General features: G+C 46.5%; 1 protein-coding gene across 1 annotated transcript; it reads left to right on the forward strand.

Moving 5' to 3' along the window:
• The first annotated feature begins 797 nt into the window (after positions 1-797).
• MICALL2 (MICAL like 2) lies at positions 798-25,613 on the forward strand. Its single transcript, XM_026689400.2, has 17 exons — positions 798-1,664; positions 8,474-8,522; positions 12,597-12,738; positions 13,756-13,946; positions 14,693-14,814; positions 15,163-15,846; positions 16,698-16,948; positions 18,875-18,947; positions 19,406-19,536; positions 19,851-20,003; positions 20,178-20,242; positions 20,697-20,820; positions 21,123-21,213; positions 21,723-21,796; positions 22,381-22,495; positions 23,991-24,037; positions 24,652-25,613. Exons 1-17 carry the CDS (start codon positions 1,522-1,524, stop codon positions 24,729-24,731), a joined length of 2,535 nt encoding a protein of 844 aa, XP_026545185.2. The 5' UTR covers positions 798-1,521; the 3' UTR covers positions 24,732-25,613.
• Positions 25,614-70,917: the final 45,304 nt, after the last annotated feature.

The raw sequence follows: 70,917 nt of genomic DNA on the forward strand, positions 1-70,917 counted from the left end.
ACAGTGTACACAGCAAACGAGATGACTATGCTGGGTTTTGTATCACAAATCACTAGTCGAACCCTTCCCAAGCGTTTAGGACTGTGTGATGTATCTTCCTCCTCCTCCTCCTTTTCTTTCTTTCTTTTCTTTTCTTTTCTTTTCTTTTTCTTTTTCTTCTTCTTCTTCTTCTTCTTCTTCTTCTTCTTCTTCTTCTTCTTCTTCTTCTTCTTCTTCTTCTTCTTCTTCTTCTTCTTCTTCTTCCTCCTCCTCCTCATTATTCCCCCCCTCTTCTTCCTCTCCTCCTCCTCCTCCTCCCCCCTGCCCCCAAAGGGCCTGGGGTCAGAACTGGGCTTTCATGCAGAATCCCAACGGCGACCCCCCTTCCCGGGGCGGGTTCTTACATGCACGTTTTTCAACTAGTCAACTGGGGAGGGAAGAGCAGCACGAGCAGCTACCGGCGAGGCTGGAGTCGCTCCGGGATCCCTTCTGCAAAGCCTTCCGCTCGGGGCGGGCTCGCCAAGCTGGGTGGGGGCTCCCTTTGCGGACGGGGCGGACCCTCCCCCATCTGCCTCTTCTGGCCCCAGGACCTCCCAGAGCCATTTTTTTACAGCTGCGCTCCAGCAAACTGGCCCAAACTGGCCTGCCCCGCCCTTCCCAGCCCCGCATTGACCCTCCCCACCAGCCCCCCGAGCTCCCCCCCTCGCTTCAGAGAGGACGGGGCTCGTCTGGAGCCCTCTAGCAGACCCAAGCCGGGAACGGGTCGTGGGAACGCGGCTCGGCTGCCCTTCCCCGCGTCGGAAGGCGGAGCCGGCGCTTCTCGGCCGGGCCCGGCCGCTCCCGCCCCGCCGCGGCCATTGGCGGCGCGCCCTTCCCGGCTCGCCCGGTCAGCAGATCCGGAGCCTCCGGGGGTCCGCTTGGACAGCGCCGGGCTGGGCGTTGGGAGAGCTCCGCGCGGCTCCGTTTCACGCCGCCGCCAACGCCGCCTTCTGGCTCCTGCTCGGGGCTGCGGGGGATCCTCCGAGGGAGATGCGCGCCGTCCGGCTGGATCGCGGCCGGGGCTGGGCCGGGGGAGCCTCCCAGCTGCAAGGCGGCCCCTCCGGCCGGGAGGCGAGGCGAGGCGGGGGCGGCGACTTGCAGGAGGCGTGAAGGTCCCGGCGGAAAGTAAAGTTCGCGCTGTCCGCGGAGAAAAGTTCTGGTTCTTTCCTTCCTTTCTTTTTTCTTTTCCTTCTTCTTTCTCTTGGAAAGGGGGAAAAGGCCGCCGCCCCCTCCTCTCTTTTCCAACTCAGCCTTTTCCTCTCCCGAAAGAACATTCCGGCGCCTCTTGCTGCCTTGTTCCCACTCCTCCTTTCCTGCTTTTCTCTCTATCCCTCTTTCCTGCTCGATCCTCCCCACTCCTCCTTCCCTCTTTTCTTTCCATCCCTCTTTCCTGCTCGATCCTCCCCACTCCTCCTTCCTGCTTTTCTCCCCATCCCTCTTTCCTGCTCGTTCCCCCCCCTTGCCCCGCTCTCCAACACCGCCCCCCCGCGCGCGCAATTCAGGATGTCGCCCATCCAAGCCCTCCAACTCTGGTGCAAGCAACAGTGCGAAGGCTACAAAGACGTCTCCATCACCAACATGACCACCTCGTTCCGGGACGGGCTGGCCTTTTGCGCCATTCTGCACCGCCACAGGCCGGACCTCATGTGAGTGACGCTGGGGGGGTGTCCCCTTCCTGGGAGGGGAGGGGAAAGCATGGAAGGAGGGGGAAGGAGGACCGCTCGTTTTTCCCCACGCGGAACTTAAGGGGAGCTTCCAGCTCCCGAGGCAGTCTACCCCTTAAAAAACCTCAAAAGCTGGAGATTCTTGGTCGCTCTTGCGCTGTCTTGGCAGGACCGATGCCCAGGCTGTTGGGCATGTCCCAGAAGGTGCAGTCTGAGCCCCATCCTGTGCCTTTCGGAATTAAGGGGGGGGGGAGCTCCCAGTTTGGGATAAACCTTTGCAGAAAGAGGCGTGTCTGTGTGTGTTTGTTTAGGTGTGGTTTGAAGGTGCCACAAAGAACCGTCTTGGGGTGCAGGGTGTATTTAGGAAGGAGTTTGCATTGGATTTGTGCATTTCTTTCATTTTATTTGGGTCTCGCCTTTATTTTTTTATTTTTTTGAAAAGGTTGCATTGAAAAGATTTGCCCAGACATTTTCCTCAAAGGGTTGGCAGGGCACTTTTGGTGTGGCCTTATTTCTATGTGTGGCACCGGATGTCTGCATTGGCTTTAGTTTGTTTTCTGAAAACAGCCAAGGATGAAAGGAGCTGCTCAAACATTACAGGACGTACCAAAAGCCAGGTCCCATAAACAGTTTATTTACAGTATATAAATTCCATTAAATATTCAAATGTGTTTCTATTTTCTGATTTTTTTAAAAAAAGCTTCCTTACGCATTTGAACATTGTTATGTGCAGTGGCAGCATTTTCTCTGGGAAAAACATAATAAATTAATAAAACAGACTGGGCTTGGCCTATTGGAAGTATCTAGGTGACGTTTCGATGAAGTCTCATTCATCATCTTCAGGCTTGTCACACACCCACTAGCAGTTAAAGGGAAGAAGCAGCTGCAAGCTCACATTACTCTGAGAAGCACAAAGCCGAAGACACAAGCCTGAAGATGACGAATGAGACTTCATCGAAACGTCGCCTAGATACTTCCAATTTTATGCGGGAGAAAACCCGAATAACCAAAGATCCACATACAAATACCCGTGAGAACCTCAGAATATATATATATGTATATATATACACATACATACATACACACATACATACATATACATATACATATATACATACATATACATATACATATATACATACACATACACACATACACACACACACACATATATATGAATTTTATACATATAAAAATAAGATTATATTGGATGGATGGATGGATGATAGGTAGGTAGATGGATAGATAGATAGATAGATAGATAGATAGATAGATAGATAGATAGATAGATAGATAGATAGATAGATAGATAGATGATGGATGGATGGATAGGTGGATGATGGATGGATGGAGAGAGAGAGATGGATAGATAGATAGATAGACAGATAGATGAAGAGATGGATGGATAGATAGATGGATAGATAGATAGATAGATAGATAGATAGATAGATGAAGAGATGGATGGATAGATAGATAGGTAGGTAGGTAGGTAGGTAGGTAGGTAGGTAGGTAGGTAGAATCTTAACTCTTCTGACACAAATCTTGTAAAACAGACCAATCAGATTACTGCTTGATCCAAATATCTCCTCTGAATCCAGGGTGAACTTTGAATTTTCCCAGCTAGAACCAAGTCCAATATAATAACACCCATTATCTGGAATAGTATTTTCCCCTAAATAATAATTTTAAAAATCAGTTAAAAAGAGCTAGCAAGTATTTGTCCCTTCTTTACACATTCTACGTGGGTCCCCTTCGCAATGAGAACCAGACAGAAAACTCATTTATTTCCCAATTTTCCCCACCGAATTTCACCATCTGACGTCATTCTCAGTGCAACCACGGAGTCAAGAGTTTGTGAGCAACAGGCAAACTCGCTGTGGCTGGATAGATATGTGTCATTTCCTTCCATGTGACTGACCCCAGTGAAGAAACGACCATCCCCTATGGAAGGCTAAGACCGCTGGGAACAAAGCAATCATTCTCGTCTCTGATTTGTATCTCTTTAAGAAAGCCATAGAGCTTGCCTGCCTGCCTGCCTTTTTCTTTCTCTCTCTCTCTCTCTCTTTCTTTCCATCTCTTTCTTTTTTCTTTCTTTCCTTCTTTCTTTCTCTGCTTTCTTTTTCTCTCTCCCTCTCTCTGCCTTTTTCTTTCTTTCTTTCCTTTTTCTTTCTCTCTTTCCATTTTTCTTTTTTCTTTGTTTCTTTCTTTGCTTTCTTTTTCTCCCTTTCTCTGCCTTTCTTTCTTTTCTTTCTTTCCTTTCCCTTTCTTTCTTTCTTTTTTCTTTCTTTCTTTCTTTCTTTCTTTCTTTCTTTCTTTCTTTCTTTCTTTCTTTCTTTCTTTCTTTCTTTCTTTCTTTCTTTCTTTCTTTCTCATACAAAAAAGGAATAAGAGAAAAGAGAAAAAAACCAGACCCAAAACACAAAAACACACATTAACTACAGGAAAAGAACATAACATTTCACCAATGGGGAAATCATTAAACTCAGACACCATAAAATAACATTTAATCACAGTTGATGTGGTTGAATGGGTCTTATCTAGAACAACCTTTGGAAAAAAAAAAAAAGCTGGCTCTGGCTTGGGCAGGGCCTAAATCGATTCAAATGAAATTAAATCCCCAGCAGAATTCTGTCAGAAAGTTTCCCCTTGATGTGCTAGGTTTCTGCATGTGGGGATGGATTAGATAGAAGATAGGCAGCAAAGAAATTTAATATATAAATAAATAAAATGTATCTCCCATGAAACTTCTGGAAGGTTAGAAAGTTGGCAGAAAACTAAACTGTGATGACTTGCTGATACTTTTCAAAATGCAATTCATAATATTTGGGTTGAGAATATGATTCTGGAGAAAGTCCATTGCCCTGTTGATCAAATGTGGCACCTTCTATGTAATTTTGGGCTCAGCTATGGTGAGTTTTTCTAGCTTGTCTTCAGCCCCATAAAAGCAAAGTAACTTACAGAAATGGGAAGATGGAGAGGGGGAAAGGGGGAAAACGAGAGGAAACCAAAGCGTAAAGGTGGCAACCAGCATTTTTAAAAAAATGTTTAAATTGTTTTATTATTTTAGAATTATCAGCTGCCCAGAGTCTCTTGATTGGGTGGCTTTAGAAGTTGAATAAATGAATAAAAATGAATTTTCTCAGATCTTCTGATGTTATTTTGTGGTTGTCCCTGATTTCGGGAGGGTCTCCCAAGGAGGTCCATAAATTCAACATGGATGCCACAACGGTCCCACCCACTTTTTATGGGCTTTGCAGGCACCATCTTGAAGTTTTTGACCTCTCGGCCCTGCCTTGATAGGCCACCCAGTCCTTAATGCTCCAGACCATCACTGCCTGCACGGATATCTGTCTTGGCTCAATGAAAAATAACTGGGAAGCCCCTTTTTTTCTTGTTTTGTCTTGAAATAATAATAATAATAATAATAATAATAATAAAAAACATATATTTCAGAACAGATGTTTGCAATGACACTTGGAAAGGCGGGTTTAAAACAAACAAGGGTTTGTCAGGGAAACGCTCTGCCTCTCCCAGCTGATGTTTAGATGTCTTCCGCTAACAGGCCTGACAACTGTTGGCTGTTTACATTTAGATGTGACGGGGTTTGTGAGCAAAGCAGGCGAGGGAGAGGGGAGGGCAGGAATGGAGCTGATCAGTGGGGAGGGGGGAGTTCCTCCTCTCCTTAAACTCTCATCGCTGTCATGTCTGGGGTGAGCATGGCTGGAGGGAGCCCACTCCCCTCATGTCTTCCCGAGAGCTGTGCATCAAACCGGAGCGGAATTTTCAGCATCCGGTTCAGGTCTCAGCACAATGGGGCTGCCCCAGGGGTGGGAGTCAAATTTTTTAACAACCAGTTCTGTGGGTGTGGCTTAGTTGACATGGCTTGGTGGTCATGTGACTGGGTGGACATGGCTTGGTGGTCATGTTATTGGCTGGGCATGGCCAACTCAACATCACTCACATCGAGGCACGCATCTCCTCGCCTGGCCTCTCATGACTGTGGGGATGCTGCAACAGTCTTAAGTGTGAAAAATGGTCCTAAGTCACTTTTTTCAGTGCCATTGTAACTTTGAATGGTCCCTCCACATGAGCAAAATACCAGCAAAGGAAGGGAAAAAAACTCCAGAGAAGTTCCTGAGACAGGAAGTCTAGTCCTGCCAAGAATATAATAAGGGTTAACGGAGAGGCAGTTTCTGTAAGCAACACCAGAATGTTTCCTTCCTGCCTCCCTTACAGGATTAGGCCAGTAATTTCTTCTAACAACCGGTTCTCCGAACTGCTTAGAATGTTAACAACCGGTTCTAGTGAATAGGTGCGAACTGGGAGAATCCCACCCCTGGGCTGCCCCATGCAACACTGGATTTGGAGGTCAGACATCTCCTAAACCTATGATGGGGAACCTATGGCACACGTGCCAGAGATGGCACACACAGCATTCTCTGTGGGCACATGAACCGTCGTCCCAGCTCAGCTTCTCCACGCACGTGTGCACCACCTCCCACCAGCCAGCTGGTCTTCAGATTTCTACCCAGGGGGCAGCGCACATTTGGACGGGGCATGCATGCCTGCTCAGGGGCAGAGTGCATGCGTGGGAGTTGTGTATGCATGCCTGGGGGTGCATGCACATGCAAAGGGGGGTGGGGCACATGCACAGAGGGCATGCACATGTTGCATTTTCTGGGTGCATGCGCTTTGGTACTTGGTGCTGAAAAGATTAGTCATCACTGTCCTAGGCTGAAGCTCCGATGAGCAGAAGTCCTGGTTGTGAAGATAATGTTGTGGTGCCAACACTTGTTGGACGTTGGGGTGTCACCATTTCATAATCAGCTCCTGGGTGTTGGGAAGTTACAGGCATGTGCCTAAGTAGCTCAAGAATGTTGGGTTTGCTTTCCTGGGTTTTCCTTACCTGGAGCAACTTGAGGTTAGTAGAAGAAGGAGCTCAAGAACTTCAGGTCTGTTCTCCTGGTTTTCCTTACCTGGAGCAAGCTGAGGTTGTTCTAGAACAGGGCTCTCCCAACTGTGGCAACTGTAAGACTTTTGGACTTCAACTCCCAGAATTCCTCAGCCAGCAAAGGTTCTGGAGACCCCTGTTCTAGGAGACCAAAGGAGCGACAGTGTCAATCTTCCAAATTCTTTTCTGGCGAATTTCTGGCAGATGTGAGATTTAAAACAGGACTTCATGGCCCACTTGGCTCATTGTCAAGTCATAATAATAATAATGATGTGCCAACTCCTTTCCAAAGAGTAGCTGGCTTACTCTTTCTGCATTGGCAGAACGGCCCTGAGTCTGGGACTATGGTTGTAAATCAGAATATTAGTCACATTTGGACTGGGTCTCCCTGTAAAACCCTGAGACCCAAGAATTCCATAAGACGTTCTTTCATGTATATATATATATATAAACGTTTATTCCCCGTCTCTTTAGGTGTCTTGTTTACATTGCCAAAACTGAGACTGGAAATTCCCTCCAAATTCCTTCTCATACGTCTTCCAGGTGTATCTTCCTGGTTGTTACCCAAGAGATGTGACTGTTCAAACCTCCTGCAGGCATTTGATCTAAATTCTGTTGAATTGTTTTTTGCCCTCTTCACAGCCTGTGTTTAATTTTTATTTGCATGAATGCTGTTGCAGCAAAAAAACAAACAAACAAAAAAAAAGCTTGTATTGTCCAAATCTTTGAAGTTGGATCTTTAGTTTTTCTTCTATTAACAACAAGGAGATCTTAATGATACAGGAGGCGGATTTTTTCTGGGTTCCAGGTGGTTTTAATAACTCAGTTCATGCTAGGGAGAAAGCCAGCTAGTTCAGTTTTCTCTCTGCATGACGGGTTTTAGGATACTCTCAAAAGCACCCCTTTGAGGCAGCTGTGAATATGGGTACAATTAGCTTCCAAACCCCTGATTGCTTTGTGGATGGATGAGATTTCCCAGAAGGTAGATCTGGATCTTAGAAACCTTCAGCAGGCATGTGGAAATTGTTAATTAGAAGTTGACACTGGATCTTTTTTTTTTTTTGAAATAGCCGTGTAAGGGCAGGTAGATTCCTGCAAATATTTGAACTGAGTCATGACTGTTGCAGGAGAAATTTTCATGTGGTTGCAAAGACTGCAGAGTTGTGTCTCAACTTCAAAAACATTCAGACTTACAGAATAACAGAGTTGGAAGGGACCTTAGAGATCTTCTAGTCCAACCCAATGCTCAAGCAGGAAACCATAGACCATTCTGAACAAATTTCTGTCCAATCTCTTAAAAGCCTCCAGTGTCAACACACCCACAACTTCTGGAGGCAAATGGATTAATTGTTCTCACAGTCAGGAAATCTCTCCTTAATTCTAGGTTGGATTTTTTCCTTCCATCCGTTGTTCCTTGTCTGGCCTTTGGGTGCCTTGGAAAATAGCTTGGCCCCCTCCTCCTCTCTGTGGCAGCCCCTCAAATATTGGAAGACTGCTATCCTGTCTCCCCTGGTCCTTCTCTTCACTAGACTAGCCAAGCCCACTTCCTGCAACCGTTCATCGTATGTTTCATCCTCCAGCCCCCTAATTGTCTTTATTGACAAAGTTTGTCTTCCATCATCATAAGGAATGTAAGTTCCAGGAAAGGAAGATTCAAGGAGAATGTTAGGGGAAAACACCCTAAAATTAAGAATATGCTGCATGCTTCGATGGTGGAAAAGCTGGCTTGTGAGGTTAGGGAGAAAGTTTGGCCTGGCCGGCACCATGGTCCAGCAAGGAATCCTGGCCTGTTTTTACTTGTTTCCTCTATAACTTTTGCTTTTGCTTTTTTCTATTTCAGAGATTTCACTTCCCTGAGCAAGGAAAACGTCTTTGAGAATAATGCTCTGGTAAGGTGGTTTTTTTCCTTCTCTTTCACTTCCTCTTCATTTCCCTCAAGGCCATTTTCCCTCCCGTCTCTTTTTCCTGCGCACCTTGACCTCAGGTAGATTTGATCAGAACAAACAGATCATAAAACAAATACTCAACACCTTTAACTTTCCTTAATAATAGGATTACTCAATTTTTCCCTGGGCCTTTTTTGTTTGTTTGCAACGTTCATGAGCTGAGTTGGTGGAGCAGGTTAAATATCTGGTTTTGGGCACTTGAGACACCCTGGATATGGATGGGCTCCAGGTTGGAGGTCTGAAGGGAACCCCAAAGTCTACCTGGAAGAGGTCAAATCTTGCAAATAAGGGGGAGATCTGGTGGGTTAATCTTGAAAGTGAACTCACTTTTGCCTTCGGTTCAAGGCAGAGTCTAGAAAAACCGGTTTGGCAAGATTTCCAGGACCTTCAATTTGCACAGAGGGAAAGTTGTGCTATAGGATTGAGGACCTTTTGATCAACGTCTGCACCGCCCAAAGCACCAACAGCAGCTGCCCTCCTGAACCCCATTTTGGCAACAGCATGGCTGCTAGGGTTGGTGATTGATCTGGATCGGACCAAGTTGAGGTGGAACAATGGCTGGTGACTTAACTTATGCTAGCTTAGTCTTGGGTTCTGCGCCTGTGTTTTGTGGTTCTGCAGGGTAGCTTTGCTCCATCCATGTGGCCCACAAACCACTGAGATAGATAGATAGATAGATAGATAGATAGATAGATAGATAGATAGATAGATAGATAGATAGATAGATAAATGTAATTTGGGGTGGAGGGGAAGGTTGTGAAACGTGGTACGAATACAGGTACAGATTTATGGAAGTTTAAATTCTTGAATGCAGATTTTACAAGGGGAGAGAGTCTTGGTGCATATCTCTCCCTCTCCCTCTCCCCTCCCTCCCTCCATCTATCTATTTATCCATCTATTTCTCTATCCATTTCTTTCTCTCTTTATTTCCACCTATCCATTTCCCTCCCTTTCTCGGTCTATGCCTCGGTTTCTCCATCCCCATCTCCATCTCATCATCTTCCATTCTTCTCCCATCTCCTGTTTTTCCCTCTCCCTCCCTCTCTCCATCTCTCCCTCCATCTCCATCTCTCCATCTCCATCCCCTTCCGCTCTTCTCCCCAGAAGCAGGTCAGATTTCCAATGATCCGAGGATCCTCCTTGAAAAGCCAAAGATTGGGTTTCTGTAGATTCCCCGTCCTTTCACCCCTGGCTTCTCCCCAGTCTGTTGGGCTCCCTTGTCCGGATATGGCTGCCTCCTGAAATACATTCCTCCTCCTGTCTAGGAACCAGACCCTCCTCCGTTCCACTTCCTTACTCTGGTTTTGGAAACCTGAGATCCTGGAGTGCGGAGTGCCTGGGAAAGCCGATTGTTGTGGGGAAGCAAAAGGCTCCCAGATGTGCTTGTGAGAAGGAAGGAGGCCTGGACCACCCACAGTCTCTGCACGTGGGTCGAGGGCCGGAGGAATGGAATGTCCTGGAGAAGGAGCTGGGCCTCCACGTTGAGTTTCCGTGGCCTGGCCGGTCTGCAGCTCCTTGGAGCCAGGCTTGGAAAGGAGATTCTTTTCCAACTGCGCCAAAGAGCCCCTTTTAATGAGGACGAGAAGGTGGGTGGAACGGCAGCGGCGTTTAACCCTGCAGTGAAAAGCAGGTGTGAGAAGGTTTATCTTTATTTATTTATTTTATTTATTGGATTTGTCAGTTGCTTACAAGATAATAGGTATAAGTATAAACATAGTTATGAATACATGAAATGTATACATATAAGAAAAATAAAAGAAACCATAGGACAGGAACGGTAGGGACGAAATGGTGCGCTTATGCACGCCCCCTACAGGCCTCTTAGGAAAGGTGTGAGGTCAGTAGTAGACAGTCTAAGGTTAAAGTTTTTGGGGTTTGGGGAAGAAACCACAGAGTCAGGTAGAGAATTCCAGACATTGACCACTCTGTTTCTGAAGTCGTATTTCCTGCAATCAATTTGATGTGGTTTACCTTGAGTTTGTATCTATTGTGTGCTCTTGTATTGTTGTGGTTGAAGCTGAAGTATTCATTGACAGGTAGGACATTGCAATGTATGATTTTATATACCATGCTTAAATCAGACCGAAGACGGCGTAGTTCTAGATTTTCTAGGTCTAGAATTTCAAGTCTGGTGGCATAAGGTATTCTACAATGAGTAGAGGAGTGGAGAACTCCTCTTGTGAAATATTTCTGGACTTTCTCAACTGTGTTAATATCAGATACCTAATGTGGGTTCCAGACTGATGAGCTGTATTCGAGTATAGATCTAGTAAATGTTTTGTATGCTCTAGTTATTAGTGTGATATTACCAGAGAAAAAGCTACGTAGGATTAGGTTAACAACTCTTAATGCCTTTTTGGCTATGGAGTTACAATGGGCTCTAGCACTTAGATCATTAGAGATGAGTATTCCAAGGTCCTTGACAGAGCTTAGATCATCAACCAGGTCTTGACTATTCAGCTTGTATTTTATTTTCTGATTTTTTTTTTTGCCAATATGTAAGACAGAGCATTTATTTATTGAGATTTGAAGTTGGTTGGCATTCTTCCAACGGACTGTACCTGGTTATCTTCCTGAAGTTGGCAATTATCTATCCTGGTCTGTAGTGGAACTTTATTCAGTGCAGTTTGATTTTGTTTTTTGCTTCGTTATGGGCTCTTGGCATTTGAACTGTGTTTCTCTCCTTTGAAATGTTATCTTGAAAATAGTTTACTCCTCCACTGTGAACAATTAAACAGTGAAGCCAAGTTGAAGGCATTAAAGGACTTTTATTTACGTTTTGGTTTTTGTTATATTTCTGATATACTCTGGGTCATCACAGAGGCGTTGGATGCCACAATGGGACAGGTTGTGAGGGAGAGAAATGGCTGATGAACGGATTCGGTGGAAGGAGGTTATTCTTGGGTCTTGGTTGTCCCTCAGAAGACCAGGTGTCAACCATGAAGCTCACCTGATTGGAGCCATCTTGGAGCTCCAGTGCTGCCACACAGGGGGTGAGGAATAGGGAGGTGGCGGGGGGGAATGAGAGATAGCTGGGGTTGCGTAGCCAAAACAAAATACTTTCCCCTGGGAACCAAGGACGTTTTCACACCTGGCTGGAGGAAGGAGGAGTGATGTCACTAGGCAAACAGAGGAATTCAAACTTTTTTTCTACCGGTTCTGTGGGTGTGGCTTGGTGGGAAGGTTACTGCAAAATCCCCATTCGCTCCCCCACCCCACTAACCTGCTTTCTAGCTCCATTCTCCTGTGTGACAGGGTTCCGACAATCCACCCCCATTTCAATCATGAGTCTCCAGCCACACAGGTCCACCCCCCTGGATGTATATTCTCCAATGGGACACATCCATAGCCAAGAGTCATCCATCATGTTCTCCAGTAATAATCTTGCGCGCCAGAAGCTTCGGCCACCTAGCAATTATCTAAAAAAAAATATTTAGGGTGTAGACATTGCTTCCCCCACTCCCTTTCTGCTGACAACTCTAAAAGACCAGAGAAATATTTTTGAGTTGACACTGTAACAGGGCAATCAAAGAAGACCCAGCCGATCAGCTGGGACTCAATGGGAGATGGAGGAGAGGTGGGGTTGGCGGGGCCGGTCAGAGGTGGGAATTTGCTGGTTCTCCAAAGGACTCAAAATTTCTGCTACCGGTTCTCCAGCACCAGTCAGAACCTGCTGAAAACCCCCTCTGTGACCAGACATGATCCTTGATTGGACCATGTGACAGAGTGTTTGGGGTTGAGGGGGAAACGTTTAATGAGGTGAAAAGCGCGGGAAGTCTTCCGAGTCAGTTTTCACCACATCTGTGCCGATATGATATATCCAGTAAAGCTGTTCTTGGAGGAATACTGCCTGCCTCAGAGTTTTGCTTACTATGGGTCTATGACTTGGAACCCTGACACCAGGACTTGAACGTGTGCGTGGATTTCGCTGTCCTGCAAAATAATTTTGGCCACGGATCTCCGCTCGGTTAAAGAGAAGGACGACCTCATCTCAACTTCTCTGTTCGTATCTCACAGGCTTTCCGAGTTGCGGAGAAGGAGCTGGGCATCCCGGCTCTGCTGGACGCTGAAGATATGGTGGCCCTCAGAGTGCCCGACCGGCTGAGCATCCTCACATACGTCTCCCAATATTACAATTACTTTCACGGCAAGTCGCCCAGTGAGTATCTCTCCCTTTCTTGCTCCCTTCCTTCCAGGTTTTGGATTAAACAAGAACAAACAAACAAAAAACCCCAAGATGTGGCCAACTTGACATAAGCCATGGAATGGTCCTCTTCAACCAGGATAGGTAGAGATGGCGTTCCCTTGGGCAGAGGCAGGGTTGCATCCAAGGACTAGAGGGCAGCAAAACTGGAATGGTCATTGCTGAGACCGTTGGAGAGGAAGGGAAGGAAGGAGAAAAAAGAGGGAAGGAAGGGAAGAAGAAGGAGGGAGGGAAGGAAAGAAGAAAGGAAGAGAAGGGAGGAAAAAAGAGGGATGGACGAACAAAGGAAGGAAAAAAGGGAATGATGGACAGAAGGAAAGAGGAAGGAAGGGAGGGAAGGAGGAAAAAGAGGGAAGGAAGGAAAGAAGGAGGAGGAGGAAAGGAAAGAAGTAAAGAAAGGAAGGAAAAAATAGGGAAGGAAGGAAAGAAGGAAAGAGGGAGGGAGGGAGGGAAGGAGGACAAAAGGGAAAGAAGGAAGAGGGAGGAAGGGAGGGAGGGTAGGAGGAAAAAAGAGGGAAGGAAGGAAAGAAGAAGGAGGAAAGGAAAGAAGTAAAGAAAGGAAGGAAAAAAGAGGGAAGGGAGGGAGGAGGGAGGGAGGAAGGGAGGGAGGGAAGAAGGGAGGGTGGGAAGGAGGAAAAGAAAAGAAGGAAAGAAAGGAAGGGAGGAAGAAGGAAAGGGAGGGACGGAAGGAGAAAAAAGAGGGAAGGAAGGAAAAAGGAAAGGAAGGAGGGAAGAGAGGAAGGAAGGAAAGCCTCTTTAAATTGGGAAAAGAAATCTTGATTAAAAAAAACACCCAGATAGTTATCTCAGTAAGCAACCATCAGCCTTCCTAATAAAAGGCAAGTGAATCAGATGGCCTTTGGTGCCAGTTTCCTGGACAAAGCTACCCTATCATGCCCTGGAGGTGCCTCTTCTATGCCTGATGAGAGCCTTGGCATCCTTGGCATCGCAATTCTGTTCCTTTTCCTGCAGTTGGAGGGATGGCTGGAGTCAAGCGCCCGGCTTCCCAGCCCAGTGATCAGCCGACCGAGAAAAAAGTGGTTCCCGAGCCGAAGGCCCTGAGTCCAACGCAACCGTCCAGGCCAGCTTTTCTTCTTGAACCCAAAGCACAGCCAGCTGTGGTGGGGCGTAGGCTGGCGATGGATACCTCTCCGGCAGCCGAAGTACGTTGACATCATCCTTTTGTCCCGGAGGCTGATTCTCTCTGTGTGTCTGTGTTTATGACAGCTGGATATTTCACAATAGAACTTCCATGGATCAACAGAGTGTGTCAGGGTTCCGACGATTGCCCTATTTAATTCATGAGCCTCGATCCAAGCTTCAAAAGAATCCAAAAGATTTATTAGGAGCAACAGGTCCAACATTAACCTGTATGAAGTCAACTCTGAGACACGTAATTTACTATCACCTATGACCCTGTTTATGTGTCATAAATCAGGTTCCCCAACGGGCTAGGTGTCATCAATCACACTCTCCAATGAAGGATTTTCATGGGCAGAAGATCCGGTAGCCTAGGCTACAGTCTCCACAAGATAAGCGTGGAATGTGCTTCTGCCTTTCATCTGCCACACTGCTCCCTCGGGCCTTTCCCCACCGCCCTCCTTCTTATGGCAACTCAGAAACAGGCATAGGAATGATTTACGAGTTGACAGAGTGTATCTTAGGATTTTTTTTTTTAAAACTGGAAATTGGCAAAAAAAAAAAAAGTTGCAAATTGTGATGATACGGTTGCCGGATGATGCCGCCGGTCATCAAATGCGAGGCTAAACTAATCAGAACAGAGAACAGAGAGGGGGGCTCTACTTGGAGGATGGCTTAGAAATAGTAAAACATGGGAGGGTCTTTGGCTTGGTGGAGGAGAGGGGGCTCCTTTTGAATTCCTGTTTTCTCTCTCCCTCCCCCACCCCAGAGACGGGTCTTAGCTGAGAAGAACAATGCCCAACTGAGCAACTGCGCCATCTGTGGAACTCATGTCCACTTGGTGCAACGCCTCCTGATGGACGGGAAGCTGTATCACAGGAATTGCTTCAGGTATGGGGACTCCGGAGGACTTGGTCAGGGACTGGCCTTGACCCACCCAGCCCATGTCGTGCTTCAGGGGTCTGGCTTGGGGAGGGGCAAGGATGCTGTAATGGATTGGGTGGTCTCTAAAGTCTGCGTTTCTCCACCTCGGCCGCTTTAAGATGGGTGGACTTCAACCAGGGGTGGGATTCAAACATCCCAGCCACCAGTTTGCTGCCCGGTTGCTGGGGTGGGGGGCACGGCCATGATGGGCGTGGCTTCCTGGAACTTCCGGGAGTGCCGTTTTTTGCCTTCCCCAGAATCCGGAGGCTGATTCCCTCTTAGACGGTCACGATTTGTCCCGGATTTTGCTTCCAGGTGCAAAAAATGCTCCAGCACTTTACAGAGTGGAAACTACAAAGCTGGACTTAGCCCAGGCACCTTCCTTTGCAACCGCCACGCAGGGGATGGCCTGGCTCAGGTTCCTCCTGCCCTGGAGAACCGGACAGAGAAGAAGGCTGCCCCTTTGAAGACCCCTGCAGGGAATGGTGCGAAGGGGCTCAAACCAACGCAGGCAGCCTCGCCCGTGCCCAAACCACGTCGGGTCTTCCAGAACAACGTGACTCCCCAACCCCCACCCGCTCAGGGGCCGTCCAATTCCCAGAGTCCTAAAACCGTCAGGGGGTCCACAAGTCCGAGTTTCCCTCGCTTGCACCCTCCTGCCCCAACACCAGAACACCCCACGGCTCCCTCTTCGACGGAGGTGCGCTCGAGAATCCAACAGGCGCGGGAGAAGTTTTTCCAGGCTGATCCAGGCTCTTCCGCCTTCCCTGTGAGAAAACCTGAACCGGCGAAAAACCACAACTCTCCTATCCTGCCTGCCCAAGTCCCTGAGAAAAGTGCCAGCTCTCGAACTCAGGTCCCCATCAGCAGCAGCAGCAGCGAGAGCAAGAAAGACCAAGCCCGCAGCATCCTTCAGCGTGTCTTACTTGTACCGCAGCCCTCGACCAACCAGCCAAAGGGAGTTGGCGCTGTGGAGCCCCGATCGTTGGCATACAACAGGTGAGCCTTGGGTATTCCAGTGGCATTTACTTGCTTACATTATTTTTTAACCAATAACTCATGGCGGCGAACGCACCTTCCTCTTCCTATTTTTCCCACAACAACCACCCTGTGAGGTAGGTTGGGCTGAGAGAGAGAGAATGATGGAATGATATCACCCAGGCGGCTTTCATGGCTAAGGTGGGACTAGAACTCACCGTCTCCTGGTGATTGACTTAGAGTCACCCAACCGGTTTTCACAGTTAAGGCAGAACTAGAATTCACCGACTCCTGGTGATTGGCCCAAAGTCACCCAGCTGGTTTTTAGGGCTAAGGCGGGACTAGAATTCACGTTCTCCTAGTGACTAGCTTAAAGTCACCCAGGCAGCTTTCCTGGCTAATGCTAGAACTAGGCTAGACTAGAACTCACCTCCTCCTGATGATTGACTCAGTCACCCAGCCGGCTTTCACAGTTAAGGTGGGACTAGAACTCACCTCCTCCTGGTGATTGACCCAAAATCACCCAGCTGGCTTTCATGGCTAAGGCTGGACTAGAACTCACCGTCTCCTGCTTTCTAGCCTGGTGCCTTCACCACTAGACCAAACTAAGTTTTCTTAAATTGCAGATTTAAGTTTGCAAAGAGGGGTGTTTGCGGTGTGGCAACACACCCTGGAATGAGCCAAAATGCAATGTTTTATGGATTGATTTGATAGGGAGTCCGTTGATTATAATTTTATAATCATGATTTATTAAATTTATATGCCGGAAAAGGGCAGTTTTGGAGCTTGTTTCCCATGCTTTGCAAGGGGCACAGATTCGGCCTCTTCTTACCTCAGCCAAGAAGCTGGTAACCATCTTTTGCTTCCCACAGCCCATCCTCTCCTGCCCTTTCTGGTTCACGGGGTCTGCACCCCCAGTATCCCCCAGCTAGCAAACCTTTTAACAAGCCAGCTTTTGCAGACGCACTGAGACCGGCAGAAACATCGCGTCCAGTTGTGAATCTCCCCAAGGATCCTAGCCACAAACTGGGGATCGGAGCTGAGCCCCAGAACAAAATCAAGGATGGGTCCATCGGCACATCGGCCAACACTGGGCGTAAATCGGACACCAAGGTGGTTAAAGGTAGGAAGCAGCCATCCCTGTGCCTGCGATGAGTTGGGTTCAAATCATGATTTAAATCCCCGATCACAGAGAGTCAATTGGATGGTTTCAATCCTAGTTAATAGCCCAAAGGTGCTTTTTTTTTCAGGAGGTAAACTGGACTTCCTTAAAAATTTTGACTACTGGTTCTGTGGGCGTGGCTTGGTGGGTGTGGCAGGGGGAAGGATATACTGCAAAATCCCCCTTCCCTCCCCACCCCACTAACCTGCTTTCCAGCTCCGTTCTCCTGGGCAGGGCAACCAAAGAAGATCCAGCCAATCAGCTGTAGGCGTGGCTTGGTGGGCGTGGTGTTCTGTGGGCGTGGCTTGGTGGGTGTGGCAAGGGAAGGATATACTGCAAAATACCCCTTCCCTCCCCACCCCACTAACCTGCTTTCCAGCTCTGTTCTCCTGGGCAGGGCAACCAAAGAAGATCCAGCCAATCAGCTGTAGGCGTGGCTTGGTGGGCGTGGTGTTCTGTGGGCGTGGCTTGGTGGGTGTGGCAGGGGGAAGGATATACTGCAAAATACCCCTTCCCTCCACACCCCACTAACCTGCTTTCCAGCCCCGTTCTCCTCTGCAGGACAACCAAAGGAGACCCAGCCAATCAGCAGGAACTCAATGGGAGGCGGAGACTAGATGGGGTTGGCGGGGCCAGTCAGAGGTGGGATTGGCCGGTTCTCTGAACGGCTCAAAATTTCCACTACTGGTTCTCCAGAACTGGTCCGAACCGGCTGAATACCCCCCTCTGGTTTCTCTTCTCATCCAAGAAGCTTCTTCAGCTCTGATTGGATGGTGGATGGATGGATGGTCCCAATCAGAGTTGACAAAGCTTCGTGGATGAGAAGCGAAACATCACGAAAGAAAAACCAGACATTCCAGTTGCCTCTTGGAAAAAAACAAAAAAAAATAACACCCTTGGAACAGCCATGACCTGGATGACGGAGAATCTCCATAAATCCCAGTTCATGTTTAAACCGGTGATTCTCAACTTGGGTGACTTTTAAAAAGGGGTGGACGTCTTCAGCTCCCAAAATTCCCCAGCCAGATGTGAGATGGAAGCAGTGATCAAACCAGGGGTGGGATTCAATTGGTTTAACAACTGGTTCTGTGGGCGTGGCTTGGTGAGCATGGCTAGGAGGGCATGGCCATGCGATTGGGTGGGCGTGGCTGCTTCTTTTCCCCACAGCAAACCCCCCCCCATTTTTGGGGCCTCCTGGGGGGGGGGGGGTGTTTTTGCTCCCAGAAGGCTTCCCTGGGGCCCAGGAAGGCAAAAAACGGAGTGCGTGGGAGGGGGAACACAGCACACACATACACACACACACACACACACACACTCACACATACACCTGTGCACCCCTTTTTGCCTTCTGGACCTCAGGGAAGCCCCCCGAGTGAAGCAGTAAGACAGCGAGGGGGATCCCGGCACAGCTGATCATCGGAACAGCTGATCGTTGGGAAAAAAGAAATACCGTAAGGGGTGACTGGGCGGGGGAGAACGCAGTCAGCGATGTCGGGCATGCGCGATAAGGACTGACTGGGCGGGGAGGGGATGGGCGGGATGGCCGGGTGGCGCCAGCCAGAGGCACGATTTGCCGATTCGCCGATTCTCTGAACTGCGCAGAATCATAACAACCGGTTCTAGAGAACCGGTCCGAACCGGTAGAATCACACCCCTGGATCAAACCCAATTCTGTCCTTTTTGAAAGCAATAAATCTTTGGTTTATTGACCAAGGAGACCTCGGTTCTGCAAGCTGCATAGTTTTTTTGCAAAATCGGTGTGTTTGCACCTCCGCCCCGTCATTCACTTCACTCCGCTTGGTGGTTGGGACTCGGGAGGAAGGAGGAGGAGTGCAAACCTTGAATGCTGGCTTACGCTTCACCCTCCTTTGCATGTTTCTCAATCAGCGAAAGGCGCCTGGGAGGCAGAAAAGAAATTGGAGAGCCCGGAAGACTGGAGATCAAGGCTGAAACCGGTCAAGTGAGTGCTAAAAAAAGAGGGAAGGCAAAATATACAGGGTTTAGTTGCTCTTCTCTGCGTTTTTCCCCAAAGTCTCAACCTCTTGTTTTGTAATTTGTGGTGACCAAAACTAGATGTGGCATTCCAGGTGTGGCCTTACTAAGGATTTATAAAACGGTACGAACAAAATATAGAATATAGATTATAGGAGTTGGAAGGGACCTTGGAGGTCTTCTAGTCCAGTCCCTGCTCAGGCAGGAAATATTATACCATTTCAGACAAAAATGGCTCTCCAATGTCTTCTTAAAAACTACCAGTGTTGGAGCATTTAACAACTTCTGGAGGCTTCCCGTGGTTTTGAGTCTATCTGATTTGCAGAGTCCGCTATGGGGCTGCCAAATTCTGCCTTTCATGGCACGAAATGGGGGTGAGGGGTGGGGGGGCCCTTCCGTGCCAACAGCTTCTCTCCTTCTGTGCAGACCCCCCCGCCAGGACGAAGCCAAGCATTCCCCAAAACCTTCGGAGGTGGAGATCAACATACAGGTGAAACCAAGACAGAACGACAACAAGGTGTCTCTTTCTGTCCTCTCCCCGGCGGTTCCCAATTCTGGTACGACTAGACCTGCTTTGACAAGATCTGGAGAATTCATTTCCCCTTCGGGCTTCCTAAACCTTTCAAGCAACATACTAGTCCTCATGAACAGGGGGAGAGAACTCTCTCGAGAGCTCGGTCTCCTCTATTTTGGCCTGCCTGTTTGGCCCCTATCTGTGGTAACTTTGTCCAGTCCTGGCCACGTCCTCAACAAGAAGGATCTCGCCCATCGGGATAGCCGAAATCTGAATTTGAACTCAAGTCCAGGCTCATAAGTTGGGTTTTCTCTCTCTCTCTCTCTCTCTCTCTCTCTCTCTCTCTTCCCATGATAGCACCACTGGCTGTCCAACCCCAGAAGAAGAAGCTGTTGGTGCCACCTCTGGATGTCTCCAACAGCTGGCAGAAAGGGAAGGTGCTGTGGGAATCTCACCCAACCCCGGCCAAAGCAGAGAAATGGAGCCCATCAAAAACAGTCGTGGCGCCCGGTCAGTTTCTCTCATCGTTTCCACCAGACGCTGAATTTCTGACATCGATGAACGACAGTTCTCATCAGCCCCAGCTAGGAGAGCCATTGCTGGGGGACGCTGGGAATTGTAGTTCCAGGCAACCCCTGGAAGGCCCTCAGGCAGCAACTGAATCTTCCCCTCTTTTCTTTCCAGCCCAACCGTCCTCTCTTGGAACCTTCTGGAAGCCTCCGAGGGATCCAGTGATCTCTCCCATCAAGGTAGGCTATGGATTCCAGCCAGGGGTGGGACGCAAATTTTTAAACTATCGGTTTGGTGGGCGTGGCTAGGTGGGCGTGGTCATGTGATTGGGTGGGCGTGATTTTTTATTTTTATTTATTTTTGCCTCCTGGGCCTCAGGGAAGGAAGCAATATGGTGGGGGGCGGAATCAGCTGTGCCGCGCGATTATTTCCTGCTTTCTAGCTGATCTAAATCGTGCGGCACAGCTGATCTTCGGAAAACAGCTGATCGGTGGGGAAAGAAAAAAAGGAAATACCTTGATCTTTGGAGCGAACCGATTCACCAGCTGAACCAGAGCTCGAACCGGTAGAATCCCTACCCCTGCTTCCAGCCGAGATGCCGGCCCACCTTGCAGGGTTGTCGGGAGGCTAAACGCTCTGCTTTCTGCCGTGAGCTTCTGGGTGGTGAATCGCGTTGTCTCTGACGCCTTTCAGCTCCACCCGGATTACGTCCCCGAGGAGGAGATCCAGAAGGAAATCCGGCAGATTGAAAGAGATCTGGACAAGCTGGAGCGGAAGGGGATAACCTTGGAGAAGCAGCTCCGGGCTTGCGAGGGAGGTAAGGAAGCCCCGGCTAAATGGATAAGAGCCCAAAGGTGGTTTTCTTTTGAAAAGAGATTTGAAAACCTCCAGGTTTCTAGTCCTCATGGAGGCCCGGAAAGTCCGAATACATGGCTTTGTTGCTTTTTCCTTCTTTAATAATGAACAAGATTAGGGGAAGTTTTTTGCAAAGTAGGCAGTTTTTTTTCCCCCATTGGCAGAGGTGCAGGTGCTGGTTTTTTTTTTTTCCTCACCTGGCCTACCTCACAGGGTCTGGGAATGGATGGATCATTTGACCTCTTTCTTGGATCTCGTGTACAGATGATTCCGAAGATGCCCTGATGGTGGAGTGGTTCAAACTGATCCACGAGAAGCAGATCTTGCTGAGACGGGAATCCGAGTTGATGCACAAGTGAGTGAAACTGGCCAGTTCGTGGCGTCTGCGCAGCCAGTTGCCAGCTCTATAGGATTTGGGCTGCCTTTTTAAACCCAACAGACCATAACTAGGGGGTCATTACTCATTACAGGTAGTCTTCCTTTAGCGACTGCCTTGTGTAGTGACCATTTTCAGTCCTCATTTAGCAACTGCCTTATTTAGCAACAATTTGCAGTGTCGACATTGAAAAAAAACCAGGCCGCTCTTTTATCACCTTTGCAGATCTGCAAAGCAAAAGGCAAGCAGAAGTCATAAGTTTCGCTTAGCAACCACTTTGTTTAACAACCAAGTTGCCAGTCCCTTGTGGCCGCTAAACGAGGACATCCTTTATTTCTTTTCCTGCTAAAAATATTTTTTTAAAAAAACATAGTTAAGAAAAAGATGTGGTAGGATCCTTCCAGCAATCTGTTTAGGAGGGCTCCGAAATTTTGAACCGGTCCTGCGTGCGAATTTGAATCCTTTAAAGTAACGTTTCTCTCCTGCAGGATAAACCAGCAGAAACTGGAATTAAAGCAGTGGGATATTGAGACCGAACTACGCACTCTCATTGGCAAAGCCGGTGAGTATCCCATCCATTCCCTTCTTGGCATCCTTTATCGCTGTGATTCCTCCAAGTTGGGAAGAACCCATAGTTCTCTACACAACTCTTGGGGCAGAGCCTTTTGCTGTTTTATGTCAGGATTACTATTTGTCAGGATTCCGGAGATTGCCCCAATCAAATCATGAGCCTCGAGCCAAGCTTCAAAAGAATCCAGAAGATTTATTAGGAGCAACATGTATGGCATTAGCCTGTATGAAGCCAACTCTGAGACATGTAATTCACCTATGACCCTGTTTCCCCCCCCCTCCCCCCCGGGTGTGTCATAAATCAGATTCTCCAATTGAGCATGTTCACCGCGCTGGGTGTCATCAATCACATTCTCCAATTAAGGATTTTCGTGGGCAGAAGATCCGGTAGCTTAGTTACAAACTTTGTAAGATAAGTGTGGAATGCACTTCTGCTTTTAAACTGCCGTCCCGCTTGTTCAGATTTCCTCCCCCCTCCCCCCCCATTTATTGCAACTCTAAAGCAGGCATAGCAGTGCTTTACGAGTGGACACTATTATTTTAACATATAATTCTGGTTCTTCCCCCGCCGTCCAGATTACTTGAAGACCCCGAAGGAGAAGAGTCGAGAGAAGGAACTCCTTGACTCGTACTTGGACACGGTCAACAATCGGAACAAAATTGTAGAAGTCTTGGATGAGGACAGACTCAGGTATGAAGGGGTGGAGGAAGGCCAGAAGGACTGGAGACACAGCCCTTGACCAGCCCTTGGTCTCCCAGACAAGTTGGGTGGGGGATTCTGGGAGTTGGAAGTCCACACATCCTAAAGTTGCCGCGGTTGGGGAACTTGGCTGAAAGGAACGATCGCTTCCCCTGCAGTTTACAATTTCCCCATTTCTTCAAGGGATGGTCAACAGCCCTCCCGAGTAACTTTAGAAGCTCCTTCTGCCAAACAAGGTTCATAGGTCTGGCTTTTTGGCAAGTATCTTGGAGTAATTAGGGATGATTGTCGGTAGTTTCTGGATGCAGTTATGTTGCTAATTGTGAGGAGGCGTTCCACTGGGCATATGAGGCTGTGAATATTGTGCAAGGAAGCTGTTCGCTTATCTGGCAGGGGTGGGTGCCTTCTTTCTCCTAAAACTCTGAACTAGCTTTGTTTATGATTTTGTGTGTGTGTGTGTGTGTGTGTGAGTTAAAATGAACAGCGTTTTCAGGTCTGCTTTTTGAACGGGTGAAGAAGGAAGCGTAGTAGAAGGTAGTCTGGATTCCCAGCAGGGAGGGGCCGCATGCCAGAGGACCAAGAGACATTGAGAGCTTTTGTGTGAGAGAAAAGAGGATGAAGACAGCTCCTCCTCCTCAATAGTTTCCCAGAGCACATGTATTTAACGGTGAAAGTCACCTGCTTTAGTTTGGCAAGATTTCTGTCTATGGGTGAGGAACAGTAAAAAAAAAAAGAAAATCAATAAAGAATTTGGTTCAGATGGTTTGTGTGAGAGAAAGAGGGTGAAGACGGTTCCTCCTCAATAGATCCCAGATTCTAGGTTCTATGCAAATAGTCTGCTTTAATTTGGCAAAATTTCTGTCTTGTAGCTAAAGGAACCTTGAAGGAAACTGTTTGGAAGAATCTCGGCATGTCTATCTCAGTTTTGGGGGCCTGGGAGGAAGTAAGATTGGGGGTCCTTTTGGTGATTTTAGGGTGCTTCTAAATGAGGAGGAGTATTTAACAGAGCAGGAATTCCTGCAGGATGGCAACCAAGTCTCTCCTCATCTCTTTTTTTTCCTTCCTCTCAGCTGATCGTTGGAGGCTTTTTCTTACTATCGGTTCAGCCAACCAGTAGGAATTTTTGCTCCTGGTTTGGCCGAACAGGTCCAAACTGGTAGCATACCACCCTTGCCCCAAATCCATAAATGGCTTTGTTTTTTTTCCCCAAGGCAGAGGTTTGGGGAAGTTACGATGTCTTGAAACCTGGAACCGAGGAGGGTTGAGAAAGATAGTGTGGAAGGTGCTTTGCTCTGTCGTTGCTCTAAAGGGGCTTCCCTTGAGTGGACATTTTGGGTATGGAGCTCAATCTAAGATCCGGTGGGCCTTAAGGAACTCCAGATCTGGCCATTAACGGCCACGGAGAAGGATGTTGGGATGTCTAGTTGAACATCTGGACTTAGTACTGTTTCAGGTGTTGGACTATCTACTCTGCTTCCTTCTCTAGGGAACTGGAAGAAGATGAGATATTCGTTGACATGATCAAGAAGTTTGGTAAGTCTCGACCCTACGAAGCCATTTGGGTCAAGAGTTCTGCTTTTATCGTAAAGCTACCATCGTGACTTTTTTCACGCTGCTGTAACTTCAAACGGTCGCTAATTGTAAGCCGAGAACTATCTGAATAGAATACAGACTAACAGAGTTAGAAGGGACCTTGTAGGTCATCTAGTCCAACCCCCCTCCACCCAAGCAGGAGACCCTACACCATTTCTGACAGATGGCAGTCCAGTGTCTTCTTGAAAGCTTCCAGGGATGAAGCTCCCACAACTTTCAAAGGCAACTTCTGTTGATTGTTCTCATGGTCAGAAAATGTCCCCTTATTTCCAAGTTGAATCTCTCCTTGATCAGCTTCCATCCATTATTCCTTGTCTGGCCTTCGGGGGCTTAGAATAGCTTGACCCCCGCCCCCTCCTCCTCTCTGTGGCAACCCCTCAAATATTGGAAGATGCTGTCCTGTCTCCCCTGGTCCTTCCCTTCCCTAGACTGGCCAGGCCCAGTTCCTGCAAGCATTCGTCGTATGTTTCAGCCTCCAGTCCCCTAACCGTCTTTAGCTGCAGCCGTAATGTAATAACTGATAAATGGTTGAAGAAGCTATTTCTTCCCTGCAGGTGTGTCTCGGAGCCCCCAGGAAAATGAAAAAAAGAAAAACAAGTTTGCCTTTCTCCGAACATCGAAACCCAAGAACTGAATCCTACGGGGAGGAATGCAACCGAAGGAGCTTCCATCACCTACGGATCCATTTGCTGTTCGGATAACTTTGTTCCTTAAGGAGGACAAGTTTCGGGGGCCGCCCCACGGAGGGAAAAGAATGGAAGCAGAAGCGGAAGGAGATTTCCCAGGAAACCCAGCGATGCTTGAATAGCGAGGAGCAAAGCCTCGGTGGGAAATATAGGCTCTGAATGAAACAACCCCTTTGCCTTTTGAAAAATTGGCCAAAAATCCGAGTGAAGTTTGAACCTCTTCAACGGGAAGTTTTTCAGTAGCTCAGAAGCAAAAACTTTCCAGGGATGCCTTTTTTCTCCCCGACTGCAGGAGAATTTGGGGTATATGGCTGCCCCTCGTTTTTTTTCCCCTGTACCATTTCATTTTTCCACGAAGAGAAAAATTCCCCTCCCTACTTTGGATCAAGCAGCAATAAATAGATTTCTTCCACTTCCCCTCCGAGCGAGGATTTAGGTGCGATTCCCTGGGAGAAATCGCTTTCTGGACACCAGGTGGCGCCATCGCTCTCAGCAGGCCTCTGTTTACCAGGGACTCCAGGGAGGAAAAATTCTCAGGAATTTTCATTCAAAAATCATCACAATCCCCTCCACCCCGTGTGCTTCTTCTAGTTTCATGGTTTGGAGAACCAGATTCACTCCAGAACTGGCCTGTGGGATGATCCTAACGGACTCCCCCCCCCCCTTTTCTACTTTTGTACATTGTAATAAATGTAGAATGTTTGTGAATTTGGAGGACAGCGATGGTAGAAGTCCAAACTTTTTATAAAATCTAGATGTCACCTCCTGGCTGGGCCAGAAGTTGAAGAAGAAGAAGAAGAAGAAGAAGAAGAAGAAGAAGAAGAAGAAGAAGAAGAAGAAGAAGAAGAAGAAGAAGAAGAAGAAGAGGAGGAGGAGGAGGAGGAGGAGGAGGAGGAGGAGGAGGAGGAGGAGGAGGAGGAGGAGGAGGAGGAGGAGGAGAAGGAGGAGAGGAGGAGGAGAAGGAGAAGGAGAAGGAGAAGAAGAAGAAGAAGAAGAAGAAGAAGAAGAAGAAGAAGAAGAAGAAGAAGAAGAAGAAGAAGAAGAAGAAGAAGAATCACCTCTTTCAATCAGGAGCATCTTTTCATTAAAATGGTAATCTATTCAGATGCTTGGAAGGGTCAGTACTCTCATTAATAAGGGTAGGAGATAAATATTTGAAATAACTTGCCAGACAATTGACTCAGGAAGGTGCCAGTTGAAGTCCAGGTAGACCACAAGCATCTAGGCATGTCTTGGTGGACTTAGCTGAGACAAAACATTGTATAGGATTCAGATGGATTTGGTTCTTCGATAACTAGAGTAAAATTCTGCTTTGGATAGAAGGAATAAATCTCCTTTTAGGCCCCTTGGCATCACAGACATCTAAGGAGGTTGAGGTGGACCAGCAGAGATAAGGGCTTGACCAGGAAACCATGGAGATATCAGACTAGAAGCTGATATTTATCCAGAAGTTGGTGCATGAAGGGTTATATGAGCAAACCCAATGCTGAAAGAAAAACCAGGCATTGGGGGCAGAAGAGCCAGAGAAGGATGGGGGTGAGGACCAAGCATGGAGACCAGGACGTTGATACAACCTGGCCTTCAAGGATTGCCCCATTTGAGTCAACTGACAGGGTTTGGGTGGGCCTGAACGATGGAAAATGGGGCTCCATGTTCTTGGGATGGACCTAGACCACCAGTGAAAACACCAAATGCAGGAGTTCAGGAGACTTTCTTGAGGGACAGTTGCTTTAACGTAAGTTGGCCAATGGAAGACCAAGCCCAACAAAGTCCAGGAAACCTCAAAACTTTGACCCAACCTCTTTCAACTTTCACATCTTTTCATAGGGGACTGCATGACCAAAGCCCCTTACCCTTCATTCTGAAGATTTCAGAATTGGTAAGAGAGGCCAGTGGGTTTTCCCAGTATCTGGAGTCGGCTAAGGACCGTTTTTTTAGCCAAAAAAATAAAAATAAACCAGAGAAGTAATGCTTGGCAGTCGAGAAGCAGCAGATGCTTCCTCCCCGCCTTTCGTTCTTGCCCTTCTTTTGTTTGTGTTCGTTTTATGCGTGCGAGTGTGTCGTTTCAATTTAAGCAGTGCTCTTTTTCCTCCGCAGCATAAAACATTTAGCAATGAATTGATTACGATTCCGTTTGATTGCCGGCAGTGAGAATGAGCAGCCAGCAAGCAGAGAAAGCAGGGATGACAGACGGCGGAGGGAGAAAATGTCGGTTTCCAGGCCCCCCATCACCACAGCGCAAAAAATCTTGGGCTTCTCTCTTGTGAACCGTTGCTCCCGGCAGTGTAGCTTTTCTGCTTAAGTGGGGATATTCCAGACATGAAGCTTTTAGGACATTAGATAGACATCGGATGAGGCTTCCAGGCCAAACTGGACAGAGGAAATTATAAATTCACCACCATCATTTATTTATTTAGGAAAAAGAAAATGATCCTTTCCATTCTGTTGATGGAAGAATTTGGGAAGGTTTGCAGTTTGCATGTAGATATTTGGGTCTGTGCATGAATTTAGCAGATTTAATAAGTCCAGTTGTTCCCAGCTTGGAGCAGATCAAGCAAGGTGGGTCTTCTGTGGTGCTTAAGAAGGAGCAATCTGGTTCAGAAGGTAGCTTGCAACTCCTAGTTGCTCTCTACCTATGGTTGCCCAAAACACTAAACTTCTCCTTGGGTTGATGGATGGGGCCATTTTGCAAGTCTCCACTTATCTGGACCTACTGCGTAGTCCGGATGGCCACTGATGGCTACAAAGTCATCTGGATGTATCCCCTACACCCAGACTGATAATTTACCTCCCCTCCTGGGATCAAGTCTGGTGAAGCTTCTTCGTTCATGGTTATCTCCATCTCCTCATTGAAATTGACTTGATGGTCTTCAGAAATGATGCTTCCTATTGAATAGGATCCCTAAACTGATGTGACACCAGATGATGTTGGCTTAGATTAACAGATAACAGATAATCAGAGTTGGAAGGGACCTTGTAGGTCATCTAGTCCAACCTCCTGCCCAAGCAGGAGACCCTACACCATTTCTGACAAATGGCAGTCCAGTCTCTTCTTGAAAGTCTCCAGTGATGAAGCTCCCACAACTTCTGAAGGCAACTTCTGTTCCATGGGTTGATTGTTCTCACTGTCAGAAAGTTTCTCCTTATTTCCAGGTTGAATCTCTCCTGGATCAGTTTCCATCCATTATTCCTTGTCTGGCCTTCAGGTGCTTTGGAAAATAGCTTGACCCCTTCCTCTCTGTGGCAGCCCCTCAAATATTGGAAGGCTGCTCTCCTGTCTCCCCTGGTCCTTGTCTTCCCTAGACTAGCCAGGCCCAGTTCCTGTAACTGTTCTTCATGTGTTTTAACCTCCAGTCCCCTAATCCTCCTGGTTGCTCTTCTCTGCACTCTTTCCAGAGTCTCAACATCTTTTTTATAATGTGGTGACCAAAACTGGATGCAGTACTCTAGGTGTGGCCTTACTAAGGCTTTATAGAGTGGTATTAGGACCTCCCTTGATCTTGATTGTATCCCTCTGTTAATGCAGCTTAGGATTTGCATTAGCTCTTTTGGATGCTGCTGCACGCTGCTGGCTCCTACTTAGCTGGTTGTCCACTAAGACTCCAGGATCCCTCTCCCAGTTCCTGCTACTGAGCCTGGTTTCACCCAGTCTGTAGGTTTCCTTTGGGTTTTTCTTGCCTAAGTGTAGGACTTTACTTTCCTCTATGTTAATTTCATTTTGTTAAATATGGCCCAGGGTTCTAGTCTGGGCCATATTATAACCCAGGACCTTCCAGACCTGATTCAAAAACCAGGATCTTGGTAGCTTATCTGTGGATAGATTGGAGAACTGCAATGCGTCTTCCCAAGCCAGATATTTCTACCAGAAGAACGGATGACGTTACCGCAGACGGAGCAGCAACACTTCCAAAGCCCAACCGTGTCCTAGGTATTCAACCAAGGTGAAAGCCCTCAATGTCAACCTTCTGCAGAAGAACACGGAGATTTTTTTGCCATGGTTGGCAAGCAGCTGGCAGGCAGAATTAAGCCTCAAGGCTCGCCAGACTCCCTATAAATATGAAGAATCTGGCTTCCTGCCCAAGCCAGCAGACTGAGACGTCCACCTCTGTTTCAGGATCCAGCTGCCAGCTCACCCAACTCATTCTGGCAACCGTGGTCCGGAGAACAGACAACGGAGGCCTGGATTTGGTTTCTGCGCCTTCCTTTGGCCTTCCTGCCTCTTTTTATGGAGCTGTTTGGGAAGATGGTCGCAAAGGAAGCATACAGCTCTTTTTCTCAACCTTGGCAACTTTTGTGAGGTCTGGACTTCAACTCCCAGCATTCCCCAGCCAGCACAAGGTGGGGAAACCCGGTTCTCGGTGCCAAAACTGAATTCTTGTTCCAAAATACGAATCCATTCTTTTCTGAACAATGCACAAAAAGGAACCAGCATTTCGTCATGTCTTCTGGCACACACGTTGTTTGAGATGCTTTCTGTCCTTTAAATCAAGTATGTTCAGAATAAACAGAGGCAGGATATTTTGCAGGTTGAGGTCCATGGTTATTTGCTTATTCTGGGATACCCACATACACACACACACACACATGCACACACACACACATTTAAGCCAGCAACTGCAAAAACCTGTTTATTTAGCTAAGCCAGTGAGTGAGTGGAAAGAAAAGAAACTAGAGCCTTTTCCGTCATCTTAAGGGTGAAGGAACTTGAAGGAACACCTTGACTCACCTGTCCTGACCAAGCTTTCTGGAGGAGATCCCCAGGTTTGGGGTGGGACAAATAGAGGGGACTCTCCTAATGTCCCCCCCGGTGGAAGTTTGATGGATGTCAAGAGTAAAATGCATAAATGAAATAATGCTTAAGCCCATATCAAGGGAGTCACTTAATTAACGGGTCTTGATCAAACAGTATGAATTAATAGCCCAAGTTTGAGAGGGAAACGAAAGCATTTAAAGAAAGGAGGTTCAGCTGCATTGGTCCGTTTCCCTCAGCAAGGACTTTGAAGTCAAAATGAAGCCGGGACAGGAAACGGTGCAGAAGACAGGAAAAGAGAGGAAAAGAAAGACAAGGAGAAAGAAAGAAAGAAAGAAAGAAAGAAAGAAAGAAAGAAAGAAAGAAAGAAAGAAAGAAAGAAAGAAAGAAAGAAAGAAAGAAAGAAAGAAAAAAGAAAGAAAGAAAGAAAGAAAGAAAGAAAGAAAGAAAGAAAGAAAAGAGAAGGAGCAAGAAAGAGAAAGAAAGAAAAAGAGAAGGAAGGAAGGTAGGAGAAAGAAGGAAAGAGAAAAGGAAAAGAAAAAAAAGGGAAGGAAGGAAGGATTTTCTTGGTTGACTCTTTCTGATTGGGGAAACCACCCAGACAAAAATCACAGCCTTTCCACCCAATTCTCTCCGCCCCTCTTTTCATTTCCCACCCGCTTCCCTCTGAATGCAACCACTGTCTCCCTCCCACCGTAGGTCCCCAACCTTGGCAGGTGATTTCAGGAGCAGATACGGAGGTCAGGTCGGTCGGTGGGTCCTATTCTTCTGCTCCGGTTCCAGCTCAGGTTCTCGCCCCCCCAGCCCCCAGGGCCATCTGAAGGGTCAAAGGGCAGCCCCTCCCCCCCACTTCCCTCCCCTCCCCCACCTCCCCTGCTGCTGTATTTCCCCGCTGCCATTCTGGAGGTGATAATATAATTCACGTCAGAAGAGTTAGTGGGCTGAAAATGAATTGGTGGAGTCAATCCAGAGGGTATAAATGAATTAGCATGTAAATGAGCACACTTGCTCTACATAGTTTTGTATTGCCTGCAGCTGTAAATAATTCCAGGGATGGAACCAAATGCTGAAAACAGCTTCATTTTGAGACCTCTCTTCTTCTCCTTCTCAACCACCCTCTTCTCCCAGCAGTGACCGAAAGACCTTTCTGGAAGGTAGAGGTTTAGGAGGAGCAAGCCTCTCCTACACGATTACTATTTTGCACAATCCTCTTCCCTATGAATCACAAGTCCCTGGCAGAGTTACCTGCTTATTCTTCCCCTTCCTGTGTGGACACCTACAACCAACCAGGCCCTAGAGAGGCTCTGAGGAAGCTACAAAGACCAGCATGAGAGGAGGAGAACCTCTCCGAATCACAAAAGGAGTTTGTGAAGAGAGACTGAAGGAGGAACATCTCTATGAGAAAAGATGAATGAGAACGAGATAGCCACCAATGCACCTGGTTTCCACCACTTATGTGTTCCTTTCTCAAGAGGGGCCAACGTCCAAGAGTTCTTCTTCGAAGTCCTTATGGCCCTCCAGGGTCATTGGACTACAATTGGGCCATCCCTGACTTTGGGGGCCCTTGGCTTCCTTTGGCTGATGCAAGTTGAGGTCCATCCACAATATCTGAGGAGCTACAGATGCCAGTTCCCCGAGTTACATTCTTCTCAAACTCGGGCAAGAGAAATTTTTGGAGTAGTTGTTACTAAGTCGTGACTCAGAAGTTCTTAGAAGGCCAGGAAATGGATAGAAGGCCCGATTCTGGATACCCAAATACGTCGTGAAGAGCTTCAAGTCGTAGATATGACGTCGAGCCAAGGGATTTGGGGGACGGAATGGCTTTGGAAGTCTCCAAGAATGTGCAACTTCTAAGTAAGGATCCCAAAATCTCTACTAGGGGATTCTTGACCGTCTGCTGGAAAGGTAAGTCTGGAGTTTCCTGCTGCAAACTTTCCTCACCGGTTCCCTTCTTCTGACTTCATCCCTTGGATGTGGACACTGATGGATGGCCTTCCTCGCTCTTTCATCAGGTCCATGTTTCAGGTCCGGCATAAACTAGCTCTCCCAGACATACTGGGGAGCGCTGACGAAGACAGATGGAGTTGCAGCCAGTCCATTAAATTGTTAATAAAGGATATTACCCTCCACTCCCCGCCCCTTAATCGGGGAGCTGCGGTGACACCTTATAAAAGTCCATTAAGAACTAATCCAATTCCTAGCCCAGATGATGCAGGATCTCTCCTGCCCCTAGCCCGGCCCCAACGGAAAGGGTGGGTCCTATTCTCCACTTCTTAACTTTTTTTAAAATAATAATAATAAGGAAAGCGTCTTCCTTTGCTAAAAATTTAATCAGCAGCTTTTAACGAGGTGTTGCGTGCTTGTGTGTGTGTGTCTCCATCTCCATCGTTCCCTTGTGCTGCGTTTTTGCGCTCATTTATTTACAAGGCAGAACTTCCTGGCAGGCGAAGTGATTCAATTTGCAGACAGATACATCAAGCACTTAAGGATTTTGCACGGGGATGGATTGATTATTTATCGTGTTATCTTGCCTGAAGACGGCTGATATGGCAGTTGCTCCTGCTATCTCTCGTGCTGCCTCGGGTTTCCCACCCACCCCCTTCTTTTAGTGTCTTTCTTCCTGCCAAGAGTTGCAAAGCTTGGGGTGGATGTGTGTGACAGGCGGAGGGAAGGCGGGGGTGAGCCGGGAAGCCTGGTTGCACACTGCAAAACGGAAAATTCGGTGGCCGAGGTGAGCTCTCCGTGGGAGGGTTGGGATGATGCTTTTGGGAAGGGGAGGGATGCCTTTTCCTCCCAAGCATAGAAATATCTGGGGAGGGGGGAAGGCATGCAAAGAAGTCTTTCTCCAGAAGGTCAGCCCTGTGAGGTAGGCCGGACAAGATGCACCACCGGGAGTCCCCAGCGGTATCTTTAGTATTGAGTTACACAAACCGAATCTTGAAAGCAATACATCCTTTATTTTTACTATGGGTGCTCGGTGCTCTCTGAGCTTGGCCGTTTTCCTGCAGACGTTTTATTACCCAACTAGGGACCATCATCAGTGCTAGAAGGGTGAGGGGTTTGCAGAGAGGAGGAGAAGGTGGGAGAGGAGAAGGACCGTGGGCTCTTTGGTGGTGCTCTCTGAGCTTGGTTGTTTTCTTGAAGACGTTTCATGAACTATCTGGGTAACATCATCAGTTCTAGAAGGGAGAGGGTATTTTCAGAAAGGAGGAGGAGGAAGAGGAGGAAGAAGACGACTGTGGGATCCTTAGTGCTCACCGAGCTTGGTTGTTTTCTTGCAGACATTTCATGACCCAACTAGGTAACTTCATCAGTGCTAGAAGGGAGAGGGGTTTGCAGAGAGGAGGAGGAAGAGAAAGAGGGCTGTGGGGTTCTTGGTGTTTTCTGAGCTTGGTTGTTTTCTTTCAGACGTTTCATGACCCAACTAGGGAACACCATCAGTGCTAGAAGGGAGTGGGGTTTGCAGAGAGGAGGAAATATTATCTTCTGTTGGTTTCCTTTTACTTTCTGGAAAACGGAGAGAGGAGGGGTCCCTTCTGGAATGCTTTCCATGCCCTCCTTCCTTCCTTGGGCTAAACAAACTTTTGCATATCAGTTGTCCACTCCGTAGCTGACCCTCCTGCTCCCTAAGGTCCCTTCCACAGCCAAAAAGAAAATGTGGTTCTCTCTCTCTCTCTCTCTCTCTGTGTGTGTGTGTGTGGTGTGGACATCCACACTTGGGGGAGGGCAGAATAATAAAACTCACATTGTCCCACTGGTCATGCATGCAGAAAGGGCGAAGGTGACCTCCTGATACACATTTCTCCATTTTGACACCACCCTGGTTCGCTCTAGTCGCCCTGGGGGGGCGGGGGTCAGTCTAGATGTCCTCCTTTGCCCTGCTGTGATTTCTCTGCCAATAGGAGCAATTATTTTCTGTTCCCAGGCTAACGTAACAGGTGAAACTGCACAATGCAACGGTGCAGGAGCGAAGGCAGATAAAATACGATTCATATCCTTGGCACCCCGATCAACATCGCGAAAGGCTCGGTGCCACCTTTGATATCAATATTTCATACCGGCATAAATATTTATATCTTGGTTTTTTGCAAGGCTGTAATTGCCCCCGAAGTCCGTTCAGTGTGTCAACTCGTATTGAAACTGCTTGGCAGTCGGCAGGCAAAAACAGCCAAAGTGTGGCTGCTTTGGCTTCTTTTAAAAAAGACCCCTCCTCACAAAGGGCAGAATTAGAACCCAGGGCCTGCCGGTCTCAAAACGGCAAAATCCCGCTGGCAAAAAGAGCTTCTCCTGGATCTACCAGGGACTTTGCGGTATCCCTGGGATCGACAGGATGTGCTCTTCACATTCACCGTCTCTTCGGGACGGTTTAGATCCGTTTGGACCCGTCCAGGAGCAAAGATATCGTCAGCAATCTCAGACCTCCAAGATCGCATGCCGTATCGTCGCGACGCCAGCTCCGCCCTCTCCCACTGAGGTGGCCAAGAGAGATTGTTAGGGCAATGAGAAGGCGGCATTTCAGGATGGGCCCCCTGGTGCCACACATGGCGTACCTGATGTCCGTGTCCCAGCAGTGCCCATCTGTGGAAGAGCTGATGGGGTGTCCCCCCCCAAAAAAGAGGTTATGATTGACACCCTCTCCCCAAAAGTGGGACTCTATTCCCCTGTAGGAAGTTAGCACCCACCCCTCTCCTAGGAAAACGAAATATTTTAGGATATACTAAAAAGGCAGAATATTTCCCCTAAAAAGAGAAGTAGAAACTCAGAAGCAGAAATTCACTCCTACCTTTGTTAATGGGCGGGCCGGAGTATTCTACATAACAAAGGCCTCTACCCGTCTCACCACCTGGCCTGGGAAGGTTGCATCAGCCAGCACTCAGGTGAAGTCATGTGATCCAGACTACAAAGCCTACAAAGTTAGCTAAGATCCCCCCCCACCCCACCCCTGGGAGTCTGACAGCCAATGGGATACCTTTTCTTGCACAGGAACAGGAAACAGTAAGGCGGGGCCCAACAGAGGGTATATAACTAGGGGTCTCTCAGCATCTCAGCCCTTCTTTCCCTCCACCCAACACCTGGAAGCATGGGATCCTCCTCCTCACTTTGGAGCTCCAAGCCAGGTGGTCCTGCCGTCCACCATTAAGCCATCTTTCCAAGCAGCCTCCATGTTTCCAGCGTCTTTCTTCCCCCACTTGGAATCGAACTCAGAAGAATGTTTCTTCCAACACCTCCCCCGCTCCCCAGTGCTGGCTATACCATCTAGGCTTTTTTCCGACCCATCCTGTGGACGCCTCTGAGTGTCGAGAGGGGCCGAATTCACAGCCTTGGCGAAGGAAGGGCCATTTCAGAGCGCCAGATGTCCTGGCATTGTTCGTAGGAGAACTCGTAAAAGGAGCATCTGGACCAGGGAATTTGTCGGGTTTCATAGGGGTGCTTTGCCCCCCACTCTTTCCCCCCTTGCAAAGTTCAGCCCGAGCATCCCCCATTGGAAGTCAATTGTCAGCTTGCCAAAAGGCGCAGAGGATGGGTTGGAGGGCCCCCCAGAGGCCACCTAGCTTCACCCCTGCCAGGAAGCAGGTTCAAATCCCCTTCTGCTCCTTTGAAGGGCTGCGTCTGCCTGAGCACAGGGCAGGCTTAGGAGTTCTGTGCGGGACAGATCTTTATTTATTTACATCTTAATTAATCTTAATTTATTTCCTGTGTCGCTTTGAAACGTTTATTGTAGCCCGATTCCAACTTGCATCAGGGTTTTAGGGATGGAGCTCCCCAAAGTAGGCCAGAATGGGTCTCCGTCAAGGAGAATATCTGGAGCTCCGGCTTGTAACGAGGGTCGTCCTGGGTGCTGTCTGAGCTTGCTTGTTATCTTGCAGTTCCATGACCCAACTAAGTTGCATCATCAGTGCTAGTAGGAAGGGCTGTGGAGAGGAGAAGGAGGGGAAGGAAGAGGAGGAAGAGAACTGGGGGGGGTCCTTGATGCTTGGTTTTTTTTTCTTCTTGCCGATGTTTCATGATTCAAACATGATCAGTGCTAGAAGGGGCTCGTATATCAACAGAGAGCAAATTCCTCTCTCTTGTAGCAGGGATAATGTTGCTTAGTTGGGTCATGAAAGGTCTGCAAGGAAAAAAAAATCAAGCTCAAAGAGCACCAAGAACGCACAGTGCTCCTCCTCCTCCTCCTCTCCACAAATCCCACTCCCTTCCTGCACTGATGATGTTCAATAGTTGGGTAATGAAACATTTGCAAGAAAACTATCAAGCTCAGAGCACCAACAGTCATTTTCTTTCTCCTCCTCCTCCTCCTCCTCCCACTCCTCCTCCTCCTCCTCTCTGCAACCCCTTTCCCTTCTAGCCCCGATGATGATGATGCTACCTACCTTGAGTAACGAAACGCCTGCAAGAAAACAACCCGACTCAGACAGCACCAAGGCATGCGTGGTCTTTTCTCCTTCTGAGAGTTTGCAAGAAGGGGAGGGGAAGGGAGGGAGGGGAAGCGGGGGGGGGGGTGTTCCTTGCAAAGCATATGCCGAGCAGCGCAACGTACCACAAACCGGCTAGCAAGGGAGGGCAGGTGGGGAGGGATGCGTGGGCTGGGTAGGAAAAGGAGAAGCGCTTTTTAGCAGCTTAGCTATGGCATCTAACTGGGCGGGGGGAGTGCGTGTGGGGGGAGGCTTGAGAAGGTACGCCAGTTGGTGTGTTGGTTTTGTCGGCAGGCAATATTGTGACGGCTCCGCTCACACTTAGTTGCGGAGATGCTCGGAAGGTTAGCGGCGTTCGGGAAGCCAGCCCGGTGCCGGAGAGGAGAGGATTTGGCACAGAACCTGGAGGGGTGGGCGGGCGTTGTGGGGAGGGGGGTGGGGTGGAGGAGACCCTTTCCCTGTCGAGGAACAGACGGTGCCTTGAAAGGAGCCCCGCAAAAACAGGAGCAGAGGAGGAGGAGGTGGGTGAGCTGCATCTCCCACCCCCGAAGATTAGGACCCCCTTTTCATGGAGAGGAAGAGCGCAGGAGGAAGGAAAAGAGGAAGGGTCCGCAACGCCCTCCCCGCCCCAGCAGTGCAGTTCGGAGTGGGTGGGTGGAGGGCTTTGTTGGCTTGGCTTGGCTTGACTTTGCAAGAGCCAAGTTTCTAGACCTGGTGGCTGGAAAGGTGGGTTGAAAAAGGTCTGGGAAGTTCAGAGGTCGGAGAGGTAGCTTGGAGATGGGGGGAGGGAGAGATCTGCAAGGAGAAAACAAACCAGAATAAATTATGCAGAAGACAATAATAAGAGGAACGGTGAAGGTGCACAAAGGGTCTCTCTCTCTCTCTCTCTCTCTCTCTCTCTTTTTTTTGAGCCTTCAATTATTTCAAGTAGATCAAGTTTTGCTCCATGATTTTACGCCTCCCTTGGCTTGGTGGCTTGGCTCATTTACTATGGTGAAGAAGACGTAGAGAAGAAGGGAGGGCGAGGCCAGCTTAGGATGGCAAAAAGTCCGTTGGATTCCAACTTAGGAAAGGGGCTCCTGGATCCCTCCTGATTTTGAACCCGACGCTTTCTCCTGCTGCAGCTGTTCCCACGTTGGTTTCTTGGAGACCCAACGGACTCACATCGGAATGGCTTTATTCTCATCGTCGGTGCATTTATCATTTATTTGAATTTATTTTTAACCCCCCCCCTTAATATTTTTTACAAATAACTCAAGGTGGAAAACATGCCTAACACTCCTTCCTCCTTCTATTTTCCTCATAACAACAACCCTGTGAGGTAGGTTGGGCTGAGAGAGAGTCACCCAGTCAACTTTCATGGTTAAGGCGGGACTAGAACTCACCTTCTCCTGGTGATTGGCCCAAAGTCACCCAACTGGCTTTCATGGCTAAGGCGGGACTAGAACTCACCTTCTCCTGGTGATTGGCCCAAAGTCACCCAACTGGCTTTCATGGCTAAGGCGGGACTAGAACTCACCTTCTCCTGGTGATTGGCCCAAAGTCACCCAACTGGCTTTCATGGCTAAGGCGGGACTAGAACTCACCTTCTCTTGGTGATTGGCCCAAAGTCACCCAACTGGCTTTCATGGCTAAGGCGGGACTAGAACTCACAGTTTCCCGCTGATTGACTCAAGAAAGGGCAGTCCTGCGTGGAGTTGACTCCAGAGTTTAACCTCGCTGGCATCTCCAGAAGAAGCTGGATTTTCATCCTTGGACAGCTTTCAGCCTCTCCTGTCTGGGGGCCCACCTTCATTGGGGACTGCGGAGAGTGTGCAGGGGCCGATGGACCCTCCGGAGGGATTCATTTGTCTCCCCTGCTTGAAAAGGCAGCCTCCCTGGGCCCCTCAAGGGGGGGGGGATCCTGAGGCTGCTTGTGTGAATATTCATGGACCATCTGCACACCCAAATGCCCAGCAGCGGCTGGCTCAGCTGTTGACGTGGGACCATCGCCCTTCAGGCTGGCTCCTGAAGACCAGGGAGCCGGCATCCGAGCTTCGCCTTGGGCCTCCCCACCCCAATTTGGGGAGTGGGAGGGGGTCCCTGTCACATGACGGGGGCCCCGTCAGCTGACAAAAGAGGATGACTCAGCCGGCAGCTGCCGGGGCCCACCTCGAATAATGACAAAAACAATTAGCAGTCCGAGTGGTAGCCTCTCCTTAATTATCTCCTCCGAGTTTAATTAACTAGCTAAATTATCAGCAGTAATGTAGGCATTAATTATGTCAAATTACAGTGTAAAAATCACTAAGTGTGGAAAATGTCAATTCAGCTATGATCACCTGCAGGCTGAGCTGAGTGGGGTGTGAGGAGGAGGTTGGTGCAGGGAGGCTCTGGGAAAGGGACGGGGCCCCTTCACCTGGACTGGCCTGGACCCCGGAGAGGGGCAGGGTCCTGCAGGGGAGGGGAGCCAGGAGTCGAGGGTCCCAGGCCAGCTGTAGACACAGGGGGGGAGGAGACAGACAGACAGACGATGGGCAAACAGACAAACAGACAGGCCGATAGGCAGACAACACACACACACACACAGAGAGAGATAAATGTCTGCACAAATATAATTTTGCAGCCATGGGGGACACTCTGGTCTCAGGCGGGGGTTGTGGGGGGCGGAGAAAGAGAGTGAGTTCAGAGCGGAGCAGTTTTGGCAGAGCGGAGGGAAGCCGACAATGCGGCTCCCCAACCAGATGGCTTGGCTGCCGAATTATTAAATTATGAATATTAATACAAATCAGACACGGAAGAGGTAATAATTTTGCTGCCCTACAGAAATAATTAACATAATTTTGATAAATTGCCGGATAAGAGAATCTAAAAATTGAGGTAGATTTATCTTAATTAACATCTTGGATTTGTTCCGAAAGGTAAATTGTTCTGCAGGGGATTAAGAAGAGACAAGGAGCGAGAGTCTCCTTTGGCTTTAGAGAGTTAAGGTGGGAAGCGTCCACCGTTGGCTTCTGTCCATGTTCTGTGGAGAACCCCGAGGAACAGGATTCAACCCAATTCGCAGATGTTGTCTAGAAAAACTGAGGCCACGTGGGATAGCCATGGCCTTGACTCCGTCGCTTAATGCAGGGCGATTTGTTTTGTGCAAATGATGGAGGGATGGATGAGATGTTGCAGTGTGGAAGATCATCCTGGCCCTATTCCCTCAAATCTTTCTCCGCATCTTCGGGTATTAATCTGGAAGGTCACGGGAGAATGACTTTCCCATGGGAGAAGGTGAGAAGGTCCAAGGGAGAAGGTTCGTGGGACATCATGGGATATAATTAGCTTGGGGAATTCCACTTGATGTTGGTGAGAAGATGCTAAGGAGAGGGTCAGTGGGACTTCAGCAGTTAATCACTAACTTTGTGGATCTTGCTTTAAGCTGGTGAAAAGGTCCAAGGGAGAAGGTTCCCTTGGGACATTCATGGGATATAGCTAAGTTTGGAGATCTTGCTTTATGCTGTGTTTGAACATTTGTGCAAGAATGCATACCTGGACAAGGTGAGAGGTTGGGCTTATCTTTAGTAGAAACTTCCTTTCATCTCTACCTTCTTTGAAGGCCTCCCGAACGTGCCAAACTCTCTGGCATAATAATAAGAAATTAAATATTAGGTCCTTTGCAACACCATCTTCTCCACTCTTGTAGTTCCTCTAAAATCTGCCCGCCAAATGCCCCTGGAAGCAGTCTGCTATTTATCCCCAACAAGCATCTGCTGTGCAAAGACAGGTGTGCCCAGAGTTCTAGAAAGGAGGGGAAAACATACATTTTAGTGGGGGGGGGAAAAAACCCACAATCCAATGTAGAAAAGCCAAGTCGCTTCTCTTCAAGACAAATCCATCCGCAAAAAAAAGATTTCATGATTTTTCTGGGCATTACGGATCACTTATTTTGTGACAATTCAGCAAAAGATTCTGAGGATTTGGCCCCAGCATTAGCTCAGCTCTACCTATACAGTTTTAACAATTGCAGAGGAAAACGTAGCTCTGGAATCCTAAATTTCATTCCATTTCACGTACATTTAAGTTTTCTCAAAATCTAATATTGCTCATGCAATTCTTATCCATTCATTTGTTTGATCGTATTACCCGGGGGGGTACCACAATTTTCTCACAACTTTGAAAGCAACAACTAAGTATAAGTTTTCAAGGATGCAATTTTTTGACACAAGGAGAAAGTATTCAGCAGTGATCTCCCTGGCAGCCGGCCTTCGGTCCAAAATGCTCCTGAAATGATGTACAGATTTCAAATAACCCATGCAACTTTCTGGATTTAAAATAATTTATGCAAATTTTTGGTGGTTTAAAATAATCTATACATCCTTTGGGGTTGAATGCAATTCATGCAATCTTTGGGGTTTACCATAATCCATGCAACATTTTGGATTTAAAATAATCCATGTGACTTTTGGGGGGTTTATTTATTGTTTAATCATGCAACATTTGGGGTTTAAAACTATTCATGCAATTTTCTGGATTTAAAACAATACGTGCAACTTTCTGGATCCAAAAAATAATAATAAAATTTAATAATAAAAATGTTTGGGGTTTAAAAAAATTCGGGCCCCTTTTCATGGAGAAAAACGATCTCTTTGGTCGCCAAGAGCTGACAATAACTTGACCAATTGATTTGGTGAATTGATTTATTCTGGATCTTAGAATGGCCTTGCAAAGCATTCCGAGTCTTGAACTGTTTTAGATTTAGAACTAGACTCAGACAAACAGGTGTTCAAGCTAAAAGTATCATGCGAGAGCACACAGGTGCTTGACCTCCAACTCCCCTCAAAAATGGGGCCGGTTTCTGAAAATTAAACTGGGCATCAGTTTAATCAGATTTCTTCCCCTGAGTGAGAAGTCGAGCAACGCCTTTATTTTTGGAAAATGCAACCTATTGTATAAATCCCCCAGATTCTCAACCTACCAGGGATGTTGGTTTTCAATTCCCACCACTCCTGGCAGGCATGACCCAATGGTCCTTCTAGCTGGACACCAGTTAACTTGCCGAAACTCGACAGCCACTGAGCCCTCCATCTGTCTTTGGTGCAGGGACAATTTGGCTCTTGGGGGGGTGGGGGGTGGAGGGAAAGGACGGGAGCAGCTGAGCAGGAGAACTTGGCAATTGCAGAGATGTGATTGTGTGTCCCCTGGGCTGCGTTCCTCATTTGGAAGCCGGCCCAAAGGCCTGGCTGCCCCACGCTGCAGCCTTGCTTCACAGTCGGCGCGCACCCTTGGTGGCGCGGTGAAGATCAGGTGGCGAAATGGAAGGCCAGGAAGCGACATGTCTGGGCGGTGGAGAACGTACATGTTGAAACGAGGGGAACCCCACTGAGGAATAATTAAACTGCTCCGTTCCACCAGCTTCCCCCAGCTGGGCCTTGTCAGAGCTTGTCATGAGTTCATGAACTTCCAGGGTGACCTGTGACAGCACGTTGCACAGGGCGGTTTGTCATGCACACACGGCGAGGGGCCAGGAGACAAAAGCAGAGATCATGTGGAAGGGGGTGGTGGTGATTGCAGGAGGCCTACTTACTCATCCCACCAGGGTTTTGGTCCTCGTGACACAAAATGAGGATCTAGGTTCTAGATTTGGATCTAGGTTATGTCCGTTTGAAAAGATACAATGGAAGTCATAGCATCCTTGGATGCTGACTTGATGTCACCAGCTAAGCCAAAGAACCGTTGGTTTGCGTTGGCTGGTATGGTTTTGAAGGTCATCATTCATGGTTCTGGAGTGTGGAGTGAACTCAGACCATGGTTAAACAATTCTGTGGGAACCCAGATACAATGTGTTTTTAAGCATTCTCCTGACCCAAGACCTTAGCATCAAGAAAAACTTGAAGATCCTATGATGGCCCTGGACAAGGACTAAGGGTTCGTGTAGAGTTGGAGATGCCAAGGTCTTCTAAGGAGTCTCAGAATGCAGCTACAAGCAGGTGGAATATCCAACCCATGCAGTTGGTCCACCAATTAGAACCATGAAGCTACAAGAATCTCTTTGAAGAGCTGAAGAAGCCCATCCCATCCTTAAGGTTGTCCATCAAGGAAGGGAGGTGAAGTCCAGCTGCCCAGGTAGCTCCACAGCCTTTTGGAGCTCTCCATGGCACTGTAACGACCTTCCTGTCCAGAATCAAGAGAGGGACTGAGATTTATGCTCTTAGAATTCACACCCCTGTGGTCCTTCCTGGCAGAGTTCAGCAAATCCCTCAGAAGGAGTGGTGGGGTGGCCAAGAGCTGGAGCTCAAGCCTCACAATCAGGAGGCTGTGAGTTCGATCCTAGGTAGAGGCAGATATTTCTCTCTCTGGGCAGAATGAGAATAGATCTACTGGGGAAAAAAAACTCTGCATTGGTGACAGGAAGGGCATCTGCTCCACACTCCGCTCCATTCAGTTGCCCAGACCTCACCCCGCAAGGGATTATGGGGTCATTAAAAGAAGATAATGATCAAAGCCCTCTGAAGCTGAGTTTCAAGAGGCAAACTGGCCCCCCACCTCAAATTTTAACAAGGGACTAGTTCTTTTTGAGGGCTTAGAGGCCAGATGTGCCTGGTGAAGATGCTTGTTTGTTTGCTTGCTTATTAAATGTATATGTTGTCCATCTTGTTGTTGGCTCTTGTTAGACATTTCTTATCATACAGAAGACAACCCTGTCAAAGGAACAAGCTCTGCATTTATGACCTTCTTTACTTCAAGCATTGCTAAGGTCTTCCTTAGGTGAACTACGTTTCCCAGGAGCCTTGGTTCAGCACGGACCACAACGAAGAACCCTGGGAAATGCCGTTTCCTGCCTTGAAGGACCACTATCCAAACTCCAGTTTAAGCATTGGGAATCAAGAGAGGGTCGCCGCTTAGAAGAGACCCAACCATCTCCAACATCTGGAGAACATCCTGGCCTGCAGACCACAACCCGTTGAACCCTCACCCTTCTCTGCTAGGATGCTCACGGCCATTTCTAGTCAATATCCACCTCTTCCCTCGGCCCCTTTGCTTGTAAACCAACACACCCCGAGAACAAATTAAAAAATAAAGAACCAGAAGCCCATTTCTGCAAAGTTTGCAGGAATGGCAGGCCTCCAGCCAACGTTGTTCTGAATGCGTTCCACGTTCCCGGCAACAGATGGGAGCGATACCACAAATATTCAGGGGTCCCTTCAGATCTCTAGCCCAGCCTATAAAGCTTTCCACAAGAGGAGAAAGTTTGAAATGGGTTGTCCTGGGCCTCGCTTAGAACTTTCTGGCCGTTCTTCTTCCTCTTCTCTCTCTCTCTCTCTGTCTCTCCCTTTTCTTCTGCTGGGACTTCAGGCAATCCTGCTTCCCCCAGTAATGATATAATTACTTCGCAACATGCTGCAGAAATAGTTAGGGAGATGGCTAAAGCTGGTACAACAATACCGACATGGAAAACATTAATTTCTGGAGTTCTTTTAATTAATTCATCAGGACTCACGCTGGGTGGGATGATTACGATAAAGTGTTTAATTACAAATTTATATGTAATGATGCACTTTAATTACTTTGGACTTGTACATTATTATTGGGCCTTTTTCCCAAGTTTCCTGGCACCAGATCCATGCCGCAAACAAGATGCAACGCCGACGATGCCTAGTGCCCCTCAATTATTTACACGGCATTGGGAGGCATCCAGAGATGATGGATGAAGGGAGAAGCTCGTTTCCGGAGCTGGAAGGGTAGTCTGGGCAGTGCCAAGCCAGAATTTGGGGTCCCTGGGCAGAGAGGGGGTCGTTTTGGGGAGGGAATGTTCTGGGATATTAAAAGCAGGCAAAGAGTAATAGCCTGAGTTGTGCCAATCATCCCATCACGTAGGGTGCAGGGCAACTTTGATGATATTACCTAGTTAAGTAATGAAATGTTTGCAAGAAAACAATTAAAGCTTTGAGAGGACCAAGGACTTCCCAGTTCTCCTTTCCACCACCACCTCCTCCTCCTCCTCCTCCTCCTCCTCCTCCTCCTCCTCCTCCTCCTCCTCCTCCTCCTCCTCCTCCTCCTCCTTTCTGCATTTCCTACTACCTTCTAGCATTGATGAAGTTACCTGGTTGGGTCATGAAACATCTGCAAGAAAACCACAAAGCTCAGAGAGTACCAAGGAGCTCCTCTTCTTCTTCCTCCTCCTCCTCCTCCTCCTCCTCCTTCTCTTTCTCCTCCTCCTCTTTCTCCTTCTCCTCCTCTCCACAAACCCTTCTCCCATCCACCACTCATGATGTCACCTAGTTGGGTCAAGAACATCTGCAAGAAAAACACCAAGCTCAGAGATGACCAAGGACCCTACAGTCCTCCTCCTCCTCCTCCCTCCTCCTCCTCCTCCTCCTCCTCCTCCTCCCCTTTGCGAACCCTTCTCCGTTCCAGTGCTAATGATGTCACCTGTTTGGGTCATGAAACATCTGCAAGGAAGCCTCCAAGCTCCCACAGCCCCAAGGGCTCCATAGTCATTCAAGGGACGCTCCCTGATTTCTGGCAGTTGGAAATCAGAGCAAAGCGAAGGGATTAGAGACCCATTTGCCGAGAAGGTCGATCTTCACCATGATGACCATTCTAGGTGGATCCGCCTCCTGTCCCCTTCGGCCCCAACCTTCTCCTTCAATTCTGCGACACGTCCCAGGGATGGGAAGCCTGCAGGCATCTTGGAATACCAGGTGGGCCCGCCTGAATGCAATCCCAGGGACGGGCATCTGCCTTCCTGCCCGATCGATCCGGGGAATAGCAAAACCATGCCAGCCTCGCCAATGCCAGATGGTGTCTGTGAAGGCTGCCAGCTCCCAGCTGAACAGGACCCTGGGAGACCCTCCAAGAGCTCGCGTCTGCCGCCGGCCTTGCCAATTGCAATGGCATATGCTAAATTTCGCCCCTACACCTGTTGGTGGGCAGGAGCCTCACGGGGACTCTGGCAGCCATGAGGGAAGGGGAAGGGCAGCTCTGGAGAAGGGAGGAAAGCCGCATTCACAGAGGGATAGAATCAAGATCACCTGGAGTGTTAATACCACTTTATAATGCCTTGGAAAGGCCACGCTTGGAATACAGCGTCCAGCGTTGGTCCCACATATATAAAAACAGATATTGAGACTCTAGAAAGAGTGCAGATAAGAGCGACAGAGATGATTAGGGGACTGGAGGCTAAGGCATCTGAAGAACAGCTGCAGGAACTGGGCATGGCTGGTTGGATGAAAAGAAGGACTAGGGGAGACATGATAGCATTGTTCCAATATCTCAGGGGCTTCCCCAAAGAAGAGGGAGTCAAGCTATTCTCCAAAGCATTTGAAGGCAGGAGAAGAAGCAACAGTTGGAAACTAATCAAGGAGAGAAGCAACCTAGAACTAAGGAGGAATTTCTTGAAAGAACAATTAATCCGTGGAATAACTTCCCCCCAGAATCTGTGAATGTCCCAACACTGGAGGTTTTTTAAGAAGAGCTTGGATAACCATTCATCTGGAATGGTCTAGGGTTTCCTGCCTAGGCAGGGGGTTGGACTAGAAGACCTCCAAGGTCCCTTCCAACTCTGTTATTCTCTTAAGGCCCTTGGGAAGAGGCCAGCCATGGAAGGGAGCCAGAGGGCAGAATAAAAAAAAAAAGAGATTAAAATTCCTAGGGATGTATTTCTTTGAACCCGGGTCTTCTGCATGGCAGATCAGAACCAGCTGTTGGGAAGATTAGAAAGTGGATTTCCCCCAACTATTTGCTAAGCATAAATGCCTTCCTTTCAAGTGGTGTTTTATTAGTAAACTTCAAAAACCTAGAAATTTTGGCCCTGTGCAGCGACTTCTGTGAGTTCTCCCCAGCAGGGTTTTTTAAAAGTGATTTTTCCTCTTTCTCTGGAGCTGGGAATTAGCATCCTTTTGAGAGGAACCAGAAAAAGAATTGGTAGTTTTTCTGCAAAGGAGAAATCTTCACCAGGTTCTTACAACTTTCTTGTTTTTCCTCTTGATGCACAATGAAACACAAAGGCAGGGAAGGTTTCCTTGTTTTGTTTCGAAGGTTTTTGGTTTACAATTTGTTTTATTTCTAAAGTTAAAATGTAAAACAAAGGTGAGAAAAAAAAGGAGAATCAGACTAACAACCACCAGGCACTAATGAGAAAAATAAAAATAAACCCTGTGTACAAAAAGAAAAAAACAAACAAACAAATGACAGATATATCATTCGCACTGCTATTAAATATAAAATTTGAAGGCTGCAAAAATATGTGAAAAATATCCGATTCGTTCTCCTCCCCTTACATAACGGATCTACAAGCAATTATATATTCAAGAATTGTTTTCTTTTTTTCTTCACCAAGGAATGGCACCCAGCGTCCCAAGAAATGTTCCAAACAACCAGATCAATAAGCAAATATGAAATGTGATGAACTGAAATTCTAAAAGAGCAGATTGGCTGGAAAAGAGCCCAAATAAAATGAATTTTTTTAAAAAAAAAAATCAAATGGATTAGCTATAATGATGATCAACTCAACCATTCTTTCCGTTGCCTTTAAGTCGAAGGGAAGCATTTGAAGGTTTAATTTATGGAAAAGAAATCGCTTGGGAAACAGATCTGTCTTAAGATTGATTTCTTCCTACCACCCTGCAATCTGCCAGCCACAGACAGGGGATTCATTTTTCTGACAAATGATTCTGTATCCCACTTAGCGATGAGGCGGTTCTAATTTCCCTCCTTGTCTCCTTCCAATTGTGTGATAGCAAACGGGGAAATTCCAATATCTCGTGGGGGGGAAACAGTAAAAGGAACCCCATTCATCAGATGGGGCTCCCAGGGGTAGCTAAGCCAGGGATGTCCAACCTTGGCAACTTTAGGACTTGTGGACTTCAACTCCCAAGAATCCTCCCCAGCGAGCTATGCTGAGAGTTGAAGTCCACAAGTCTTAAAAGTTGCCAAGGTTGGACATCCCTGAGCTAAGCAAAGCTTGAGAATTCTGCCTTGTTCCATATGCTGGTGGTCCACCACTTGAGGACCCCCCCCCGATGGAACCTGGTGGTGGAACTCCATGCAAAGCTCAAACCAGGGACAAAGTCCTGTGGTCAACCCCCACATTACATTCAAGATCAGTTTGGCCAACTCTGAATAGCTTCTCATGAGTCCCTCTTTGAGGGAGATGGACAGTTCAGAAATGTGTAAAATAATAAATAAGTACAATGCTCTTTATTTGGGTTCAAGGTTACTATTTGATGGACAACCAGAAGCAAGATGAGGCCATCACAACCTCTTGGGTGGCTTTCAACCATCTTGATAGCTTCTGGCCTCCCAAAAAACTACCTTTAACTCCCATTCCTCTTCCATTTATTCCTTTCCTCCCACCCACCCTCCCTCCCTCCCTCCCTCCCTCTCTGTCTCTTTCTTTTTGTCTTTCTTTCTCTCTCTCTCCCTTTCTCTCCCTTTCTTTCCTCCTTTCTCTCTTTCTTTTTTTCTCTCTTTCTTTCTTTTTCTCTCTTTCTTTCTTTCTTTTCCTTCCTTCCCTTCTCTTTCTTTCTCTCTCTTTCTCCCTTTCTCTCCCTTTCTTTCCTTCTTTCTCTCTCTCTCTCTCTTTCTCTTCTCTCTCTCTCTTCTTTCTTTCTTTCTTTCTTTCTTTCTTTCTTTCTTTCTTTCTTTCTTTCTTTCTTTCTTTTCCTTCCTTCCCTTCTCTTTCTTTCTCTCTCTCTCCCCTTTCTCTCGCTTTCTTTCATTCTTTCTCTCTTTCTCTCTCCCTTTCTCTCTCTTTCTTTCTCTCTCCCTTTCTCTCTCTCTCTTTTCTTTCCTTTCCTTCCTTCCTTCCTTCCTTCCTTCCTTCCTTCCTTCCTTCCTTCCTTCCTTCCTTCCTTCCTTCCTTCCTTCTCCCCCTCCTGCACAGCATTCAATTAATTTTAATTCGCCATGTGCAGCTACTCTAGGGGGTAATTGCTTCATCCTTGGAAATCGTGCAAACTTCAGAGGCAGACACCGTTTCTCCTCTTAACGGGCTTTAAAGAGAGAAAGGCTTGTTTGAACTCCACTGGCCTGCCTCATTTAATTCTTCCCTTTGTTGTTAATAATAATATTTAGCATCTAAAGGAGCACTTTATGTCTTCAAAAGTGCATTGTGTAGGTATTAAATAATGAAATGGGCTGACCCTTTTTTTTTGTGAGTGCCGTGAGGAGAGGCGTTTAGGCGGGCTGCTTTGGAGGGGAGAAATTAAGCGCTGGTGTTGAGAGACACGGAAAATTCCACAACAGAGTCACGCCATGTTCTTGTCAGGTTTGGGATTGACTTTACGGCTTGTAGGATTCTCGAGGATCCCAGCAAAAATTATAGATTATTTTGGCCTGGGTGCATGCAGAAGAATTGGGGGACGAGGATATCTTTAAACTGCCCTCCCCACTTTTAATAACAGCGATAAAGTTAGAATTTTTTTCGGGGGGGTGTGTGTGTGAAAGAACGAGTTGGATCGACTTCCAATGTCTTAATTACATTTGATTTAAGAACACGACTTCCTCAGAAGTTTTCATATCTTCACGGAGATGCCCTCATGGGCCTCTCGGCAGCAATAAAGAAGTAGACCTATTTTTTTTCATGGAAATCTCTTGGCCATCTTTCATCCTGGTTGTTGTTGTTGGTGGTGGTGTGTGTGTGTGTGTGTGTGTGTGAGAGAGAGAGAGAGAGAGAGAGAGAATTATAGCTTTACCTATATTGCAGACGTTTCATTACCCAGCTAGGTAATTTCATCCGTGCAAACCCCACTTCCTTCTAATACTGATGATATTGCCTAGCTGGGTCATGAAACATCTGCAAGAAAACTACCAAGCTCGGAGAGCACCAGGAATCCCCGCCGTTCAACCCAAAGTAACAAATATTGTCTTCTTCAGGATAGCTTTCCATTCTGGGCTCCTCTTGACAGATGAACGGATGAAACAAGGTTATCCGTGCAAGGTTAATGTTTTGGAAGCTCCGATATTCAGGACCCAGTGAGGAAAAAATAAACAGCATGTCAGAATTTTTCAAATGCAGAGTATGAAATTCTGCTTTGCTTGTAAGCACCATCTATATTATAAGGCATCTGTGGCCATGCCATTTTTTGATCCTGGTCAATTCCTTATGATTTGTTGGAGGAATCCTTCCCCCCTGCCTGTGTTTTCAGCTGCTTGGTCAAGTCTACAGCCCAAGGAACCCCTGGGGGTCTCCCACCCAACAGAAAACCCAACCTGACCCTGCTTAGCTTCCAACCAAGCTCAGTCCTGGTGGCCTATTTCAATTTTCTCTTTCAGCCAGTAAGCAAAATGTCCAATAGATGGCGCCCTGCTGTTTCTTAAAGGAGACTGAAAACCTCCCTGTTTTTGCGCATCTTCCTTGAATAAGCTTTCAAAACAGGATGCAAGTTAGGACACTCTGGGCATTTTCCACCACAGCAGATTCAGATTCATAGAGTTGGAAGGGACCATGTAGGTTATCTAGTCCAACCCCCCATGCCCAAGCAGTTTGGGGGAGACCTGACTGGCCTAAGTGGTTGCCAACCAGTGGGCCAGGGACCACTGGTGGTCTGCAAGAAAATCTTGGTGGTCCACAGAGCAATGTCCCCCCCCCCCAAGCAATTAATCCAGGCTGTGCGGGAACACAAGGCTGCGCTGCCCACATGGCCAGCGGGAAAACAAAGCTTGCATCCCTTGCGTTGAGAACAACACAGAGTAGTGAGGGGACAGGGGACAGGGTGGAGGGGGGGAACTTGCCCCACTCGCCCCATATGCCTTGCCTGGCCACCAGGCTGCTTTCTTACACTTCTTTCTTCTTCTGCTTTTGGCTGCATGCAGGGAAAGCAGCCAAAGTCTTTCTTTCTCTCCCCCAAACTCTGCCAGAAATGAGTCTTTGGGACCCCACAAGGCCTCCTGCTCCAAGAGGCTGTGCCAGCAAAGACTCATTTCTGGCAGAGTTTGGGGGAGAGAAAGAAAGACTTCTGCTGCTTCTGCTGCTTTCCTTGCATGAAGCCAAAAGTCTCTCTCTCTCCCCCTGAGAACGGAGCTGGAGACGGTATCCTGCGATCCCAAATAAAGAACGATTGATCGGTAGGAAAACAGGTGGGGAATTTTCCTGCAGACTTTTGGGGGGGTTTTCCCAGGGTCTCTGGTCCGCAGGTTTTAAAATTATGAGTTGGGTGGTCCCTAAGGTCCAAAAGGTTGGGGACCCCTGATCTAGTCCAACACCCTCACCCAAGCAGTTTGGGGCAGACCTGAATGGGCAGATCCTGTCTTGGTGAACTAGACCATCATAAAGCCCCCTGAAGGGAGGAGCTTTCATCCCATTGCTGGTAGACCAATCCCAGAACAACTTAATCTTCCCACTGGGAAAATGGTCTGGCAAAGACTCATTTCTGGTGGAGTTTGGGGGAGAGAAAGAAAGACTTTTGCTGCTTTCCCTGCATGCAGCCAAAAGCAGAAGAAGAAAGAAGCGGAACCTTGTGATGGTCATCTCGACTTTTTTGACCTGTGCTCAGCCCTGGATTCTCCCATAGCCCGAATTGGCTCTTAACCTTTCAGCTAAGGAAGACTTCCTTTCAAAAGGTCTTGACCGCTTGGCACGTGAGAAGCAATTCAGTTTCCTCACCCAACGAGTGATGCTAGGCTGCCACGAGTGCTAAGGAGACCTACCATGCCATTTCTGAGCTAGTTTCCTCCTCTTTCCATGTGTTGTTATGTGCCTTTTATCTGTCAGGTGCTGTGGAATCTGAAAAGCACAGTGACAAAATGAAGTGAACCTGCCCAATTAAAGCCCATCAAGGAGTGACAATCCCATCTCGGTTCTCCCCAGCAAAAATGGGTCCGGGGGAACACCTGTGTTGGGTGGCCTTTACTACTGTTAACATCTCTCCCACAGGTCAAATATCTCACATTGTCAGCTCGGCGAAATTGTTCAAACATATATAATATGCTCTCAAAACATCGCTTAATTAAATCCTGAAGAATGTCAACACACAAACAGAGAGTATGGAAAAGAGGTTAATGCAAAGGAGTCCGAGACCTTCCGTGGTTTGCAGAAAGGAGAGAACATGGGGAGGGAAGGAGGACAGTGATGGAGTTTTGGGTGGAAGAGATGACTGGGTTGAATAGAAATCTGCAAGTTGAAAGTGTGATTCGAGGGACCCGAGAAAAGAACGCAGGAGAGAAAGTGAAGGAGGGAAGGAAGGGAGAAGGTTGAACAAGAAGGTTGCAAGAAGGTTGAACAAGACTTGATCACCCAAAGAATATAAGACCAAAAAAACTCTACTACAACAACCCAAAACTGAAATAATAGAAGATTTGTAATCGGTACCACCATTAGAATGTTGATCTCCTTCCAATGGTTGTTCCAACGCTATTTGAGGATCTCCCATGGTTTGCTTTCAGCATCACCTGTCCAATTAGCTGTGTTATTTGCTAAGAAGCAGTTGGTGGAATTCATTTGAGCTGCTTGAGGTTGTAGTTTCCATTAAATAGTCAACAAGATAATTAGAAGTCCAAAATAATATTGTCCAACTAGTCCAATTTTGGAACACAGTGCACTTTCTAGCATCTTACTCCACCTGGATACAAAAGGCAGAGGGGATATTGGGAAACGATCTAATGATGAAAGTAAGATTCGGAGTTTAGCACAGAAGGAAGAACAGTTGGTGCATCCTCTACTTTTTTAGATAATACTGGAGTAAATGAACAGATTGGGCATGGACTGATGATTAAATGAATGGGATATTTTGGCAAAATTCAGCTCGAAACAATGAACTTCAGAGAAAGTTCTCCTTCTTCTGCTTGGTAATCTTAATTGATTCATAGAAAAGTGACCAGCATACCCTCATTCCATGCTGATTCTGCTTATAATATGGGCTCCATGTTGGTTGAAAGGGCTTATAATATGGGCTCCATGTTGGTTGAGTAGAATGATTTCTGGATGGATAGTGTCATAATTTAGTTCGGCCACTAGGTTGCACTGTAAAGGGAAGTAAATGTTTCAGCTTAGTCTTGTTAGTCAACTCTATAGTTTGTAGAAGCATGAGTGTTTCTCAACCTGGACAACTTTAAGACGGGTGGACTTCAACTCCCAGAATTCCCCAGCCGGGAATTCTGGGAGTTGAAGTCCACCGTCTTAAAGTTGTCCAGGTTGAAAATATTGGGTTAGATGCTTCCCCGTCCTTATTGCATTGTTTTCCAAAAGCAGAAGGCTCCATTTTAGTTAGCAAGTTTGAACACTCCAAAGTATATATTTTCAGGAGTGACCCCCCTTCCTCTCCTTCTCTCTCGGGTGTCGATGCCGTAATAATCAGCAGAATAATAAATAAATAACGCATTGATCGTTCAGCATCAGTTAATAGGAGGGCGGGCATGCGGCTGGTTGTCGTTTCAGTACAGAAAGATTGATATCTGAGCACCCACTGCTAGTTAGTTGTTGGGGGGGGCGGGTTTGTGAAGCCCCACATTTCTGGAACGTCGGCCTGTTGTGCCAAGCTCAGCTTCCTTTGGCACAATTATCCTGGTATTATGGGGATGTATTAGCCCCTGTTTCAGCAAGCGCTTTGTCTATATTACGCCGTATATCATAGAGGGCTGCCAAAGCACCGTAAATAATTCACCAATACGCAGACAAATGGAAGGGCGGCATTTGGAAACGTGGCTAATCTGGGGCATTATTTAAGCCAGGTTTTGCTTCCTGTCCTGCCCCGGCCTTCCTGGCTTGGAAGCAGTTGCTGCAAACAGGGGGAGGAGATGCTATTCAAGGTGGGGAGGGAGGGGGCAATAATGCTTCGGAAAGAATGGACCAGCAGAAGATGTTTCCTTCCTTCCTTCTTTCCTTCCTTCCTTCCTTCCTTCTTTCCTTCCTTCCTTCCTTCCTTCTTTCCTTCTTTCCTTCTTTCCTTCCTTCCTTCCTTCCTTCCTTCCTTCCTTCCTTCCTTCCTTCCTTCCTTCCTTCTTTCCTTCCTTCCTTCCTTCTCTTTCTCTTCTTTCTTCCCTTTCTTCTCTTTCTCTTCTTTGCTTCTGTCCTTCTTTCTTGGTTCATTTTTCTTTCCTCTTTCTCTTCTTTCCTCCTGTCCTTCCTCCCTAGTTTATTTTTCTCCCCTCTCTTTCCTTCTTCCCTCCCTCCCTCCCTCCCTCTTTCTTTCTTTCTTTCTTTCTCTTTCTTTCTTTCTTTCTTTCTTTCTTTCTTTCTTTCTTTCTTTCTTTCTTTCTTTCTTTCCCTTCCTTCCTTCCTTCCTTCCTTCCTTCCTTCCTTCCTTCCTTCCTTCTCTTTCTCTTCTTTGCTTCTGTCCTTCCTTCCTGGTTTATTTTTCTTCCCTCCCTTTCCCTTCTTCCTTCCCTCTTTCTTTCCTTCCTTCTCTTTCTCTTCTTTCCTTCTTTCCTTCCTTTCTGGTTTACTTTTTTCCTTTCCTTTCCTTTCCTTCTTCCTCCCTCCCTTCCTTCCTGAGTCTACGCATATCTTCCGTCGCTGTATTTGCCCAGCTTCTCAAAGAAATAGAACACTTGAATCCTTGAGCATCTAACGCTCAATCTTTCCAAAGTCAAAGGAGAAATATTATTTTGGTGCTTGGAACGAAGCTGGCCATCTGCTTTCGCTCTCTGAAACAATGTCAGAAAAATTATTTTTAGAACGCGGAACCATTTCTCCCTCCCCTCCTCCTCCTCCTCCTTCGACCCGTCCCCACTTTCCTGCCAAACTATAGATCAGTTTGTTTTACAGTCTCTTCTGTAAGAAGGATCTAAAAAAATCACTTTGCAAACATGAGGGAGGCTTAGCCACCCCTTCACCCGGCATTAACCACTCATTAATCCCAGTTGAACAGATGAAAGAACAGTAACCAGGATTTTGCTCATAGTCAAAGAGCAAAAGTCAGCCAGGCTACCCGGGTTTTGCAAAGAAATTCCTCACTTTCCAGGCAATGAATGACAGCTTTCCCACCCACCCCATCTCTGTTGCATGTCCTGTTCAAAAAAATAAATAAATACTTTTGTGCTTAAGAGCTCCCTGATTCCGAGATAAAGTTCAGGGTTGCCAAGTGAAAATTTTAATATCAACCATGTAGTAGATCACAGTGTTGGTGAAGATCTTCCTTCCTTCCATCCATCCATCCATCCTTCCATCTACCTTCAGCGGTATCTTCTGGTGAAGAAGACCTCAGACAGGGAAGGGTCAGATACTAGATGTCCAGAAATATTAAGATGTCCCATGCATTTTCTAGAACTGGTCCATTTGTCCAGATCAGTCAACATTTCCACCCCTATGTCTTCCTAGCAATCCTCCTCCTCCTCCTCCTCCTCCTCCTCCTCCTCCTCCTCCTCCTCCTCCTCCTCCTCCTCCTCCTCCTCCTCCTCCTTATTATTCCCCCTCTCCCTCCCCTTCTCCTTCTTCTTTTCCTTCTCCTTCTTCTTCCTCCTCCTCCCCCTCCTCCTCTTCCTCTCCTCCTCCTCCTCCATCATCATCATCATCATCATCATTGTCTCTTCTTCCTCTTCCTCTTCTTCTCCCTCCCTCCTCCTCTTCCTCCTCCTCTTCCCCTCCTCCCCTTCCCCCTTCCCCCCACCTGGCAATCCTCTCACACTTTTATGGGATCTTCTCTCTGTTTTCATCTCTTCTTTATGGGTCCCAGCAGTGACAGTTGCCAAGGGACTGCGTGGCCGTTACTGTGTAAGATGCATGGATCAATTAACTCAGTTGCTGGGTTTCACTTCTGAATCAATTAACTGGAACTGAAATTAACTAAAAATATCCTTTGCTTATTAACAGACTGAACTAATTGCTATAAAAGGTGGAGGAGGGAGGGGGAGGGACAGACCCTCCGATTTATCACCATCAATCTCTCTCTCCCTCTCTCATTCCCTCTCTCTCTCTCTCTCTTCCCCCCACCCTGGCATCCGTTATCGCAGAGATTCCTCTCTCGCTGAATGAACTAATAACTCTGAACATCACATCATGAGGGTGTCCTTTGATGCTAATGCTCTTGACGTGAAGACTTTCAGATTGGTCTCTCCGATTGAAGCTGGTCTACTCATGTTGGGATGATTGACCGAAAGGGGCATTGAGGTCCTAACCAGGATGTTCCTAAATTAAGAGTAGGTCCCTGCCTCGGAGGGTGGAGGTGAAGGGTCTGGGGTGGAAACATGCCGATCCAAGTTCTGATGAGCCCTGTTTGACCCCAAAGCTTGTCTTCCTGTCGATTTTCTGTAGCTATTCGACAAACAGTGGATTTTACTTGAATTCCTGGAGAAGGTTGACAAGCAAAGGACTCTGAGTTCTTTAGCTTTTGGTCCATGGGTTAATCTACCCTGTTTTGAAATGTACCTTTAACACTGGGGGGGTGGGATAGAGCAGTCCACATCGTTTCTTGACCAAACTAAGTCCTCCACAATTACTAGTGAGAAGAATGGCTGAAGATCTATCCTATCTGAAAGCTCCCCATCTTCTCCATTGGCCCAAACTCATCTCAGGGAGTCAAATGGTGCCACCCAACCCTACATTTAATGGTCTTGCTCTGTCGCAATCTGTTCCTTCTTCTCCTCTTTTAAGTTGTCAGGAGAATGTCACCTTCCATGAAAGGGCAATCTGCTCAACCAAAGTATCTATGGAAACTTTGGTGAAGACACCCAACAAGTCTATTGGTCTTCAGCTTTTCCCTGTTCCCCTGGGCCATCACTCATCTTGGCACATCCTGATGCCCCGAGTGGGTGAGAACCAAAGACTGGGATTCCCCTTGAGGTCTCCACAGCTCTTCCTTTCTCTTTCACCGGTGTCTTTCTGGTCTTCCAGCTTCTGGAGATTAGGCCACCTTCTGAGCATGAAAAGAGAAATAGACCCTTCTCCTTCCTTCCAACAGAAGACATCTCCTTTTTGTTCGATGCATTCTGACTTCCCTCCCCGCTGTTGGCTCTTACGGGCTGAGTGTGTGTTTTGTAATTAAGCAGTTAATTGCACTGGAGTTCTTGATTAGCTTTGGGGGATGGTAATGTTCTAGCAGGATGAGATGTGTACAGTTCAGAATCATTTACAGAAATTGGAGCTAATTTTGCTGTCTGTGCTTATTACTGCATTAATTTAATTTGGGTTGCTTTTAGCTCATTAACACATCTAATTAATTCGTTGACATCACTATTAAGATGTCTCTTTGAAATTGGCGTCTCCAGATAATCAGGATGGAAGAGGCTGACAGTTCAGGCGCGATGCTGGCTGGGAAAAGAGGGGGGGGGTGAGAAACAGAAATAATAATAATATTTTTAAAAAACAAAAAAACAAAAAGGGATGGCTGAGGCCAGCTAATGAATTTTCCACTTTTGGAAGGCTTTGCCAAGGCATTTAAGGAGTGAGTGGGGCAGAGACCCCCAAAAGGGACCCTTGGTGATAGAGACAATATTTTCATCTAGGAAAGAAAGCAACATTCTGTACAATTCCAGGGTCCCATACGTGTCTCTCCTTTCCCAGATTTTACCTGTCAAGTATTTGGTGCTCTCTGAGCTTGTTGATTTGCTTCACTACCCAACAAGGTAACATCATCCAAAATCAACTATCAATAGACCCAGGGAGGTCTATCACATTGACAAACCATTCAGAAGAGACAACACAAAAGGAAACCAGAAGAGCAGAAAGCATCTTGCAGATAAGCAGGGATTAACCCCAGACAAACAATCTAGCAGAAAACAAGCAAGGAACTAACAAGGAGAAAAACACACCATCACCAACACGGGAAAGCAAGCTGTTATATAGAAACAGGGACAAAACCCCACCTTCATCAGCTTTGAAGATGTTACCTAGTTGGGTCATGAAATGTCAGCAAGAAAGCCAAGCTCAGAGAGCACCTCCATGATTGAACTCTAGACATTCTCTTTTATTGGTCTCAATTCTATGAATTATAATTTTAAAAATATTTTGGAGTGGTTCACAGAGAGATGAGGTGATATGGATGATGAAAAAGCTATTTTTGCATTCTTGTTTGCCCAATTTGGTACCACCGCCAGATATCTCCCACTGAACTAACCCTCAGGGGGTCTTGTTCCATTCCTGAATGAATCCATTCTGCTGTGGCTTACTAACCCAACAACGTGTGAAGCAGATTTGCATCTTCTGGTTCTGGAAGGTCTCCTTTTCTTCTGTTGCCTGGCTCAAAGGAAGCAAGATATACAGCCAAGCCTTCCAGATGCCCCCAAAGAAGAATTCTGAAACTCTGTCCACAGCTGGGACAAAAGGTGGGATTTGAACATTTTCCTTAGCTCAAGAAGAGGCAACGTGGTTTGTTGAGGGCATCATCCAGGTGTCCTACCCAGAAGTTCCTCCAAAAAGTTCCACCAGCACAATGACCTTCAAGGACTCATTTTGCTTTAGGTCATTCTGCAATGCCCATCTCTGAAAATAAGGTCTGTCCTCTTTCTTTATTTAATTTCCTCCGATATTAGCCACTCTGCTCTTTAGTGTTTCATTAAACCCTTTAGTTTAATAACAGGCTCCCTCGGGGCTCAAATCCAAGACCATATGAATCTTTGGTAAACAGATGCATCAATTAACCTCAGAATCTCTCGGGCGCTATTAGAAGTGAGATGTCCTCAGAAAGTGCATATGGTTGCAATTAGCCTTAAAATACTTGTGTGCCAATAGTTTTCAGTTATTTGTGTGCTCCCATATCGATCTAGCTTATGTTTTGCACATTAAACAACTCTTCTTACTTCATCAATAACTTCAATGCTTAAATTTATTAACTTTTTTTTCTCCTTATCATGCTGCGTAAAAACTCTAACTGTTGCTCACCCAACCGCTCTTGGTATCGTTTTTGTCCAGTCTCCCAAAATTTAAAACCATATCAAACCAGCAACCACCTCTTGCCAGGGACATCAAGGGAGACAGACCTGAGTTTTCATCCATCAGACTTATTCCATCCATCCTTTTCAGTTTTTGCAACATTGCCTCCCTGTAGCTCATAGTTTCTCAACAGGGTTGGCATCCTGCCGGTTCGGACTGGTTCGCACGAACCGGATGTTAAGTTTTTCACCTGGTTCGCCAAAGCGGTATTTCAACCAACCAGACAGCCCCGCCGACCCTGCCCCTCCCTTCCCAGGAGTCTCATTTTCGATGCAGGTATTTGCAGGGTCTGCACAGAAGGTCTGGGAGGGGGGAAAATGGGTCTTCTGGAAGTCTGGAAACGGGCCTGCTTCCTGCTTCCAGAGGGCCTCCAGAGCCCGGGGAGGCCGTTTTCACCCTCCCAGAGGCCCAGGGGAAGCCTCCAGACCCTTGGGAGGGTGAAAAAGGACCCTCCCAGAAGTTCCAGTAGGCCATGCCCAGCATGGCCACGCCCACCCAGCAACCGGGCAGCAAACCGGTTGCTGGTATTCTTGAATCCCACCCCTGTTTCTCAAGCATAGTGATTCCTAGATGAGTGTGGACTTCAGCTCCCAGAATTCTCATCAATGGCCATGCTACCTCGGGAATTCTGGGAATAGAAGTCCACACAGCTGTAAGTGTCCAAGGCTGCAAACAGAACATCGCACGATTCAGTAGGAGAATATCCATTTCTGCATCCAGAAGGTGCCAGTTTCCATGTCTAGCCTAGTTTCAAAGAAATGTTGCTCAAAGCCCTGGAGATTTAAGGCTTGAATTCACACAATATGGTCAAATCAAAGATATTTGCTTGTGTCTTCCCAGACTTGACTGTAAGTCTTGATTGAGGCTTCCTATGTTGTGTGAATGCAGCCAATGGCGGCTTATTCAATAAACCGCAGCAAAGAAAACCATAGAGATGGGTGAATTCAGCCAATGCCAAAAATAAACAGTGTATATTTTTAAGGGTAGTTTTTTGCAGTTATATTTTAAACGCTGTTTTTAATTATCTTGCTAGCAGCACGGAGTGCCTTTTAAGTGGAAAACTGGGATAAGCCTCTCTTAAATAAATATAAGACTTTAGAAAGCAGAGGGGAGGGGAAGTCGGTGTTGCTGTAACATTCGTTGTTTAGGGAGCCCCAGGTTCCAATCTTGCTAGTTGTGAAGCACCTTCCCACTCCATTCCCATCTGTCGCTTGTTGTCTTTTCATTTTGTTTGGAGTCTTTTCGATCGGATCAGTCTTGAAGAAGAGATACTTGGCTTTTTAAAAACCTGCCCCAACAGCTTTCCAATGCTCCTGCCGACTTCCCATAAGGAATGTCAATGGGGAAGCCAGCGGGAAATCAGAAGTCCCACCCATGATCTTTGCTTTTTCTTTTCCTTGCCTATGATTATTTCGTTTCTCTCTTTAGGTAAGGGAATAGCCCTGACACAATGGCCGACCAGGGGTCTAGTTCTACTCTAAATCCAAAGTGGGAGTGAATTTAAGTTTACCGTTAGATTGTATGTCTCCCCCGACCTCACCCCGGATGGAAAAAGAGGAATGGAAAAGGGATTGACAATATCTCTCGCGACATGGAAGCAACGGACCAACTAATAAGGGAAGATCTAACATGGTCTTGCAATATCTCCATTCGTGCTAGATAGATATCCCAGAATGCAGCACGTGACAGATCCATGACAGCATTCCTATTTTCAGATCAGTTTCAGATCCTGGAAGCAGGAGTGGATTTTGGGGAGGGGGGAAGGGGGTGCATTCCCACCAGAGGCTGAGCTGAAAAGTCCTCCCTCCCATCCTAACCCCTCTTCTTTCTTTGCCAAGCCCGGGAATTCTCGATTCTAGACTCAAATTGAATTTACAATTTGCTTTTGGGCAATGTGTAAATTGGCACTTCATTGATTATTAATGAAGTGCTAATTGCTTGTTGCAACCAATTTTTATGCAAATGTTCTGAGTGCTGTTTGCACAGTCTTGGCAGTTGAAAAAGGGGGGGAAAGGAAGAATGTTTGGGTGGCCCTCATGAAGGACTGGGGCAGGGGGGGGGGAGAACCAGAAGAAAAGTCACCATCTAAGAGCAGTAAGAAGAGAGAAGGCATCCATATTTAGCAATTAGCGGTGTAATGAGAAACTTTTTAACGAAGGAGCCTAATTCAGACTTGGTGGGTTTTCTTTCTAATTGAACAGGAGCCCAACATGAAGGAATATCAAGGCCACGATAAGTCAGTTTTGTAACTGATGAAAAATACGACACATTTAAATGGTGAACCATCTAGAATTTCCCTGGTCTTCCATTGGATTTTATTACAGTCAGCTACTGGATATACCTCCTCAGAGTGGCCTAAAAAGAGCTGTTTATGAGCCAAGAAGACGGCCTTCTCCAAAGTAGGACCTCTTCATGGGTGTTTCTCCTACCCTGAGAAGGTGGCTTCTGATAGGACATCTGCTCTCCAGCTTTCCAACGTTGCAACAATTTTGCCTTGTATGCTCAGATTCTTCTCTTGAGGTTATTTCAGAACTTGACCTTCAGTTTGAGGTTTCTCACGAGCTTCTCCATTTCTGTTTCAGCAAACTGTCCAACAGATAGAAAGACATCAATACCTGCTTGGTGCTGAACAATTCCAAAGGTCAAAGCTCTAGATTAGAGACCCAACTTTCTTGACCGTTGATCATACTGAATCTACTCTTCAGCAACTTTTGGGTAGGGCACAGCTTGTCCATGTTCCCGGTCTGAAATCCAACTGAGTTCAGCAATAAACCCTGAAGGCATCTCTTGATCCATATACCCACGTATATAGATGGAGACCTTCCTGGGTTTAGATGCTAAGCAAGGTTGGTCATAGTTAGTCCTTGAATGGAAGACTTCCATGGAGCCAGCAAACTGATCAAAACATCTCAGAAGAAACCCTGGATTAGCTACCAAGAAAACCACAGGAACTTAACCGAGAAGTCGCCACCAGGTGAGCTCAACGCGAAGGAGCGTTAAAATTCATCTCTGTGTTTTAAGAGAATACCCAGCTTAAAATGTCATGGTTGCCCACCAGAAGGATGTCATGACAACCTAACAATGACTGTGAAAGCTGGTTAAGAAAATGAGTACTTATAAAAGAGGTTGGAAGATAACGTATCATGGAGGAGGAAGCGCATCGTAAGAAGGGTTGGGGGAAGGAAGGAGATCTGGCAGTTGATTGCTAGCTAAAGTGGATGTTATTGGTTAATGTAATGAGATCCCCAACTTGGGAGCCTGAAGATGCCTCAATTTTCACCCAGAACCCACCCAGCTGCTCTTGATTTCCCACCCACCTTTTGCCAAGAGACCGAATTTAGAGTGGGCTCCAACACATTTAAATCCATTTATTGCAAAATTACTTTTTGATAATTACATCACTCGCACTATCTCTGTTTCATAATGAAATTAGCAGGAGAGATATAAAATTATACGAAATATTGAAAAATACTTCTTGTTGGGTTTCGGCTCCCCCTTCCACCCTCTTCCCCCCCCCGCCTTCCTCTCGCTGTCATACAACCCATAGCTTAACAAGCAAATGAGCCTCCCTCTAAATGGGTCTGGGAGGCATCGGGTCTAATTTCATAAAGCCTTTTGTATAAATTAATTATAACGGTTATTGCAGCTTCGTGTTATTAGATTGCAAATTCTTCCCTGCTTTTCTTCTTCTTCTGCTGCTTCTTTCTTTTTCCAGGACGTTAAAAAAAAATGGTAGAAAAGACATAGAGAAAATGGTTCAAGAATTGGCACTCCTCTTTGGGGGCCATGAAGCCCAAAGGCCCATTTTGTCACCCCTTCCTTCGATTTTGGCTAAGCGTTTCTTTCCATCAAGCCAGCTTCTGAGATTTCTAAACCATGATTGAGGACTGATTGGTTAGGTTTCTATGCTGCCCAAGGATCCTCTTAAGAGGTCCGCTGCAGAAGGCGACAGGGCCAGGTTGCAGAAGGAGCTTCCATGGCTAGGATGAAAATCCAAGTGGATCTCTCTAGATCCAACATCTTAACAACTACTTGACACCACATTGGTTCTTTCTGGCCATCTCATTTTGGCTGTTTCTCTCTTCTTAACCATGGCTCACTTATGGTCTACATACGATCTTTAAGCTTCTTCAACATTCTTTCTATGTATGGATGTTATTCTGTTATGCACCTACCAGGAAATGCGACCGAGCTGGAGAAGAATTACCTTTTACCTGCTCAACCATTCATGCAAATTTGGTTTTGGATTTAATCAACTGGAACTCCGACAATTCATCAACCCGATGACAGACCTTAAAACCCTTAAATATCTCAAATTCCTGTGGTGCGTGTTAATAAGCAAAACTGATCAATCATATAATTTTAGGGCCAAATTCAGAACCCTTTAGGGGTCGTATTCAGATGAGGGCTTTTCAGAGGTGGGATTCAGCCGGTTCTGACCGGTTCTGGAGAACTGGGAGCAGAAATTTTGAGTTGTTGGGAGAACCGGCAAATCCCACCTCTGACTGGCCCTGCCAACCCCATCTCTTCTCTGCCTCCCATTGAGTCTCTGCTGATCAGCTGGGTCTTCTTTGGTTGCCTTGCACAGGAGAACGGAGCTGGAAAGCAGGTTAGTGGGATGGGGAGGGAAGGGGGGCTTTGCAGGATCCTTCCCACCAAGCCACGCCCACCAAGTCACGCCACGCCCACCAAGCCACGCCCACAGAACTGGTAGTTAAAAAAAATTGAACCCCACCACTGGGGCTTTCCCTCCCCTTGGCTGACACTGTGTGCATGTTTGTGTGTGTTTGCGTGTGTGTAAGTGCACTTATGCTGCCACTAGCATCTCAGATGTTTCCACCGTTTCATGCTGCACAGACTCGCCGAGTGTTGGTGTTCCTTGCTTGGCAATGTGGCCAGAGTGGGTTGCGTCATTAAAATCCACATCACCATGGTTGCTCACTGCTGTGGAAACGGGTTCTGGAGGGATTTTGCTTTTGAGTTAATAACCCTGGTAGGTTTTAGTTGCGCTCCCTCAAAGGACTTCAGGGCCCCTAATTGGAAAAGCTGAATATTCGTCAAGGTCAGATAGAGGTGTTCTCTTACCATTTTCTAGCTATTTTAATTTTTATTTCTGGTTTGTCTTTTACAGTAGTTTTTTGTTTTTTGTTTTGGTAGGTTGGGCTATAGTTTCTTTTTTGCAGTTCCGCTTTCTCTCTGCTGCCTGTTACTTCCTTGCCATCTTCTCTCTTTGGTGGACCGACTGTTTCCTTGATTTTTTTTCTTGTTATTAATATGTTGAAAGAAACTTTTTTTAAAATTATATTTGACTTTGGTTGCAAGTCTTTGTTCATTCTGAATTTTTGCTTTCCAGAACATGCAAAGATGAAGTCGGCACAAAGGTTGTCACACCCCACGTTTGAAAGGCACATGAAAGCTGGCTGGGTGACTTTGGGCCAATCACCAGGAGACGGTGAGTTCTAGTCCCGCCATCACTCTCAACCCAACCCACTTCACGGGGTTATTGTGGCAGGCAAAATAGGACACTTAGCTACGTAAACCGCCTTCAGTTACTTCTAAAGTAATAAAGGTGGGATAAGAAAATTCAAATACCAGTAAATAATAAATAAGTAAACGTACATTGTACTGTATTGTTCTCCACTTGGTTGCGCCCAGCTGCCCAAGCCAATCCCGGAGAAATTTCCCTTCATTAGGAATTCAATTAAGTTGAATATTCCTTATTAATGTGATAGTCTTTGCATACAAGAAAACCCTGTCATAAAAAGCGGTTGGGGAGCCCATTTTTTAAAAGCCCCCCCCCCAAGTCCAACGAGGGTTGCTCTACCGTCTGGTCAGACAGGGTATTAATGAGATTCTTCGAGGTGCAAATCGTAGCGTAAAAGGTGTGACTTAACAATAGCACACCCCATCCATTGCTGGATGCACAGCTGCCCACAGCCGGGCGTCTCCAACCACAGCGCTGTCTGCCTTGTTAGCATCCGTAATTAGAACAAAGGAACCCTCACTTTGACACTTTAATAAAGTGCTGGGCCTCGTCAATTTAGTATTTAATAAAAGCGAAACAACCCTGGCATTTTGTAAAACACATATACAGGCACGCATATGCAGACATATATCGCATTATACTGCATGTATTCTGTCCTGTCTCAATGGAAAAGGGACTGGAATAGGATTTGTCTGCATGGCTGGGGAATTCTGGGAGTCGAAGTCCACAGAGGCCAGCTGGGGAATTCTGGGAGTCGAAGTCCACCCATCGTAAGGTTGTCACGGCTGAGAAACTCTGTTCTAGAATGAGTGGCAGATCCTTCACAGGTGCCAATATTTAATATTTCTTCTTTTTACACTAAAGGAAATGATATGGAGATATGATATCTTCCTTTTCTTCTTTCTTACCTTTATCTACCTGGTCCAGCAACTGAATTCATGGTCAACCCACAAAACAATGCTCTCATCTACGCTAGTGGGAGAAGATGCATCTGAGCAGGGTTATGTCCTTTATGGATTCTATAATTAACCATGCAATTAGCAGAAACAGAGGATTTGCAGCGTTGTTGCTGTTAAAAACTACACGTTTCAAGTCCTTAAGATTACCAAGGGAGACTCACAAACATACAATTCCAGATGACCCGGTGCTTTGTTGGGCACCAGACAACATGCACAGAATTATGTGGTTTCGATTATTCTCATTATTTGTTATTTATACGGTTGTTTTAAAAGGATGCTCTTTGCCCTGCAGTTATCCTGATCGAATGGAATAAATAAACAAACGGCACTTTCCAGAACTAAGTTTACAGATGATCCTTTGTGTTAGCGAGCATTGAAAGTTACAATGGTGTCCCCAAATTTTGCACGGTGTAGAGGGAAGACCGTGACGTACAGGCCTGTGTTTCTTAAATCTGAGCACTTTAGGATGCTTGGACTTCAAGTCCCAGAATTTCCCAGCCCTATGGGCGTTGAAGTCCACCCATCCTAAAGTACCCAAGCTGGAGAAAGACGGCAAGATTGGATTTTCTGGAAACCACCTCCCCCCCCCGCCCCAACCGTCCGTAATGGAGTCCAGGATGTGGGGCTGTTTCTCAGCCAGGAGGGGGAGCACGTCTGCTGTTGTGGCCTCCTCCTCCTCCTCCTCCTCCTCCTCGTGCACTTCCCACCCAGCCACCCTCTCCCAGCGGCTGCCTAACAAGCCGGTCTGTCTGAACTCAAAATGAATTTGGTCTCCTTTTCATCACTCGGGGAAGTCCAGCTGCTCCTGTCAACACCTTCACATAGCCTGCAATTCATCGCTCCGAGTGACAGCTGGGGCCGGTGGCTTGCTATCCCGGTCTCTCTGCCACCGGCGACACCCCCAGAGGGTGACCAGCCTAAATCAAGGGTTAACCCCTCTCATCCGCTGCCCTCTTCCCAACCCACTCAGCCCATCTTTGCACCTGTGGCCGGAAAAAGGTCCCCCACCTCTCCGGCGATGCTCCAGAAACAAAACGGTCCAGATTTTGGGCCTCCTCTCTGGATCCGCTTTATCCCTCGAGATGCATCTCCGTTTCTCCAAAGCTCAAAAAAAAAAAAAAATCCTCAAAAAATCTTGGGTTGATTCATTGATATGTACCAATGCATTTTTGGGGAGGAACCTCCCAAAAAAGGGGAAATTTCCAAATATTTTAGGCTGTTGGGGAACAACAGGGTGTTTTTGCAAGAGGCACATACTGGTGTATTTTGGGACACAGCAAGAGGATAGGTGAATTTTGCACATTTAAGTTGTTATTCGGTTATTCAGTTATTTAGTTATTTCATTACTTAGTTATTTAGTTATCTAGTTCCAATAAAGGAAAATATTTGTAGCTCGGGTTTGAAATGAGGGATCCGTGGTGCTCTCTGAGCTCTGCTGCTTTCTTGCAGATGTTTCATTACTCTTAACTAGGTAACATCATCAGTGCTAGTTTAAATAACTAAATAAGTAGCACTGATGATATTATCTAGAATAATGAAATGTCTGCAGGAAAACAAATGTTATTTAGTTATTTAGTTATTTATTTAGTTATTTGGTTATTTAGTTATGGGATCCTTGGTGCTCTCAGAATTTTTCTTGGAGACATTTCATTACTCAAACTAAGCAACATCATCAGTGCTAGCAAGGAGTAGTAAGTTGAGAGCAAACCCTACTCCCTTCTAGCACTGAAGATGGTACCTTGTTGGGTAATGAAATGTCTGTAAGAAAAGAATCAAGCTCAGAGGGGCCGAAGCTACAAATATTCTCCTTTATTAGTTATTGAGTCATTTAGTTGTTTTGTTATGTAGTCGTTTAGTTATTCAATTTATATGCTGCCTAGTTGTGGTGGGTCAGAGGCATTGTGTAAATTTGTTTTGCTTGTATCATGCTAAGCCACGATTGGTTTGGTTTTTGCCCAGCTAGGAAGGTGAACATTGGGGTATATTAGCCATGATTTTTGGCTTGGTAAGATGTATGAACCCAGCCTGCTGTCACTGGGGCTTATTTAACGGGGTTTGTGTGTGTGTTGCCATTTCTCCTTTTTGTTTTGCTTCTTGTTTCTTTATTTAGCACATGGCATCTCCAGAGGTCATGCAATCACTGATATACCAATTTGGTTTAAATAAAGCATCAGCAAAAATGTGCAGACAATGGGATAGAACTGCAATGGGATAGATCTCATAATTCGATATGTAAGGGTGCTAGCCTTATTTTTTGCTCTTTAAAAAATAGAAGTGCAACTTGCGTACCGCTTGGGGATAGGTTTCTCTGAAATAGTCAAGGAAAATCAAAACATTGTGCTTTCCAGCTTTACGTTTCCAGCTAAGCTGTCTTCTGTCAAAAGTTCTGTTTTAAATGCTCCGCTTTTCCAATATTTAACCAGGAGCAGCTGCAGTTGGTCTACAGTTTTGCTAACACAGGCCTTTGTTTTTCACAAATGGGTATCTTCCTCCCCTCTCATAATTTATTCCATCTTTCATCCCTTCCTTTTCCTCATTTATAATTTGCTTTTATTTTATTACTCTGCATAATTTCCCTTTAGGAGTTGTCGCAAAATAAACCCCAACACCTTTCTCTTTCCTATTTATAAAAATCCAAACATGGAATGGGACCAAGAACGGATCTCCGCGTGTCTGTGTGTGTGTGCGCTCTGCACGTTTCAATAAACCACGGTTCTCAAAATGTTTTGCTAAGCAAAGCTGGCTCTGGGCTCTTACAACAATTTGTGTGTATTTGAACACACAAATTGACTCCCCCACCCCTTGCTGTCTTCTGGCCAACAAAATGAAAATTTCTGACTCACAACGAGCTCGCTTAAGGCTTGTCCAGCTCTTGCAATGTTTCTTTTCATGAGGCCGATTCTCTTGTTTGTTTCGGGTCCATCAAAGATTGTTGCATCTCTTCCTTCATTTCTGGGATTTTGCTGTGCAAAACAATGATCCTAGGGGTTTTTGTGGTCACTCATAAACAAGATCCTGCTCCATGCACTAAATGGACCCCTTTGGAAAACGAAGGAGATGGCTTTCAAGCTGCAAACGGTTGTTTGGGATTCGATAAAGGTTGACTGAAGTTGCTGTGTTTTCCAATCCATCTCCAAGGGCTACTTTGTCTTCCCCGTGCGAGATGAATCTCAAAACATCTGGAACTGTGCCACCTGCGGTCTGATCTAAGCATAGTTCACAAAATTGTCTGCTACAACATCTTGCCTCTCAATGACTTCTTCAGCTTCAACCCCAACAATACACGGGCAAACAACCGATGCAAACTCAAGGTAAACCACTCCAAACTCGATTGCAGAAAATACGACTTCAGCAACAGAGTGGTCAATGCCTGGAATGCACTACCTGACTCTGTGGTTTCTTCCATTAACCCCAAACACTTTAACCTCAGACTATCTATCGTGGACCTCACCCCATTCTTAAGAGGTCCTTAAAGGGGGCGTGCATAAGCGCACCAGTGTGCCTACCGTCCCTGTCCTAATGTTCCCCTTTTATCTGTATTTACTCCCATTGTTCTTACTTATGTTCATACTTATACTTGTTATCTTGTACATGTTTGACAAACAAACAAACAAATAAATAAACAAATAAAACAAGAGAAAAAAATGGAGTGCAAAAGGAGAGGGTGAAAGCACAGTCACACAATCACTTCCAAGAAGATCTTATAAATAAGAAGAATGATCAGATCATCAACCAGGTTGTCTGATTGAATGAAGGACTTATGACTATCATTGTGTTGTACCTTATGTTTCCTGACTCTTGATGAATGTATCTTTTCTTTTATGTACACTGAGAGCATTTGCCCCAAGGACAAATTCCTTGTGTGTCCAATCACACTTGGCCAATAAAGAATTCTAATTCTATTCTGTTCTGTTCTATTCTATTCTATTCTATTCTATTCTATTCTATTCTATCCTATCCTATCCTATCCTATCCTATCCTATCCTACTCTACTCTACTCTACTCTACTCTACTCTACTCTACTCTATTCTATTCTATTCTATTCTATTCTATTCTACATTCTACAGCTCAGGATCATGCTAGGTCATCTTTTCTCTTAAGTATTTTTGACTGCAGTTGCAGGTAAGTTGAGGTGCTCTCTTGATGGTGTACTCCTTGACAGACATTGGCTGTGGGCAACCAAAATAGGGAGTCCTCAGGAGAGAGATGGATGTCCTGATTATGGAATTCAACTTTCTAACCAATTATGGTTAGTGCCAAGTCTAGAACTCTGCCAAAGTGGCTTAAAGACCTTACCTGTTGCTCAGATCTTGGGCTTCTGAACTTAATGCTCTTGAAGTCTTATGTCTATGAAGATTCTTGGTCATCCAGGTCATGGTTCTCCTAAAGGTGCTTAATTTTCCAGACGCAAGAAACCAGAAAGTCCAGTTGCCTCTTGGGAAAAGTTGCTTCTTGGGGGAAAAAAAAACACCTTTGGGAATGTTGAAGCCTTCCTTGTTTTCTTCATGACCCCACTGTAGGGTTTTCTTGTCTTTTCAGTATCTGCATGGATTCAAAACCTGAATCTTTTGGTACATGTTCAGCTTGCAAGGACTTTTAGGGCTGTTTTGCTTGGTTGAAGTGTACAATACTCTGCTGCAGGGCACCAAAAATGCCTCCCACCACCTCATTTCAGCCACCACATCTTTTGTTAAACATCTGGCAAAGCTGCAGAAGGTGGGCACGAGAAGCAATGGATGGAAACTAAGCAAGAGAGAGCCAGCCTGGAACGAAGCGAGAACAAATAACCAGTGGGACGACTTGCCTTCAGAAGTTGTAAATGCTCCAACACTGGAAGAGGTTTTTAGGAAGAGATTGGATCATCATTTGCCTGAAGTGGTGTAGGGTCTCCTGCTTGAGTTGGGGGATGGGCTAGAAGACCTCCAAGGTCCCTTCCAACTTCTTGCCACCGTTCCTTTCTCTATAATTCTGTTAAAATAGATTGAGTTTAGGAGAATAATTCGATACGCCGCTTTGACTTTGTGGTAGGAATTACAATACCATACGGAGGGCTTGGCATTCATTTTCTGCTTTTCCAAGACTGGGATGAATTCCAGTTAAAAAGGGGTATTGCACGATCGGGTAAACGTGATTAATTTATAGCTCTTTTAAAATACGTCTTTTCTTTTTTCTTCTTTCTTCTCCTCCTCCTCCCCAAAGGCAGCCAACCTGCCAAAAATCTTTGCACTTTTCACGGGAGAATTTAGATGTGAAGCTGACTGGAGATTTACAGGATGAATTTTTTCCCCACCCTTCCATTGCCTTCTTTGACAACTGCCATTTGTGTGTGGGTTTTTTGGGTTTGTTTGTTTAATATTTGTCTTGATTTGGTGTCTGCCTGCTTTATGATGTTTTTATTATTGCTGTTTATTTATTGTAATCATATTTTAATTGTTTGTGTAAGTGCCTTGGCAAGGGGGGGCAAATTATCAATTAAGTTATTATTAAAAAGTTATTACCATGTGTAGCTGCTCCAAATTGTGAGTCTTGGGTGCCAAAAATGCACAATCTTGATTCTCCCTTTTCATTCCTAGCTTGGGCCTATTCAAACATGATGTCACATAAAAACTGAGGCCAGCGTTTCTCAAATTAAGTCACTTTAAGATGGATGGACTAAAACTCCCAGAATCCCCCAGCCAGCATGCTTTAAAATGGGTGGACTTCAACTCCCAGAATCCCTCAGTCAGTATTTCTCCAAATTCTGGGACAATTTCCTGTCGTAAGATACCAAAATGAGATTAGCACATTATGGAGATTGGTCCTTATTACGATCATTTCTCATGGGTGTTTTGGGGAGCTGGAAATGGGTTATACAGCCTGAAAATCAGTCATTAAATTTAGGGAAAAGATTTGGTTAATAACATGGCCAGAATTACTGTATGTAGATGAAGGAAATTAAGAAGGCCTTTGGAAGACCCGGAGGCCTTTGGAGAACGGAAGTGTCTTCTCAGTGGAGTGATTTAAAGCCATCCAACCTCTTCTCCTCCTCTCTTCTTAGTTTGGCCACTGGCTTTGGGATTTTCCAATATAAAGTGTCATTTTCTGTTCAATATTATTTCATGACAGTCTCCCGAGACTCGGTCCAAAGGTATACTTATCATTGTTCTCTGGGGAAATTTCAAGACAGCCTTAGGTTGGGCAAACAAAGACCCAAAATTGATTCTTTATTTTCTTACAAAGAGGTCGTGGAAGAGAAAGATAGCCAAGTGGCCAAATTTGAAACCAAAAAATGTGCTGAAATTGGTCAGGATTCCATTCATATGAGCCGTCTTGGACAGCGAGATGAGCGGCATATACATTTAATAAATAAATAATATGCAAACCATCCCTGGATAAGACGGGAAGGCTTACAAGAGGGCTGGTGAAGACAAGTAAAAACTGGTTAATCCACTTAGCACATTTAACTGCAGTTGGCTGAGCCATCCAAGAAAGATCGACCAGAAATCACTGGGCTTCAGAAATAGGCCTACTACTACAATGGGAAGTATTGGAAATGCAAAATGTCTCATAGGAAGGAATCAAGTAGATGACAGAATAACAGAGTTGGAAGGGACCTTGGAGGTCATCTAGTCCAACTCCCTGCTCAAGCAGAAACCCCAGAAACCATTCTGGACAAATGGCTGTCCGATCTCTTCTTGAAAACCTCCAGTGATGGAGCACCCACAAGTTTTGGAAACAAGCTGTTCCACTGGTTAATTGTTCTCACTGTTTAGTGC

The sequence above is a fragment of the Notechis scutatus genome, chromosome 12 (assembly GCF_049901735.1).
Source record: "Notechis scutatus isolate UNSWTSFEM ecotype Mainland chromosome 12, rNotScu1.2, whole genome shotgun sequence".
Classification (NCBI taxonomy): domain Eukaryota; kingdom Metazoa; phylum Chordata; class Lepidosauria; order Squamata; family Elapidae; genus Notechis; species Notechis scutatus.

What these genes read in the sequence shown, in the direction of transcription:
- MICALL2 (XM_026689400.2), top strand. Translation starts at nt 1,522, where the DNA reads ATGTCGCCCATCCAAGCCCTCCAACTCTGGTGCAAGCAACAGTGCGAA. An exon ending in CCCGGCGGTTCCCAATTCTG is followed by an intron (nt 19,537 to 19,850) that starts GTACGACTAGAC and finishes TTCCCATGATAG; the next exon opens with CACCACTGGCTGTCCAACCC. An exon ending in CACTCTCATTGGCAAAGCCG is followed by an intron (nt 21,797 to 22,380) that starts GTGAGTATCCCA and finishes CCCGCCGTCCAG; the next exon opens with ATTACTTGAAGACCCCGAAG.